Source organism: Bacillus rossius, chromosome 8 (genome assembly GCF_032445375.1).
Source record: "Bacillus rossius redtenbacheri isolate Brsri chromosome 8, Brsri_v3, whole genome shotgun sequence".
In the NCBI taxonomy this organism is placed as follows: Eukaryota; Metazoa; Arthropoda; class Insecta; order Phasmatodea; family Bacillidae; genus Bacillus; species Bacillus rossius.
In genome coordinates, this window is record NC_086336.1 from 15,163,025 (window position 1) to 15,222,917 (window position 59,893).

The following is a 59,893-nucleotide window of genomic DNA, read 5'->3' on the forward strand; positions in this document are numbered from 1 at the left end:
GCACTTCTTTTCCGTGAGTGATGAACGTCTTCAGTGGCTTACACAAACATTCCTGCCTTATGTAGCTGATATTCAACAACTTGGTCGAAACCGAAACGAAACCTTCAGCTCAGAGACCTATGAAGCACTTGTAATCACTACAAAATCAACAGTTGCCTGCATAACATATTTTCTGGACAATGGTTTTCACTATGTCTTAACTAGAAACTTTTCGAGTGATGACATTGAATTGTTCTTCAGTCATCTATGGCAACTTGGAGGTTTTAATGATGCTATGGGTGCTCGGTAATGTTTGTATGCAATACAAACAACCCTACGCACTGGTAATATACCAGCATCAATGTATGCAAATGTGGAGAGTGATTCAAGCTTTTCATCTTCAAAACAATGCCATGCAAAGCCCAACTCTTCCCAGTCGACTGATGTTCTACCAAATTCTGTGCTGGAAATCCTGAATCGTCCATTGAACAGTAAGTATTGATACCCAATCTTAATTATTAGCGAGTAAAGTTGTTTTTCATTTTTACATTTGGCGAAATTTTCTTTGCAGCCTGTCCAGCAACAATGAAAACTGCATCAGTTGCCTTTGTTTGTGGTTATCTCGTAAGAGTTGCCGAGGAGAACACCAACTGCATTCACTGCATGGATTTGCTAGCCACAGTATCCAGTAATTCACCGTTAAATATGCTAATCCATAATCAAGGCAGAGGTGGCTTGACATATGCTAAGGCTTCGTTTGTTTCTCTTGTGATGATCATTGTGGAATTTTGTGTAAGTGCATTAAAATTTTTGCCGAGCAAAGGTGTACGAGAATCGCTCACACAATATTGTAAAACAAAATTTATTGACACTCTTAAGTGTTCGAAATGTGACAATAAGAAACTGTGCTTGTTGTTGTTGACGAAGCTGCTAAATCCATTGTTGAGCAACATTGCGATGAGATGTACAGACAAATACTATCGCGCGAAACAGTTCAACAGTAAACCTTTATGCAGAAAGTTACTGAAACTGTGAATAGTACCTATAGGTAACTATATTTCTCTGGTCTGTGAATATTTTTTGTCGGGTAATTGTTGTAATGTTTTAAACTGCAAGAAGGAATTTGCATGGTATTCGTCACATCAACAAGAAAAAATTGGTGAGTAGAATTTGTAATTTATTATTTTGATGCTTATTTTATTATATATTTTATATGTAAATGTACATACACATTTTGTTAATGTAAACATCCAACTAATTTCCGCGCTAGTTTGTTTTTTATGTTAAAATTTACAAATTTTGAAGATAACTCCCATATACGACAGTATAAATCTACAGCGTAAAACCCTGCTATCTTGCGGCGTTTTTGAAACTACAGTTGTATCGACACTTTTACATGCGAAAACCGCAGCGATGCGAAGGCCTTCCCAATATGGTCGTTGTTCCCAATCTCGTAGGCAACGCCTGTGTAAAGGCTTCCCATTCCTGATGCATGATATATTTTCGCCATAGAGAAAATATTTTCACTATGTTCCTGTAAAAGATGGCTGCTTCCAGTAGGTACATCAATAATACTAGGCTGTGTGTTTAGTCTAATGATCGAATCCTTTTTTTCTTTTTAGATATATAAGCTACGACTATGGTAAGTAGAAAATTTAACATTATAAAAATATTTGTTCTGGTTCTCTCCAGATCCGAGTAACAAATGACAGTTTATTAATGGATGTAATTAGTATTTGTCTATGAGAATGTGTTTAGTATAATACGGTTAGGTTATGTTAGATTAAAGACCCAGACTTAATAAACCTAACCATTTACACGTATAAAGTTATAGCGATTCGTTTTTAATTAACACGAATTATGTACAGAGACGTGGTTTCAGTGGACATAAACTTTAACACGCACTCTTTTGTTTATTATGGTATTTTAGCCTTTAGATGGTAATGCTGTTGCCGTCACCCGGCCTCTGTGGAAGGCCCGGGAAGTAACTGACAGGCACTACGGGCGCCACGGTGCTGCTGTTGTCCGGGGATGGAGGCGGGGGGGCAGGCTAGTGAGACACTAGGCCGTTGATGGTGGGTCGTGGATACTCTGCCCCCGCGTGCCCCGCCAGGTACGCAGCTTGAACTCTACCCTGAAATCCTCTAAAACTGCTCGGCCGTGTGGAGGACGGGGTGGCACGAAATAATTGTACGCAACACCGGTTACGTTGATTTAGGCCTACGTTTATGCTAATGCGCTATGCGGCGTCTGAGCCGTTGTACAGTACATGAACATACGTTACTTACAGAACAACACACGACACTAATCTCACACATTGAACTCGCCACGGCAGTCTCGCGGGACGCGGTTACGAGTGTTCTGGAGACGGCCAGTACCAAAAGTCTTAGTGTGGCTCAGTGAGCGTGACCTTAAATTACACTTACTTGTGGTTGCGGCCGGCAGGAGTATGCCCGGCGGTTTATGAAAAGCGTGTTGGCTGGAGTCGGCCAGTGCCGTACGTAGCATGGTCCGCGACGCGGTGCGGAACCACTAACGTAGGCGGTCGGGATAAGCCCGGGCCCGCAAAATACACGCCGAGTCGACGTGAGCAGCGGTGAAATAAAAGAAAAGGTTTAGGTATTAAAATGAATCAGAATGACCGGTCGGTGAAACAAAGTGAAAGGCTGCTCACGAACACACGTCTTGACCCGGCGCGGAGTGGTTGGAGACTGCCGAACATGGCCGCCTCGCATAGGAGGGAAACTTTCCCTTCTTTGTGAGTCGGCGCCAAAAAAACTTTTATTAACTTAATTTACTCTATTATAAATTAAAACACGTTCCAGGTGTCCAATTAAAAAGTAGCACCTGGTTATTGGGGGCTTAAGGCTTAACAATGGTTTTAATGTAATATATATATATAAAAACTAAAACCCATATTAGCACAGAATTTTTCTCTTTTGGAAAGGAAGTTTTTTAGTTTATAGTGTAACTCCTTGGTGCAAACATAAATAGAAAATAAAATTTGCCTCAATCTAGTGAACACACAGTTTCTTATTTGTTAAATAAAGTCCTCAAGTGATGACATAGTAGGACGTTCAGAGCTTCTGATCAACTGAAAACATATGGTTTACCATTGAGACAATGATAAGCAAGAGTTAAACTTAAAGTCAGCTGTATCTAATTCTAATACTGGGCTTGCAGGGTGTCTAGTTCAGCAGTTGATGGCAAAAAATAATAATAAAATTCCGATAGTTGTGTTTTTGAACGCCGCAGTCCTTACTTTATTCACCCTTAAAACAATGTTTAAGAAAGTAGAGGATTGTGAGAAAAGAAACTAATGTTTATGGGTGAAGTGGTGTATTAAAGTCAGAATATCAATAGTGCCATGTTAAATGTGTGTGTTAATTGGGGAAACCTACGATACACAAAGCCTTATTAACAAGCCTGAATACTTGCCTTTATGCCATGTATATATATAATTGGCGCATAGTACATGTTCACTCTGCATGTGCTGTTTTCTAATGTATGTAGCAGCTGCTGTTTGTGAACATTCAACTTCCGTGCATGTGTGCTGTTTGCTTGTTGTTACGAGAGGGCTCTGCTACAATTGCACCAGACACAACTGTCTGTGTGCTCAACTGTGTTGGCCAAGCGTGCTGTGAATTCATGTGAATTCTTTTATTTATCTGCTTCACTTGATATTACATAAAATGCAGCTTGATAGCTTGCTATAGATATTTATTTGGGCTGTTCTCATTGGCTTTAGACAAGATTAATATCAATGAAACTGTGTCTTTCAATTTCAAATGTATTTAAATTTTTAAATCAAAATATTTGTCTCTATTTTGGGCCAAACCAGTTAATTTCATACATAAGTGTTTATATTTTATGGTTATCTGCCAATTTCGTTACTTCATTTTCCATTTAAAAGTAGCTTAACAGGTAAAACCAATTACAAATACAGTAAAATTGTACCAGAGACAAAATGGTAAATACCTAATTATTAAAAGTTTATCAGGAAACATTTTCACACAATTTTACAGTATATCTGTAATTTTCATGCATCACATTGGCCAATATTGTGCATGATGACTGAAGTAAATGGTGCAGTCTGACTTTTAGCCAATGTGACTGTGAACGTGTTCGTGAAAGTCATGCTTTTGGTAATCTTAATCCTTGAAGGTACCTATCTCAATTGTTTTTTGAATACAAATTTTATTTTAGTAGCTCTTCGTGCTGTTTGGCAGCAAGCAGATGCTTATTACTGTACTAGCATGGTTTCAGAATATAACTTTTGTTTGAAAAATAGTTTCCTCAGCACTGACCATCACAAGACAGTTAAATGCATTATTTAAACATTTGAGCAAATTGTACAAAACCGTTGGTTTTTTCTTGTTATATTATATGAATAACAATAATGTCATGATAATATATATATATACATCTCTACTTACTATGAAGTAGTAAAAACCTAATAAATTGTATTTTTTAAGATCATCCTTGTGATCATAGTAATAATTTAGCCTTTAAAAAAATTAAATCCTTTGGAAGATATAGATACTGTAATGAAGTAATGTATATGTTCCATGTGATTTAGGTTATACCTAATATGATTTCAGTCCTATATTTTAGAATAGAATACAAGTTTTTCTTGTTTAAATTATTTTGATTTAAATGTTTTTGTTTTCCCTTTTGGTTTAGTATTCTTTGCTGTATCGGAAGGAGAATGCTCACGATGATAGCATTTGGAGCTGTGCTTGGGGACGTTTTAAGAAAAAAGAAGATGAAAATGACGATGATGCTTCCAGGTTTGTTTTTCTTATGTAATTAGTTATTTTTTAATATTTCAATGTGTAAAAAAGTTGTGGCACGACCTTACTCATGTATAGACAGGTTTTTTCGGTGAAAAAATTCGCACAATTTCGTTACTTTTTGCGAGATGATTTCGGTATATTTTTCGCTATTTTATCAGTAGTTTCGTCAAAAATTTCGTTGATTTTAAAACTGCAATATTAGGTTTATAAATATAAGTTATACGTGAATGTGTTTAATATGTCATTTAAGAGTAGAACTACACAGTTTGTCTGCGTTGTTCAGGTTTTAAAAAATGCATATTGTATTTACTAGGCCTAAACATGTTACAAAGCACAGTACTGGAAACTGTTTTAAAAAATTTACTGACAAAAAAAGTTCAAGTCCTAAACTAAAAACAAATAAGTTACGTATATTTTTACCTGTGGCTAGGTTATATCAAATTTTTCCAATAAGTGCTATAAAAAAACACGACTGGCAGCTATATGAATATTTCAAGAGTAGGTAGGCCTAACAAATTTTTTTATCGTAACGTTCTGTTTATATGCTTAAGAATGCACAAAACTGTTAAAATATCGTACGCTTTGGCACCTACCGGCAATGTACTTGTGCATCCATTGACGAAATTTTGGGTCATCCAATTTTTCAATCGGTATGTTCGCTTCGATAAAAGCTCGAGTTGTTGACATAATGAACTCATTCTTGTCAAATTTTGCTTTTTTTTTTTTTTTGCCGTCAACAAGGCTGATTCCAGCGAAACTGGCCTTTTTGCACCGGCTTGTTGACTTTCCTTGTTTTTGTTATGCGAGGCACTGTTTTTTATGTGTTTCAAGCACGTGTCTTTCCGTTGTCACTCTATTCTAACGTTTCAGTACTTGCACACGAGAATTTTTTGCACTTTGTCAAAGACATAGAATCCTTCGCTCGCAAACTCCGCCGCCCTGTCAAATACTGTCATAACCATTTTAAAATCAACGTTTTACGAAAGAAACAGAGAAAAAACGTTTGATTACATCCACGCCATTTTAACAAACTGTGGCGAGTGGCGACTCTGGCGAGGCAATAGTGCGACATGAATACGACTTCCTAGACTATCGAAATTCGTTAACAATCGATTATTATCGACTGCTGTTATCGAGTCATCAAAATACGGACGTTTAGCTATTTTCAGTGTGTTTTTTCGTTTTTTTTTTTTTGTGATTTCTCTAAATAATTGATAATTTCGCATTTTTAAGTTTATGTATATTAATTTCGTTAATATTTCACGATTTCGCGCATCGCGAAAAACACCTGTCTCTACTCATGTATAGTTATCCCAGTACATATACTTCATGTTGGTCAAAGCTGCTGATGGGTTAGCCTTTAATTTAAGAGAATGCGGTTAAGATTTGTAAGTATATGACGTTTATGATCACATTTCATTGCAATTTGTTTTAGTGTGTAATTACTTTTAATTAGGCCTACCATTTTTTATTTTTAAGTGTTTAATTTTTGTTTGAGAATTAAAAAAAAATGCTGTGTCCTAAAGTACAGGGCCATTAAAATAAACCAACATTCCAGAGGCAAAACATTTTTGTCAGACCCCTTTTACATATCGTAATACAAATTTTTCAAACCACTCAACCATCTAAAATAAAAACACTGTAAAGACTGGAATATATAATATTTTGAGGTTGATGCGTAATTCTAGGCCTCATGTAGGCCTATAAGAAAATATTAGGAAATTGTTTAAAAGAATTTCTTTCGATACAACTTAAATTTCATTTGTTTAAAATTTCAATAAATATGACAAACATTGAAATAATAACCGTTTTAAAATGTAAATATTTGGTTAAGGTTGTGTAACTGATTATTAAGTATACAGCCATTTAAAAACCAATATTTTTTTCCTTATTTGTACCACCAAACATTTCAATAATGTTGTTCGTATTCCATAATTTTTCATGACTTGTTGGATTTTTAAATCTATAAATAATTAAATTTGGGTGGTAAAGTGACATTTAGCAATGAATTAGACTCATCTGTTTAATTCGTAAAGTAACAAATAATTTAAGCAACCTCATTCTATTATCATATTCAGTGATAAAACACACCACTGTGTGCTTATGTGAGTTTTACTTAGAGTTCATGTTACATTATTTTCATATTCCAAGCATTATTGACACAATTGGTTTAAGAAACAAAGCTACAAGCTAACGGTGTATAGATAAGTAGCAGATGTGGACTGCAACATGTACAGCCCAGTCACTTACTTTGAAGTAACACACCCCCTACACACACCCTCTTCCTCCCTCTCACAGTCGGCATATGTTTTCTTGTCCTATTCCTGTAAGCCGAGGCCACTAATAAGGCTATGCTATTTGTGCTGTTTGTTGCATCAGGTGGCCAGATAGATAAGTCTAGCTCATGATGTTGGGAAGACGCATGCCGTGGGATTCAAGTGATAATTCCGATGATGCATTCTGCTGACTCATAGTATGTAAATATATAAACAGGGTGTCCGGCGACCTGGAAAACCTGGGAAACCTGAAAAAGTCAGGGAATTTTGGTGGTCAGGGAAAAGTCAGGGCAAATTGTGAAAGTTCTGGAAATGACCAAAACCACTAACCACTCGCTTATCATGAAGGTTTTTCTTAAAGTTTTACAGAATACATTCTTTAGTTTTACTATTTTACAAATCAAATCATATTTAAACTAATGTTTTCCTTTACGTATCTGGACTTGCGACATATAAGCGTGCTGCTTTCATGAAGTATATAAATACCTACCGTATGTATGACATGCATACCGTATTTTGATGATAATACCGCACCCAACGTTAGGAAGGGGGCAGATAATACCATAGATTGTAAACTTGTAAGCTACTGTTCATAGTTAGTCTGGCTAATATATTGCTGCTGTACCATATTTTGGGTTCAACATACCATACTTTTGGCGGTTCTCGAGTGTAGTTACCGAAGCTGGCCGAACCGACCACCGGCGCTATTACTACAGTTTCTTTACACGTTTTGTCAGTTCTCTCAGATTGCCAAACATAATTTTCTTTGAAAGATATGAATATTATTTTGGAAATTTTTGTACTCTAGTCATAGCCAAAATACTTACGAATTTTATTGCTGTGATCTTAGGAAGTTACAGGGATGGAAACTGGTCAGTAAAATTAGTAAAAGTCAATTTTTTTTGGCAAAGTCAGTATTTAGTCAGTAAAAATGAGAAATGGTCAGTAAAAGTCAGTTTTTCTGTAGTTTTACCTTTGTTTTTTTTTTTTTTTCTAAGAAGACATGTTTGGACCAATGCAGTAAGTACACATACCTATCAATGCCCAATGAAGCATATCTGAAGGCTTTTTAAGTGCTCTTATGCTTAATAATGGAAGTACTGAAGTCTTGAGCACAATGATTCAATCAAAAACAGAGCATTGGGTATAATAGGACAAAGTATTGATTGGATCATTGTACTAGGACTTTAATAGATTTATATAAATGTTAAGATGGTGATTTTGTTCCTTTTGTTGTTGCAGATGGATTCAGTTTAGTGGATGGAAATTGTTACAGTGATATTTTGAATTTTGAATCTGAACCATGGGGAAGTGTAGCTTTCGCTCAGATTGGCTGAAAAAGACTGATAAAAATGGTTATTGTGTTTCGGAGTGGGAACGCAAAGTGAATGAAGCAGAAATGTTTTGTTTGGTTTGTTCAAAGACTTTCAATATTACATGGGGTTTGAAGCAGTTGAACAACATGCAGTAAATAAGAAACACAAAGAACAGTGTAGACTGATACTTTCAGCATCACAGCTTCACTTGACTACAGCACGCCCAAGTACTAGTGGTTTTAGTTTGTCAGGTGTAACAGAAACTATTCAGTTATATGATGTTAGGGAAGTTGCTTCAAGAGCAGAACTGATTTGGGTTTTGAAAGCTATTTCTGCTGGTTTTTCATTTGCAGCATCATGTGAAAACATCCGTGAAACTTTTGAAGCCATGTTTCCTTCTTCTGTTCCAAAAGATTTTTCTCTTTCTTGGACCAATGCTCGATACTTAACAACAGATGCTCTTGCTCCGTATTTCAAAAAAAAAAATGCTAGAAGATATGGATGGGGAGTATTTTACTTTATGTTATGATGAGACAACCAATAATGCTTCCATGAAAGAACTACAAATTGCAGTCAAGTATTGGTCAAAACAAAAAGAGAGAACAGTTGGCATCTGCAGACATTTTATTTGGGAAAAGCAACAGCCAGTGATATTTATGTGAAATTAAGTGAAGCATTGGATGGTGCTCAGCTCCCTCGTGCCAATTTGTTAATGCTCAGTAATGATGGCCCTAATGTAAATAAATCTGTTACTCGGCTAATGAACGATTCTCTTGTTCTTACGAAAAGAAAAGTGATGGTAGACATAGGCACTTGTAACATACATATTGTACACAATGCTTTCCGCAGTGGTATTTTGGAGTTTGGAGATGATGCTTCTAACCTCATCTTTCTTGTTCATGATTTTTTTGATGGCTGGCCTGCTCGTAGAGAGAATTTTGCAGAAGTTCAGACGGATGTGAATGTACCTCATCACCATTTCATCTAACATGTTTCATCAAGATTGTCTTTGGAGAGTGCAGGTGAAAGACTTCTTGAGAAATGGCCTGCTGTCATCAAGTATTTAATGGATTACATTCCTAAATATAAGAGTCATTTAATGAAGTCATTCAAATACAAGAGTATTGTGCGACTTTTGAAAGACAAGACTATGAGAGCTGAAGTAATATTTTTTTGTAGGTAGAAGTGCTGGTTTATTTACTAATTTTACTAGGAAATTTCAAAAAGAAGAGCCTTTGGTTCACATCATGTACGATGAACTGAAAACTCTTGCTAGAACAGTAATGAACCATATTTGCAAACCATCAGCTCCATTTTCTGTAGAAGCTTTCAGTTTTGAGCATTATTTACCATTGAAAGAAATATGCTGTGGCAATGGTGTGCATGAAGAACTGAAGAAAGTGAGTGAGAAGGAGAGGGAGATATTTATGATGCAAACTAAAAAGCATTTTACTGCTTCATATAAAGACATTTTCATGAAATAGTCCTTGTTGTCCAAGCCTCTTCTTAGGCATCTACAGTGTTTGTCTCCACCAAACCGTGTCAAAGAGGGAAGTCTCAAAGAAATAGTGAAAGTGGCAAGATCACTTCCATTTGTTGCCGAAGATATATGTACTTGCAGATGAGTGGAAATTGTTGGCGCTGGAGGAAGATGAACCTGGTAGCCAGAAAAGCCGCATAAATGTGTACTGGAATCAGTTCTTTAAGAGGAAAAATAATTCTGAAGATGTGAAATTCCCCACAGTGATGAAAGTAGTGAAAGCCGCTTTGTCACTTTCACATGGAAGTGCAGATGTTGAAAGAGGTTTTTCACGGTCTGGGCAAATTTTGACGTGTGATAAAGCTAATATGTCAGAAAGAGTTCTGGATGCTCATCAGCAGGTTAAAGGTGCACTCCATCAGGTATACGATGATAACGTCCATCTAGTACACATAACTAAGGAGTTCCTGAATTTGACACGTACTGCACATGTTCGGTACAAACAGTACTGTGAAGATCAGCAGAAAATTATGGAACAGAAACAGAAAGTTAAAGAGGAAGAAGAACACCGAATAGCAGTCGAGAGAGACCTCCAGCAACAGTTGAAAACAGAAAAAGTAAACATTGAAGAAGAAGAAGAGGCAACACTGAAGAAGTTAAGATCTGAAAGCAAGAGAAGAGAAGCGTTGCTGATAGGTTGTTGAAAGATGTACTCAATGAGAAGGATATGGTGGCTGCTAGTGTGGCCCAAGCTATGCTGGAAAGTGTAACAAAAGTAAGGGAGGAGACAGGGGAAAAAAAAAAACATGCTGATAAAGTACAGTGGTCTCTAGAGAAAAGAAAGTCAACTCTTATTACAAGTTTTTTCAACAAAAAACCAAAAATCTTTCCTCGTGAAATAATTTTGGATGTAACTGCAATATTTTTTATATGGTATTTGTGCAATTTTAATAAGTTAAAGTAAAATGTGTGTATGGTTACATTTATTGCTAACAGTGTTTGTATCAATTTAAGTGCAATATTACAAAAATTAAGATTATTTGTTTAGTAATAAAGTGTACTATATTGAAAACAATGTAACTAGACAGATTTAATTAAATTAGTGTGTGCTGTAATATTATGATTATTGTGAATGGTCAGCGGTGTTGTAACTAATGCAATTTAATATTATTCAGTATGCTTTAATTTAATGGACATTGTTATAAAGACATAGCATGTAACAAGTTTTGTTTTGATAATGTTGTAACATCTGCAAACTGATAAGTTTATGAAAATGTTTGTAACAATCCAGTTTGTGAACTTTATGACTATGTAAATAGTATTATAAATTTTATTTGTATGATTAAAATTTTTGAAACGTTTAAAAGTACGAGTTGGCTGGCTATGGGGATAATGGAGGCCAGAAATTTGTACATTTTTTCTGCATCTTTGATGCACGGTAAAGTTTAAATAAGTTTGTACTTAGTCAGTTTTCCTCTCCTTGTTCGTCAGTAATGTCAGTTTTTTTTCCTTGTTCCAGTCAGTAAAGTCAGTAATTTGAGCTAGTCAGTTTGTTTCCATCCCTGAAGTTATAAAATGTAGCATTGTTTATTGCGAATCTTCAGCGGTCTTTCTGCTAGATTTTATTGGAGCTGCGACTAGGCCTCTACAATTTCGGTGAATAATGTCTAATTTCAAGAAAACATCGTTCAATCCGACATGGCTACTTGACCCAGCATTTAGTTGGTGCGCGGAAGTGCCGGACGATGAATTAAATTTTCTTTTTGTAAATTATGCAAGACTGTCGTTTCCCTCAGTAATATGGGCGAACAAGCTCTTTCAAGCCACATGAAAGACCAAAAACACCAACATGCAAATAATGCAGTGAATTCTTCCAAGTCAGTTGGTATTTTTTTCAAATTGGTTACTGTTGTGTCTAAAGTTACCACAAGTAAATTCAATGGACAAGTTGCCGATGGACAAGCCTCTAATGAACAACTTCATTCGTCAGGTAACGTCAAATCATCTCAAAGCTATTTGTCACATAATAGTGATATGCCTAGTAGATCCTAGTCTGTGAGTTCTTGAGGTGTTGAACAATATTTCAGGAAAGACAGTGTTACAAAATCAGAAATTTTGTGGTGTTTGAATGCCATTATGCAGCATTCTTCTCTTAGGTCTGCTGCCAATAGTGTATCTTTATTCAAAATAATGTTTCCAGATAGTGAAATAGCTGCAGGAATGCAATTACAGAAAACCAAATTAGCATACACAATTGTGTCAGGCCTTACTCCTTACTTTCAAAAGGAAATGTTAAATAATGTTGTTGACTGTCATCATATTGTTCTTGCTTTTGATGAAAGTTTAAACAAAGTTGCTCAAATGCAACAAATGGATATTTACGTCAGATTCTGGGACAAAGAAAAGGAAGCTGTTGCTACACGATATTACAGCTCTGCATTTCTGGGTCACACAACTGCAAATAATTTGTTACTTTAATTTAAGAAATCTCTGAAAGATATCAATCTGAATTTTACTGGAAAAATTTTCATTTTTGTCTGGAAAACCTGAAAAAGTCAGGGAATTTTTCTATCCTGGTTTGCTGGACACCCTGTAAAATGAATAGAATTCATGAAGTGAGTCTAAATAGAAAAAGAAAATTTGAAGAATTTCATCATTTGATGAAACAATTACTTGTGAGGACAAAAACAAATTTATGGATCATTTCTAAATAAATATAACTCACTTTGATAGCATTCTCTTGAAATCTTATCTCAGGTATTTTCCTGTATATTTTGCCTTCTATATTCTTCCATTGAATTATTCCATAAACATATATGTTGTTGTAATCTTTCAATGAACTTTTCTGTCAACATGACTTTATAAAGAGCAATACTGAGAGAAATAAAACGCCATTAAAGCAAAGGCAGAAGTACAGCCTAATTCCGCACAAAATCAGATGTTTTTGGTTATCTGTGCATGCTTGAAGTCAGCGGCGTTTAGAAAATAGCCAAGAACTAAACACTCGGCGATGTCACCAGGATCACCAACATTGCAAACGTAGTGAACACAGCTTTGTGTGGCCAGTGACACCTGAGATGCAAATGGCTATATTTTACTCACGTAGTGAACATAGCGAGCATAGCGCTCTGTGTGGCTGAAACGTTAGCATTCAGGTGCCAGTATATAACCAAGTAATTTCTCATTCTTGTTTAAAATGGCATAATATACTGTAGGGTTTCTCCTGTGGTCTCACTTTGCGGCGTCACTTTAGTTATGTAGTGTTACACCTATACACTCCTTAAGTGCTCTATGTCGATGGAGACAGTTTTCTGTAGTGATTTTACTACTCCTGTACTTCTACTCAACTCAGGAAATATCCCAGAATATAATAGGGAATATATGTATATAGCTCTATGTAGGTGTATTGCTCTATAGCTAAGCAGTTGAGGTGACAATACAACTATGTGTTTGAACTTATTAAATTGGCTTTTTAAGCTGGGCGCCACTCCTACATATATATTTACCTTGTTGTCAAAGAAAAACAAGTGAAACAAAATACATATGAGAAAATAATACTTCAGATCCAATGTTCAGGTAGAGTGAAAAACAAGGAGAATTAGGATTTATGAACATACACAATATTAAATAATAATAAAATAAAATACGATTAACAAATAGTCTTTAATAATATTAATGTATATTTGAATTTATGGTTTGGCAAGTGGTAAGTATATAATTATGTCTTTACAACAAACAGGAAATACGTTGCACACGTGAGTTTCCAACAAAAGTTCATTAGTTCAGTTTATTATGTCAGTTGTTCTCACTCTTAGATCGAAGAAAAATAGATAACATATAGTTTTTTATTATTAACAACTTTTAATTTAGGAAAAAGGTACCTCAGCTTAGTTCAGTATGTAGGGTAGGTAGAACAATATGAGATTCAACTGTCATTTTACCTCTGGGTAGGAACTGTGACGTGTATATAGAATATCATTTTAATTATAATGTTGGTCTTTGAATGACTTTACTTAGTTCTTAAAATAATCTGTGTTTTTATTCGTAGACCACAGGATATTATGACATTTGGTTCAAAAAACGGTCTTTTACGACGGAGAATATGAGTCAGTTCTTACTCACGTCATGATTCACTCCTAATTACACATCTGTGCTGATGTGCCCTGTATTAATTACATATATTTAATTATACGACGATTTAAACATCTTTATACATGGATGATCTAATTTAGCTTCGAGGATTGCCAGATATATACGGGACTGAAACCCGGGCAATTTCAACAACGCCGCCACAATTACATAACTTTTTCTTAACAATTAAGTTCTAAAACTGTTAACTTTTGTAACTCAGCCTCCCATTGGCCGGAGCAAAAACACTGTTAACAGAAATTTACACTTCAAAACAAATACCGACTTCCAACAAAACGTCTGAAAATATCAAAATGTCACAAGTTTAAAATGTCAATTTTCAACAATGAATATACCTACTGTTATATAAAATACGTGGAAAAAGTTTCTTTTGCTGTTAAAGTCAATTGTGCCCTAGAGGGGTCTTGCCAATTGTTGCTCAAATGTCAGCTCGGGCTACGTCATAGAGTGTAGCACACGTAGATACGTCCAAATACAAATACAGAGCATTTAACACAGGAAAAATAAACAAATAACAATAAATATAATAAAATGTTATTAAAATAATAACAATTCACTTTCTTTGCGTGGAATAGTCATGTAACAGCACAATACCATAGCTATATAAATATAATACATCTTCTCTGTTATCGTAATGTGTATGCATAAAGTTACTGTGGTCTCAGTTATGAATGGGACCTGCCCTTGCTGCATAATTAGTAAGGTTTCCATAAGTGGTTTCCTGGCCCAGTGTCCTATATTTTTGCGTAGTTATAATATTTTGGATAGGGGCTTTACCATAGGCTTGGTGGTGGAGCTAAAGGTGAGGGGGAGGGGTTTGTGAAATTGTGACCAGAGACAAATGTGGTTTCGCGGTTGCTCCCGCCTGAAAATTTTAAAAATAAACACTTCAAAACATTTTTATGCCAACCTGAAACTTAAATTCTGACTATAGTTTTACTATTTTATCTTAATAAATTTGGATTTTCTTTCATAATAAATTATAATCTAGTTAGTTTTATAAATCCTAGTGATCAATCAAATTCTGGTGAAAATGCCTCTTTATAAAGGTAAAAAAAACTATGAAAATTTTTTAGTACAAAATTAAGGAAACTCAATGAAACTTGGTATTCATCATCATCAATCCATCATCCATCACCAATCCATCATCCATCACCAATCCATCATCCATCACCAATCCATCATCCATCACCAATCCATCATCCATCACCAATCCATCATCCATCATCTATCACCAATCCATCATCAAATCACCTAGGTATCACTTTCCATCCTCATCCTCATCCTCATCGTCAACTGCACCCAGCTTGTGGCATTAAATTTCATGCTAATAACAATTCAGTTCTTCCTTTTCCGGCAAAGTCCCATATTTTACCTCAGTAAACAAAACAAAACAAGGTAAACAAAAATGAAAGGGTTTGTACGGGGCCTCTCGCTAGTCGCAAGGCCCGGGGCAGTTGCCCAGATTAACAATTAATTGTTTTTAGAATTGTTACGAACGCGAGAGACCCGATCGCGATACAAGGTTCAGAGCTGGTTGGCGGTCCCGCATGGCCACTGACGTCATGCGCTATCCGGATTACAATGGTCGTCCCTACTTCCCCCCCCCCCCCCCCCCCCCCCCCCCTCCTCTCCCAGCCCATCGTCCTGCCTCGGCGCTGTTATCTATTGCTGAGCAGTCTTGTGGAATTCTGCTGGCCACCGCTTGAAGAACAAACGACGCTATTCTCGATGTTTCGGGCGTTGGGTCGGCCCGGGATGACGCGACTCATCTTAACCGTTCTCGTTGGTTGGAGAAGGGCGCCAGAGTACTTAAGCAGCGACGCTGGCCTCCACACGAGTTCCGAGAGAGTCCCGCAACGAGTGTCGCGAGAGTTCCGAGCAGATTTCGAGCGAAGGGAAGCGCAACATCGGTGAAGAGGGCGAGAGACCCCCTCCTTGAGAGTGGCGCGATGCGAAGTTCAACTCTATCATGAGAGTGCAGTGACTGAGTGGCCCGAGACTGTGTGTGTGTGTGTGTGTGTGTGTGTGGACAGGCGCCAGGTAAGGGGCGAAAAAGGAAAATCAAAGAATCAGCCTTCATTATTAGCAATAAAAATATTTTCAGCCAGCAGAGCATTGAATTAAAAAATATGTGGATCCCTTTGATTAAAAGATAAACATCCCTGCAGCACAAAACAATAGCCAATACTCAACCTACCATAACCAATCCGCTTTAACTCCATGATGCACAGCCAATGGGGAGTCAGCTTGTCTGCCATTGGTTGAGCAAGATGTAATCCATTCTCTGATAAATACCCTCATTTTTCCAGCCCCTACTCAATCGCACCTGTGTTTTCGTACCATGTGCGTCTCTGCCTGAGGACGGGAGCAGATTGCAGTTCCCGAAACGTTGCTTGTTTCTGTTTTAGAAAACTGTTGTGTTTGTTTCGCCTGTTCGTTTTGTCGTGTTTTTGTCTCGTTTTGACTGTTGTGCTGAATTTTTTGGGTTCAATATTTTTTGCTGTCATCATTTGTGGGGGTTTTTTTCGTTCTGTTTTTGGAAAACTATTGTGTTTGTTTCGTCTATTCGTTTTGCTGTGTTTTTGTCTCGTTTCAACTGTTGTGCTGAATTTTTTGGGTTCGGTATTATTTGTTGTCATCATTTATGGGTTTTTTTTTTGTTTTGCGAGTCCTTTTTTCTTTGTTTTTCTTTGTTTGTTGACCATATTCCTGTTTTGGAGTATTGTGTGGTGTTTATATCCTGACAACAGCAATTTTTTGCTTAATTTTTGTTTTTGTCATTTATGTTTTTTGTAGTTTTCTTCTACAGACAAACATGAGCATAGCAATGGCGTATGTCCAAAAGCCTACATCAAGTTTACTTAACATATTTGAACAACACAACAACACAGAGATGCATAGGCGATCCCAGTGACTTGACTATACATATATTTTGGACACCACTACTATGACAGCACAGGCGAACACAGTAAGCTTTCTTAGACAAAACAGTTGTGAAGTTTTTGCCTGTCCTGTCTTATCTGTGCTGTGTTTCCGACTAGTTCCTTCCACTGAATTCGCTATGCTGCCTATGTATTTTACTTTTGATGTCTGCTGATTTTGGCTTTTTCGCTGTGTACTAGAATATTCATCTTTTTTATCCATTATTGAGGTTTCTTGAGACGTAATTTATAACTAGCAATGGCATACATAAAAAAAAACCATTTAAAATCTATCTTTCCCATTGCAAGAAGTATTAAAAAAATCTAATGAAGAAAATATTGTTGTTTAGCTATGTTAAAATAGCAAGAGAATTTATAAGTCTAGAGTAATTGTTTGTTTCGATGTTTACATTTTGGTATTAAATTTTGAAGCATATTTATGAAAATACTTGATAGTTATAAAATGGAGGGTTTTTCAGTAAGTTTTTGAAAGATCCAATTATAATTAATGTAGATATTTTTGCAGTATACTATAATATATTTATTAGTATATTTAGAAATAGAATTTTATTTTTATATCTGCATGGTTTTTATTAAAATAGAAGCTAAATGTGGCCACAGTGTAACGTATAACATGGACAAGAGATAAAACACTTCAGAAAGTATTCCATTAGACTCACATTTTTTTTGAAATCCTAGCAGTAATGAAAAATAAAATTACCCCCCCTGTCACAATAGCTGGATAGAGAAAATGACGCATCTGGTTGTTTAATGAAACTTAATTGTCGATGACAACCTGAGTGGATGTCAGTGGATAGTGTTACTGCTTCCAGGGACTCCACAAACTCTGAAGACACGATCGACTACATTGTGACAGGTGCAGTGGATGACTTGGTGAAGGTTTGGTCATTCAAGAACAATAAGATTGAGCTGAAGCATAAGTTGGAAGGCCATTCGCTGGGGGTGGTGTCTGTTGCCATTAACTCCGATGGAACAAGTAAGTTCAAGGTGCGGCTAGGCTCTTATTTTGCTAATAATACATGTCAAATTATAATTATAATTAAATGTAGAGTTAGTTTTGTTCATCACTTCAATATACATGCCTGTTATTATAAAATAGCTGCCCGACCCAGCTTCGCACGGCTATACTAATGGAAAAAAATTAAGCCACATCTCCCATTTACAGTAATGGTAAATAAAAAAAATTTATTGAAAATTTATTACAATGCTGTATAATGTACCGGAGAGAAAATGAATAGCACCGATGGTTTCCCGACTCGTGCACGCAACGTACAACTGATGTACCCGTACTTGGCTACGGCAGTCTACAGGCAGATCACTCTTGCGCCGCTCATTATACATGCCCCTCCTTGTGGGTACGCCACTGCCGCGCGATGCCCGTTGCCATGGAGACGCAGAAGGCATGAACAATGCAAAATCCTGTTCTCATGCAGACAAAGTACCCATTGTTGCCTGGTTTTAACCACCCATTGGATCTAATTTTCGGAAAATGTTATCCTGCGTAACATAAGGAACATTACTGTGTAGTTTCAAGTCTGTAAAATATATATACTTAAAAAAAAGGGCTTTAAAAAAACAAATTAAACACAGAGAGAGGAAAAAAAAACAATAGTTTAGCATACCTGCCAACCTTTCCGATTTTTCCGGAAGTCTTCCGAATTATAACTGCTCTTTATGATTTTCCGAAATTGTCTGAATTCTTCCTATTTTTGTAATTAAAATAGCTTCGCGGTAAAAAAAATTCGGTGTCTTCCAAATCGATTCAACATTCATGTCGATCGATGTATCGCGTGTTGTGCTCATAACTATTGGTTGTTTTTTCTCTCCATTACACAGTTCTACAGAGAGTACGTCGTCGCTTGTTTGACGGTTATTTAAGATATGTGATTTTGATTTATAATTTACGAGCTGCTATTACGTATTAAAATTTTAATTTCAAATACATTTAAACTGGCAAAATATGTTGTGGTCAACGAGTGCAACGTGAAACAACTGTTTACGAATTTGTTTACTTTGTTACGGGCTATTGCCGTTGCCTCGTTTAGGCGTTTGTGACAGGTTATGAAGCACAAACTTTCTGCATTATGTTTTCAAAGATGAGTACGAAAAAACAATATTATTACCAGACATTCCGTGATACATATAGTGCAGAGTTTCCATGCATTTTAAATTCTGACAAAGGGGAAAGGTTTGGATTTTGTAAGATATGCAGATGCGACATCAACATATCGCATGGTGGTAAAAGTGACATCAGCGTGCACATCAAACGTGCGAAGCATTTATCCAACGTAAAATGCCAAGAAGATAATCACAAACTTTCAAGGTTCTTTGTTAAATCTGGGGGTGCAGATCTAGACATTACGCGATCTGAGTGTTTATTTACTTCGTTTTTGATAGAGCATAACATTCCTCTAGCGGCCGCAGATCATGCAGGTGCGCTTGTCAAAAAAATGTTCCCAGACTCGGAAATTGCCAAGAAATATGGATGTGGGCGTACCAAAACTTCTGCTATTATGAAAGAGATGGCTTCGGATGCAAAATCCGGAGTAGAGCAGTACTTAAAAAGTTGGCTGTTTTCAGTCGCAACTGATGGTAGCAACGATACTAGTTTTCTGGCAAAATTATTATCGGAAGCCAAGATAGATTCTGTGAGTTGTATTCTTGTGTGAAATATTGTGCTGATCTTCAAGTATCACAGTCAAAATGTAACACACAAATATTTTTTAATGTAGCTATAGCTTATTTGATAGTGGGTGATTTGTGTAATTTAGTTGTATTTTAGCAGTACAAGTCTGCATTGTAGCCATATATGTAATTTTTTTTGTCGAAATTGGTAATTTTATTTGTGTTTAATAATCTTCCTAATTCAGATTTTTATAGGTTGGCAGGTATGGTTTAGGTTTGCGATTTAAAGTGATAAAAAGTATTTAAATACTAATTGAACTCTTATGAAGGTACTGATTGCTTCGTTGTTAATATCACACGGGTGTTTTTTACTTGTATGGGAAAATTAAGAATAAGGCATCTAGTGCGTGGCAACAATGATAATAGGCAATAGGAAATAAACTTCTAGCACCTGCGGCATTGTCAACACACACTTCGTACGTGTACTGCATGTTGTATCTAACCCCCTCCAACACATTTGATTCTAAATTGGACTTTTAGTAAGGATCCCTAATGTTATTGATAATATAATATAGCCTATAGCCTTCCTCGATAAATGTACTATCCAACACTGAAAGAAGTTTTCAAATCGGAGCAGTGGTTCCTGAGATTAGTGTGATCAAACAAACAAACAAGCAAACAAACTCTTCAGCTTTATAATATTAGTATAGATTAAACTGTTGTTCATTGAGGAGCAAAATAAGTTTGTGGATGTTATTTTATTATAATTGTTATAAAAAGTTCTAATGTTTCCACTGTAAACTATTCCTTCTTTAGTGAACAGGCACAAAACTTGCAAAGTATATATCCGTGAGTTGAGATTGTATTCCTAAATGTTTTTTTTTTTTTTAATTCCAAAGTTTATTCGTTATAATAAAGGAATGTATATTAGGAGTTTTAAAAATTTTTGATAATAATAATAATTATATCTTAAATGGCACCAGGTTAGTTACTCTTCAAATAAAAACCAGAACGTAATCTTCATTATACTTCTTATTAAAGGACTCTATCCCAAGATGCAAAGAATAGAATTAATTGTCAAAAATCAGCAATTAAAGTAATCACGGCTTTGTTAGATCCAAAATGATAAAAAATTTTTTTAACATTCTCAGACTTAACACCTGTGTAGTTGAATAGGCTTTGTATTTAAATATGCAGAAAATATAAATGTAATTTTTGTTTTTGCCATCAGCTAAAGTGTTTCAAAATATTTTTTAGCACTTCAGAGAATTTTTTTACAAAAAAAAAAAATCATGTATGCATATATATGTGTATGTGAGTGTGTATTAGTGTATGTGTACTCACACAAATACACAAAATTTGACTTACTCTGGTTTTGCTTTAGATCTACAATTTAGGATTCAGGGTGTGGTTTGGTATAACTCTTTGAGAATTGAATTTGTTATTTAGATTGGATAAAATTGGAATTTGACCAATCTCTGATTTTTTTTTCTTGTAATAAACAAAGTATCATTTTTATATAAATAATATTTAAGTTAGACTGTATGATAGTGTTAGGTCTTATCCTTATGTACTGTTACAGATTTATTTGAGTGCTTTGGTAGTAATAAAAAATTCTGTAGAAACTAGGTAAAAACAATTGTACTACTTTTTTAATCCTTCTCCCCCCATCCCCCCTCCTTCAGTTTTAGTTGGTATTTACATCTTTTTGACTGAGTTCATTAGAGACTCACACCAAGAATGTTGGGGAAAGAATTGACCAAGGCTTGGAAAGGTATAGACCATGGCATAGAAAGAAACTAAACCAAGATTTGCTGGGAGTAATTTAGTAAAACCATGGAAAACCAAATGAGGATGGCTGGGCTGAGATGGAATGAGAGTCCTCTGTCTGGCAGTGCTGCCACCTTGTTGAATGCTTTTTGTGGAACCATTTGTGAAATGAAAGTTCGAGGAGGTTTTTTTCTCTCTCCAGTGTGTGCGTCCAGCTCCCTGGACTCCAGCCTGAGGCTGTGGGACCTGGCGACCGGGGAGAAGGCGGGCAGCATCGAGGTGGGGCCGGTCGACCTCTGGACCGTGGCCTTCTCCCCCGACGACAAGTTCCTCATCTCGGGCAGCCACTCGGGCAAGATCAACCTGTACGGCGTGGAGTCGAGCAAGCAGGAGCAGACGCTGGACACCAGGGGGAAATTCACGCTGAGCATCGCATACGTGAGCTGTTTGCCGATTCTCCTTTTTTTGTCTGGGTGTGCAATCTACGCGAGGGGTGTTGTCTGGTAGCCAGAATTTATGTCCCTCAAGAAATGTTTTTTTATCGATACAGATCCAACTGGATGTTTCCTAGCAAATACAGTACTCCTTAGTTCAGAGAATATGCACTCAGGGTGTCTCGAAAGTCATGAAAAAGTAATGAAATGTTTTAGTCAAGATTCCTATTATTCTTCTTAGTGTATTTGAATTCAGTGCATTAAACTCCCGATTATCTTAGGTAAAGACTGGCAAGGGGTCCACAGATAAACATGTTTAAAGCAATTAAAAAAAAAAAATTGATTAAAATTATTTATCTTGACTATTTAGACCCCCTTTTCCTAATCTTTTCAGTCTTGTTACCCGTAACGACCTATCAGGGAAACTGATTTTACCCTCCTTTAAAATTTTTTTGAAGAAAATGATACATGCATATAAATAGCCTTTATTAATCATAGAGTTGCCAAAAATATACGTATTTACAATTTCATTAGTTAATTAATGGCAGTTAATGTGACGGTTAGAATTGTTTTGCATTCTCAATTTTTTTTTTTTATGATAGGTTTAGTTTCACTTAACAGGTATCTCAAGTCTGTTCCGCATTGAAAACGGCAGCAACAGCTGCTAGAAAAAAATAGAACATAGTGAGATGCTACCTACCTACACACACATCGCCATGCTTCTTATTAGTGTACATGCCGCGCGAGAGAGCGCAAGCCACATGACGCTTATCTGTCATTATTAGAGATGGGAAAAAATGTTGTAATGATTTTTCCGCGAATTTTTGCGAAAAAACGTGAAAAAAGATTTTTATAACTATAAAATGCGAAATTCTGAAAATCTCAGAAAAAAATTTTTTAAATATGAATTATTTGCGACTTTATAAAAGATTATGTGCGCGATGTTACAAAATACGATGTTCACATATTAGGTTGGAAATACCACTTATTTTAAAACACCTTAGCTGTCTTTTAGCATCTTCCATTTGCCAGAAACATTATGCCTATCAATTCAGAATATTACCCATTGCAGTACTTATTCAGCCGGCAGCCTCCATATTTACACACAGCAGTCCTTACTCCTTCCCCTTCGCTTCACAATAGAATACAACATAATTTTTCCGTTGATTAAATTTTTCATTGCTTTACTCCGCTGCTTAATTAGTTCTTTTCGAATACCTGGTACCGAAAAAATGTTATATAATGTTTTTGTAAAAATTTATTACGCCATCCCGAATTCTGAACTCGATATTCATTTGTTTTCGTTGACGCCAGATTGCAACGGAAGACAATTGAATGCGCTAGCAGCGAGCACAGCGATAGTACACGTACCAACGTACCAATTTTTCGTTAGCAAAACAACGCGTGACGTGTGTTATCTTTTGGGATACCTAGTTAATTTGCCGTGTTCATTAATATTCTATACTTTTGCAAAAGTTTACACGGGCAGGCAGTTTAAGTAAAACAAGAATCCTTGTAGGTTTCGACTTATTTACTGCTAAGCCCAATATAGCGATGCCAAAATTTAAAGCATCTTGCTTATCGCGGGCAATGGAATTTAAATCGGAAGGGCTGTACGTTTCCAACAACATTTTGTTCTGCAAATGGTGCAATTGCCGAGTTGATTACGAGAGAAGGGACACTGTTGTCAGACATGTTGCTAGTAAGCATCATATGAAAGTGAGGTTAGGTGCCGAGGGCACAAGCAGTGGCAGCAAACGTCTTGCAACACTAGAAGAAGTCGCAAAAGTCGGGGAAAAAGTACTAGAGGACAGAGAGACATTTATTTTGGATACAATCGAGGCTTTTATATCTGCCAATATACCACTCCAGAAATTAGACAACACCCAATTACGTGGTTGGATTAATAAAAATGTAAAGGGTGGGGGAGATCTTCCTACAGCCAGTTCCCTTAGGAGAACATATGTTCCAAAATTGGGGGAGAAAGTGGAAGCACAGTTAAAAGATGTGTTTTTAACATCCTTTTCAATAAATTAGAACCTGCTAGTAGCCAAAACACAAAGTTAGTGGCATCCATTGTTCTTGATGCAGCAAACCATGCAACATGTTCTAAAGCAGTTCTGGACACATTGAACAAGTACAACATTGATTACATTTCAGTGAAAGCCATAGTAATTGATTCTGCTCCTTACATGAACAATTGTTTCACCACACTGAGTGGATTGTTGGTAGAAGCTGTTTATGTGCAGTGTTGGGCACATAAGTTGCATTTAGTAGACAACACCTTCCAAAGTACACTGCCGCTTCTTAACAAGGCAGTATCTAAGGTTAAGAAGGCATTTCTTAACAGCAGAAGGAGAAGAAACCTCTACTTGGTATTCTTGTCAGAAAAATATGGAACATCCAGTGGCAAAGTCAGGGCTTTTCATGAACCAGTTTTGACAAGATGGAATTCTTGGTTCCATTCTGTCACTTACCTTTCTGAGTACTTTGATAACATAGTGGAATATTTTGAAAACATTGATGGCAGCTTGGAATCGGAGAACAGTGGCATTAGCTGGTTAAAGGACCACACTGCTTCAGAGGGGGTTCAAATAAAAATTGAAGCTGAATTTGTTTCAGTCCACTGCAGACAACTGTCTGAACTAATCACATTCCTGGAAGGTTCTGCTTACACATCATCACACATATTAACCTGTAAACTTGATGATTCGGTGAGCAAAATGCAGCTGTTAAGTGTAGGGCAAGTTGAGCAGTTTGGTGAATCTATTGTCCGTTTATTGAAGAGCCTTTCGCTTAAGCTTAAGGCTGAAAATAGCAGCTGTGAAGGCACATACAAAGTTACAGGATTTAAAGAAAAAAGATCCAGCAGGAAAATTTTTTTCAAGCATGAGTTCATTACTGAATCCTAGAAAAATAACTCAGCAAACTCCTTCCAATGAAATGTTGCAAAGTTATATTCACAACATTCCTTTCATCAAGCAAATGGAACTGCAGACATTTTTAGGATACCATGCCATGAAGAATGTAGTTGTGGAAGAGCTGGGAAGGCCATATTGTTCGGACATAGACATGGTAACTCTTATGTGCTCTTTGAAAACAGACCACCCACATTTTGCTTCAGTTTGTTTGAAGGCTTTGTGGCTTCCTACAAGCAATGTGGACAGTGAGAGGTCCTTCTCACATTATTCACTCGTAGTAAGTGACCGGCGCCGCAGGCTGTTACCAGAAAATGCTGAAATTCTGACAATGATTAATTTCAACAAGACCTGAAGTGTGTAGCATTAACATGACTAAAGTTTAACCACTTTTATTGTAACAAAACTTTTGTACATACAGCATTCATTTCTTAATTTTTAATTGTTCGTAATCATAATAATAGAAACGTAAGAGTGCACAAATAAATTTTGTTCTAAATTTGTTATCATCAGTATGGTGCTTTAAACTATTGAAGAAAATGTCTTAAGTACTTTTAGTAAAAAAAATTATTTTTTTAAAATATCATTTTAAAATATGTTTTCCTACAAAAACACAAAACACCGCAATTGCTGATTATTGAAACAAAATTAGCATAAAAAATAACACCGCTTTTTCCCATCACTAGTCATTATATTATCTATTATTTACATACCAAAAATTACCAGAATTATAAACCTTCAGAATAGTTGTTTTACCCCTGCAGGGGTAATTTACCCCTAGGTTCTGAACCCGTATCTAGTGGAACATACAGGTTGCAAGTCATGAAGAAAGAAGTAATTTATACATAATGTTCGATGTATTTATCTGTTTTTGATGTGACGTCTAATAAATCGATGAACGCCGGCTGCACGCACGAAAAAGTGTCCTGTTGCGCACATTGTCCCGTTTCGCTGTGTCCCATTACGCTCATTTTATATTGCTCTTTGCTAACCTGAACCTCCTAGCATTGCGACCGAGTCCGTGGCGTAATTCTGTTTTCATGCATTTCAATGTAACATTTTCATTGCTCTTTGCTAACCCGTTCCTCCTAGCATTGCTGCAGAGTCTGTGGCGCAAATATATTATTTTTGACTGCATTTTGGTGTTGGGTAAGCCATTTTCCTTCACATCATCCTTGAAACACTCCCATTCGTTTCCTACTTTTCCTATCATCGTCCTATCCTTAACAGAATAACACAGATTGGAAGAAGTTAAATAGCAAACATGTATAAAAGTAATAGTTAAAAAATCTCTTCATTAAAGTAATAAACATATTTGAATTAATGAGTGCAAATAAAAGTAAATTTATCAATTAAATTATAGATTTCATTTCACTCCTTCTTTGTATCTAGATTTCATTTCACTCCTTCTTTGTATCCATACAAAATAGTGATAATTCAATAAAAATGATTCAATTTTATTCATAAAGGTATGCAATCATTTCATCAATGTTTTGTCATGACGTTGTCACGTTAAACTATCGTCCGTAAACCGACTTTACAGACAACCAATTTTTTTTAGTCATGGAAAAATCACACCATATTCCGTACAAACAGAGCACGCAAAAAAAAAACTAAACTATATGTCCAGTAAAGAATAAAACACGAGCCATCGCCCGGCCACGGCCTGCTCGGCTCAGCGCTTGAACAACGACCGCCTGGCCCGGTGTTCGAACAACGACCGCCTAGCCCGGTGTTCGAACAATGACCGCCTGGCCCGGTGTTCGAACAATGACCGCCTGGCCCGGTGTTCGAACAACGACCGCCTGGCCCGGTGTTCGAACAACGACCGCCTGGCCAGGTGTTCAGACAGTGACTGTCCGGTCCGGTGCTTGAACAATGACTAACTTTTACAGCCTTCCTTCCCTTTGTGCAGGCAGTGTCCTGGGCTCGCTGACGTAATTCTCAGCCAATCATGGCGCATAGCAACAGAAGCTCCCATGAAATGCTTACTTCTGTTCCCACAACGCAGCGATTTTGTCTCTTTCTCACACTCCCGTGACCGTGACTCACATGCCTAGCGTGTGAAACAAAGCCTCGGTCGTGAAAAAAACGAAGGAGAATCACGTCAGCACGCCTTCCCTCACAAAGAACCCATTAAAAAAAATTACTTAAAAAATAAACTTATGAATTTTAAAAATAAAAACAATAAACCCGGAGAATTACGTTCACAATTACCTCGAAAAGGAAAAACTTTGCATCTAACCTGAAATTTGACAAAAAAATTTATAACAAAATATTATTTCTGTATTGCATGAGGAGGGCTGTAATCTGGGTTGTTACAATTGTAACACCCGTCTCTCGAAGTAATGCCGTAATTCGTTCCAGTAAAACAGAGCCCTAATTAAAACAGCACTAGTGAATATGTTTTTCCCATAAGAGAATATTTTATCTTGTTTTCCAATCAGGTAAAAGTGTTTGCTGACAACCATTTTAATCAAGACATTGCTCCCATAAAAATTAATTTACAGGACTAATATACATATGTCTAAATACATTTTAAGTACATTTAAATAAATGTTAAATAACATTAAACAACCTAAAATTAAATTTAAAAAATTTATGTACCAAATTTTATACCCTCATACCTAATAGGGCTTGGGCATAACTTGAGGATTCAATCCCGGGATCCCAGGCATATTACAGTCCTAAAAACTGAGGGATTAAATCTGACATCCCAAGATTTTCGGGATTAACAAAAATTTAAAAAATTGTTATAAAAACATTGCATACCATGAAACGCACTCATTTCACCTGTCATTTTGTCAGAAATCTTGTTTTGCCAGCTGATATGATTAGTTAGTTTGTGTTTCCACTGATGATCAGACTGGTTATGTTGTGATTCACAACTTGTGAAAAGGTGTGTATAAAGTCGCACTATAAAAAGCATGGAGATGTTTCCTCAGTGTGGAGTCACTTCTTAGTCGCCAAAGCGGGTAATTCAGCGCAATTGCCCCGCTGTACTGAAAACCTTAGGAGGATCCATCAAAGGATTACATACTCGTCTATTTTCAAAGCATTCCATGAAAGTAGATTCTACAAAGGTGTCTTGTCAGATGGCCAAAGTGGTGAAGAACCGCCCTTGAATTGAAAAGGTAGTTTGGTCGCTGACTATTTTGTAAAAACTGATACCCTTGACGATGTTTTAGCCCGAATGACTGCTCTAGACGGCTTCCCTTTTAGTATATTTGTAACTTCAAAAGTTTTAAGACCATTGTTATTATCAAAAGATTAATCAGATTTACCTAAATCTGCTTAAACAATTTGCAATCATGTTGTCAATTACAGACACAAAATAAGGAAACAAATAAAAGTTGAATCATCTATATTAAAAAACGAAGGAAAATTATTCTTTTTAAGTTTTGATTAATGGACATCCAATTCTAATAAAAGAAATGTGAATATAAATATTCATTCAGATAAAAAAATATTGGAATTTAGGACTCATTCGCATTGATAGCCGATACTTGTGTTCATATCTTAAAGAGTGCCTTTCAGAATTCAACATCTCACTAGGTACCAATATTGTGGCAATAGTAATTGTTGGTCCAACTGTTATGCTGAAGGTTGGAAAACTTATCAATGTTGGGCACCAAGTTAGTTTTGCACAATGCATTCATTTAGCCGTTTGCAATTTGCTGTATAAAAAAGTACCTGACACTGCTGAAAATGCTGATTCAGATGGTGATGACATATGATTGGAATATTAAAGACATAATTAAAATGTTAGTAAAGTGTTCTTATTTTTAAAAGGTCATCCTTGAATAATGATGTACTTTAAAAATATGTAAAACAAAGAAACATGGAAAAGAGCTTACTGAACTGAATGATTGCAAAACGAGGTGGAATAGCCTCTTTACAATGCTTGAGCGCTTTGCCCTTATAAAAAATATCATTCAAAAAGCACTTACAGACTTGAATAATCCTGTAAAATTCAAGGAATCCGATTTTGAACTCATCAATGAGAAAATCAATTTTTGGCATAGACTTGAATAATCCTGTATAATTCGAGGAATCAGATTTTGAACTCATCAATGAGATAATGTTTTGGCCCCAGTTAAATTTGTCGTTTTAATGCCAATTTGTGCACGGCTGATAAGACATTTGAGCGATAATGATTCAATTTTGGCTTTTAGATTGAAGACACATTTTTTATACCGCATAAAAAGTCATTGATAAAGTGAGTTAAGTGGAGTATTAAGTTATCTACAAAATTCTCATAATGAGAGTGATAATTTGGATGGTGATATAAAGGATTTGTTTTCAAGTCCAAAAAAGATGCAAATAAAAAACAGATTATTTTGCTAACTAATAGGACGAACATAAAAAATAATAATGCAAATTGAAACTACAATACCTACATTTGCAAATAATGTATTAACATTGGAAGAAAAGCTGCATCTCCAAGTTGAAAATAATATGAAAACATTATCTCCAGCAGATGCTGTCGTCCTGCCGATGTTGATGCGTGGCTGGGTGGTGTCTGAGGGCGACAACTAACCTTTAATGGTGGTGGCTACTGTGGGCTAGTTCACAGCACGAGACTCCTTTCTTTCGGTGGTCGTGACGTTGCCACGTGGCAGGCAGGAGTGGTTGGACCACACACACGACTAACTTGAAACGTCGGTACGCACACTACTGTCCGGTCTGCACACGAACGCCGATCGCCGAACTCCGCGAGTCGCACACGACTGCTCGCGCCGAGGGGTGAAGGCCAACTGGCGCGTCCTGGCAGGTCCCGTTAGGGCTCGAGTCGATCTCCGCTCTCCATGACAATCGACCTACACCCGTTCGAGACACTACCACCGACCACGAATGCCGACCAGTGAGGCACCAAGGTGGCATGACGACCTGTGCGTGCCACGGGAGGAGCACCTGGGACGACGTCAATGCATTCAAAGAAACTGATTTTAATGAAATTATTGAATAAATTAATCTCGTTGAGCCAAGTTCCATGCGAGGGCATAATTTGGAACAAATTTATAAATATTTACTTATGATTCCTCCAACTTCCATTAAGCCTAAACGGTCTTTTTCAACCTCTGCATGTATGTGCAACAAACTGAATGCGTTATTATTTCTTAGATTTTATTTTCGCAATACAAATAATATGTAAAAGTATCTGGTCATTTAAATTTAATAAGGTGAACATTGATTTCTGTAGAATAACATGTTTGTAACGTGAACTCTTACTTAAGTCTAATTAAGTTAAATTTTTAATATTAATTTTATCTCTGTAGTAGAATAATATTTGATTCGGAAATTTAATTGTTATTAAGTTGGATTTTGTTTTGTTAGTTAAAAGTGTTCTGTTATAGATAGAAGTTGTTTGTTTATTTTAATCAAATTAAGTTGAATTTTTTTAGGTTACTTTACAAGAAATTTGAAGTGGAATTTTGTTTGACGTACTTTTTCTTACAAGACATATATTATCTGGTTGTTTTAGTTAAATTTTTAATATTAATTTTATCTCTGTAGTAGAATAATGTTTGATTCGGAAATTTAATTGTTATTAAGTTGGTTTTTGTTTTGTAAGTTTAAAGTGTTCTGTTATAGTGTAATACCCCAAGTGTCTTAAAGAATAATTAAATAAGTAGGTTAAAAGATTTGGAAACTCTGAATACTGGGGCCCTCAATTAATAGCTATAAAAGTCAACATCAGAGGCAACACTAGGAGTAAACAAAGAAAATTTAGAGACTCCCTACGAACACTTGGGAGAAAAAGGATCGTTATTATATATTAAATAAATAAAAACAACTGTTACGTCTATAGACTTCCTTATTTTATTAAACCTTGTTCTTTCTTTTTTTTTTAGATTAAATCTTCCTTAGTAACATCTGTTTTTCATTGATAAGTGATCTTACTTAAATTCCTCACAATTACTCTTATTATATTATATTCTTTGAACTTATTTACTATCGGGCCGGCCCTGAATGCTTAACAAAAATTACAATATTTAAAAACAGGAATGAAATCAACATTGGTAACTTTAAGGGTTGTACATATAGTCCTTGCAAAACATAATATAAATTTCTTCTCCTCGACTTGCTTTTACTGTCCGCTGTCTTAACTGGGTTACACTATTTTTTTTTTTTGAGTTCGTGAATAGAATAATAGAATTATGCGGGTATCACCCGGGGCTGTAGGTAGACGGTGATTGAGGTAGTTGGCCGAAAGGTGGTGGGTTCTGCTCAGGAACCGACTCCAGAGGTTCTGGCAGAGGATTTTGGCTGCCCCAAACTTGGAACCCTGTCAAAACAGGGTGTTGGTCCTGGCGCTCAGGAGAGGGCGTCTCGTCTCCGAAAACCCAAACCACAAGTGGCGTTAGTGAACTCAGCCGTCGCTAGATGTCGTTAAAGTCCAAAATCATAACTGCGGCTGTCAAGCCTGAGATGGCCTTGACTTCGGTTAACGTACCCGTGCGGTCGTCGCTCCTGGCTTCTCTTCTGAGAAGAAAGGGTGGGTGAGCAGGAGGGGGATGGCTTCAAAAAACGCATGGTCTGTGGGACGCAAGGCCCACGGGATCCTCCTGTCGTGTCTTGCTGCTAGTGAACCTTATACCGATTCGTGACAGAGTTAGCAGGGCTCAGCACTGCTTCACAAGCTGCTCTAGGCAAAAGTGGTCACGCGAAGAAATAAAGTTACCGGCCCTCGACGTGCCTGGAGGCAGGAGAAATATTAGCCAGAATGCTAGCCTAGCATGAGGCTGGGAAAGAAAATCAGCTCGCCTCTGGGAACAGAGGCTGAGGGCCTGGACGTAAAGAAAATGAGATGAGAGAAAAAAAAATATTTCCAAAAATATTTAAGCTTACAAAATTTTAAATAACGTGCCTAAATCCCTAATACACGGCACATACTCCCCCGCGTTAAAGCGGAGCTTAGGGGAAAGCAAAAACAAAAACCAAAAACTTCAGTAGGACGAGTTACCAGGTTCGCCTGTATCCTACTACTTACATGCTAACACTTAAAAAAAAGATTAAACACTCTTATGAACTAATGTGCACATTCTTAATGACTAACATGATTAAATTCATTATCTTAAATAAAATTATTAACTTAAGTGGCCACTTAAACTAACACCTTATATTAAGTTTTCTTACAAACTAGTACCATGGATTTTTATTGTTACTTAATATTACTACCTAGGTTTTGTATTCTTCAGTTAAACTCCTTAGTGAGTCTTAAATATATATATTTATATTTGGCATGCCAAGGCTTAGAGAAAGTAATCGCTCCTATTTTAAATTCGGATGCGCTTTCTTAAGGTGGGAGATGTGCGCTCGTGTCACATACTCTCCGGAACTGGGGTCGGCTAGACTCACAGTCACTGGGGTTAGAAATCGTTGGATCTGTAATGGTCCAGTCCAGCGATACGATAACTTGGCCGATCGCTTATCGATGGCCTTACTCTGCGGGTGTGCTTTGCACATTACCGTGTCACCTACCCTGTAGGGGTTAGGGGAGCGGTACTTATTGTACCTTCTCTGACTTGTTTGGTGAGCCAAATTTAAATTCCTACGTGCCTTTCTCCAAATCTCCGTGATGTCCTTGGGATCATCCGGCAGTAGGTCTTCGAGAGACCAAAGATTGGAAAGGGGTGTGTTGGGTTTATAAGTAAACATAATCTCAAATGGGGTGGATTTGTGTCCTTCATGTCGGGCATAATTAAATGCCATCTGTAACCACACCAAATTACTGTCCCATTTTTCCTGCGCATTCGCGTGGAACGCTATAAGCGCCGAACGAAGATTTCTATTAAATCTCTCCGCGTGCGAGGGTTTAGGGTAGTATGGCGATGTCGTCACTTGCTGTATACCATGCGAGAAACACATGTTCTTGAAAGTTCTTGATGTAAACTGTGTTCCGTTGTCGGATACAATTATGTTCGGTAATCCTGAAGTTTTAAAAATGTGATTTTGTAATGCACGCACAGTGGTGTCAGCTGTAGCCTTACGGAGTGGAATAAGCCAAACAAATTTCGAAAAAGCATCTATGCCCACAAGAAGCATAGAGTGTCCGGATTTGGATCGAGGAAATGGCCCTACAAAATCAATAAAAAGTTTTTGCATAGGTCTTTCAGCTACTTCTGAGGCAAGAAAACCGTACTGTGTATTTTGTGCAGGTTTACTTAGTGCACATAGCTTACATAACTTAACTCGCTGTGTAATGTCCCGGTGCATTCCTTCCCAAATAAAATGGCGTCGGATACCTTGAATGGTTTTATAAATACCTAAATGGGCACCGAGAGGTGAACTATGGTAATATGTGAAAATCATATCACGCAGATTTTGTGGAAGAACAATTTTAAGGTGCCTTGACTGTTGTGTACGTTTTTGTAGGAGACCTTTAGCTAACTTATAAAATTTCGGAGCTGTACCGTTTTTTAACTTGTTCAATTATTTTTGCCAAATATGGGTCGGCTTTTTGATGTGTTTGTATGTCCTGAAAAGCTAAGGGAAAATCGGTTAGGAGTGCCTGACACAAAATCTTAGGTTCCTCCTGAGATATTGTTTCGGAGGGGTTCTCGAACATTCGAGAAAGTGTGTCAGCCACAATGTTTTGAGTACCGCGAATATGTTGAATATTAAATTTGAGAGAAGAAATTTTGGTGATCCACCTTCCAAGTTTTCCTAATTGTTTAGGGTGAGCTAACAGCCAAGCGAGTGCCTGATTATCAGTTTCCAATAGAAATTCCCTATGTTCCAGAAACTGTCGGAATTTATCAATACCAAAAACTACTGCTAAACATTCCAATTCATACACTGAAGATGCTTTCCTTTCCTGAAACGTTAATGTACGTGAGGCAAAGGCAATGGGTTGCCTGGCACCATCTATTTCCTGAGACAAGACTGCCCCTATAGCAACACTTGAGGCGTCTGTTTGTAAAATAAAGGGTTTACTAAAATCTGCCATGCGCAGAACAGGTGGATTCGCTATGGCTTCTTTCAAGAAATTAAATGCCTTGTCTTGTTCAGGACCCCAAATATATTGTGTATTTTTCTTACGTAATGCATTCAAAGGTGCCGCATGCTCGGCGAAATTTGGTATGTATTTGGCATAAAAATTAGCCATGCCAATAAAACGAGCTATGCCCTTTGTGTCTTTAGGTGGTTTGAATTCCCTGATCGCCTGTGTTCGTTCTGGATCAATTGTAACACCTTTGTGTGATACCAAATGTCCAAGAAAAGATATTTCGGAAGCAGCAAATTTTACCTTTTTTGTATTTACAGTGAGGCCTGCCTTGCGCAGTCTTTCAAGGACAAGAGTCAGATGCTGGATGTGTTCCTCAAAACTTTCTGAATAAATTACAAGATCATCTAAATAATTGTAAACAAATTTAAATTTAAAATCTCCTACTACTTGTTCAAGAAGTCGTACTTGAGCACCTGTGGCCAAGCCAAAAGGTACCACATTATACTGGTAAAGATTCCAAGGTACGCAAAATGCGGTAATAGGTTTTGAGTCTTGCGTGAGTGGGATCTGATGGTACGCCGAATTGAGATCGAACACACTGAAATACCTGGCCTTACTAAACCAATGAAAGGCCGAGTTCAAATCTGGGAGGGGTGTTTGCGGTATTTTAATCTGTTTGTTCAGTTTTCGATAATCAGTGACGAAACGTTGTTCCGTGCGCTTGGGCACTAGAAATGCAGGTGAACTGAAAGGAGAATTAGAAGGTTCTATTACCTTATTATCTAACATTTTCTGTACGTGTTTTCTCATAATTTCCATTTTAGGACCTAAAAGTTGATAAGGGTGACTTTTGACTGGCGTGGTATCAGTCAATTCAATTTGATATTCAGTTAGGTTAGTTCGACCTAATTTCTTAGTTAGCACATCTGAAAATTCATTACACAAATCTCGAATAGCAACTTGTTTACTGGGCTCGAGATGATCCAGGGACAAAGAATTTCTCTCGTCAGTGTTGGTAGAAACATTAGTAACTTGTCCTGACCTTTTATTTTCAGGTTCCACGAATGATATGACAAGATTTTTATTAAATTTAAATACAAAACTTCCTGCTTGTAGATCAATCAAAATACCTGTTTTAGCGATGAAGTCGGAGCCTAGAATAAGCTGCGTGGCTAAGTTTTCTGCCACAAGAAAAGGGAAATTCCAAGTGAATAATTCTATCTTGATTTTCACTATAGCCACTTTGGATATACTAATTGGTTCGTCCGCTGCAGTAAAACAGCGCACATCCGTGACTTCTGTTTTCAGAACCTGCTTGTTCTTCTGTAATTCCCTAAACACATCGCCTGAAATAAAACTACGAGTAGCTCCTGTATCTATCAGACCAATAATTTGATTTTTGCCAAACATTGCTTTAGTGTATGGTAATACAGTTCGGACATGACTGAAAATGTTGACACACTTACGTTTTCCCTTGTTAGTCAGGCTAACACATGTTTTGCAAATTCTTGTGAATTTCTCAGAATTTTCTTTATGATGAATTTGCTGTGTTATAATCTTCTGTTTGTGTTTTCTGTCTTTTTCTGTGTATTTCTTTCGTTTATTTTTCTTGTGTTTTTGTTTTCCTGTGTTATGCCTTTTTTTATTTTTGTTTTGTTTTTGTGATTCTTTAGTATGCACATTATGCACTGAAAAATTCCTCTCGGATGAAGTTTTAGGTGGACCAGGTATAAATTTGCCTGGCCACCGACTTACGCGTTTTTTGCCTTGTTGAAATTTGGTTTGAAATTTTTGTGTTTACATTGCTCAATGTAATGTCCTGTTTGCTTGCAATAATTACAGAAAGGTGTTTGTTGTTGTATGTTCTTGTTTGAACCGTACCTATTATTTCTGTAGTAGTTTGTTTTCTGTTGTGGGTGGCTATTCTGTTGTTTCGTGTATGGAAAACTATTTGCAGTTTCTGCCTGAGGATCATGCTTATCTACGGACTTTGCTGACCTGTTTCTCTGAGTGTCTGCATATTCGTAACTCATGGCCTGTATACAGAGTTGATCTAGTTCTACAAAACTCCGTGGCCTAGCCTGGAAAACAGCGTGTGAGCGCTCTGCCTGATTTAGTCAGTCTACTTTGCAACTAACTACAGACCTGCCAACTCTCACGATTTTGGTGTGAGGCTCACGATTTTAAGGTCCATCTCACGCCCTCACGCCAAAATAGTGTTTCCTCACGATTTTTCGGGGCCCCAAGATTTTGTTTGTAAAAGTTACAAAACAAGTTTTACGAAAGCTTACAGTAACGAGTTTCCATCAATACTCGAGTCATGTAAAGGAAGCAATTTTGCGTTTTGTAGTGTGCCGTGCTGATTTTTCTATCTCGCATAGTGGAAGAGGAGACATTGTGAAACATGTCGCTACAAAAAAAACACAACAAACACGTGAAGTGTATTGCTACCAATAAAAAAAATAATTTTGCTGTGAACAGTGATAATAGTGTTACACGAGCAGAATGTTATTTTACATCTTTTTTAGTTGCAGCCCTGCATGATCACTACACGACAGCGCTAAATTATGTTCAACTAAATTAAATCTGCAACCTATAATTTGTTGAAATAAATTTTGAAGCAGAGACCATGTAACATATGTACAGGTATGTCACTTAAATTTAAAGATTCTCATTTGTTGTTTTTTATATCTAACCTGTATTTATGGGCCTGAAAATTTTTATCGAGGACCTCATGATTTTTTAAATTTGAATGTTGGCAGGTCTGTAACTATATCGCTCTCTGGTACGCCCAATCTGAGAACCGCCGCGGCTTCTCTGATTGATGCTACATAGTGCGGCAATGCTTCATTACTTCGCTGTAGCCTGTTGTACCATTCCAAACGGTAATTTGTCAAAAGTCTGGCAGGTATAAAAAAGTTCAAAATTTCTTCGTGGTATTTGTCGAAAGAGTAACTATTTTCTATTGCTTGACTCGTTCTTTCACTCAGTGGTGGTTGGGTGTAAGGAAAAACTATCTCCAACAACTGTTTGTCAGGAATGCCCCCTTTCTGTCTGATTTTAAGTAAGTGCCTTATGAATTCGATTAATTTATCTGGGTCAAGACCACTTGTTTCTGGAAAACCAACAAGTAATCTCTCGACTGGATGGGCAATTTTCCCATAACAGCTATACTCAGCCGCCCTTGGCGTAACTGGTAATGTTGTTTCTGGTTGATTCTGCATTGATGGCGGAGGTGGGGGTGAAGGATGTGCAATTTGCGCGGTGGGGATGGTAGGGATCGGAGTTCCTTGCCCGGATGTCAATAAAGAATGAAACTGGGAATATGGATTAAAATATGACTGGTTTGTGGCGAATGGGAAACACAAATTTTGTTGTGTTAAAGGATGAGGATTTGCAGGCAAGTTACTGGAAAATGTGATACTGGTGATGGGAGCTGTAGAAACATGCATGCCTGAGGGAATTTGAGTGGTGGCTGCTGGGATGGGAGGGATTGAAACTGCGAAGAATGATTGAGATGTTGATGAAATGGGCGGAACCTGCCTTGTTTGGCACAAAGATACTTGTGTGTCGGGTTGCCTTATTTCCTGAGGAAATTCCGGATTTTCACTCTCTACATTTCCTAGTGTTTCCATTCCTAGGTTTTCTGCCTGGGCAATGTTGGCCCGGAGGTCCTGTTGAGTTTCTAATTGGGCTGCCCTAGCTTTCAATTTAATTTGGAAGGCGTTTGTCTGTTGCAGACAACGATTTAGCTCTGTTCGATAAACACCATTGAGCACATCTGCGGAAAGTACCACAAGATTTTCCAGTCGTCTGGTGACATGCTCTAATCGCATAATGTGTCGCTTTACATTGGGCAAATTCTCTTCCACATCTGAATAACTTACGAAAGCAGCTATGTCGTAAAATTTGGAGCAAGCTATGTTGAATTCCTCGAGTATTTCTAAATTTAGATTATGTACTGAGGTAGGTAACTTATCACGTACTGCGGCTCGAAGCCTCTTTCGCAGCTCTTGCGCATTTCCAGTAGTTGGTAAATTACGCAACTGCAACTCGTAACTTAATTCATCTACTAGTAATAGCTCCGGAGTAATCATCCTTTCCGGATTCATAGTATTACACAAAACAAAACACTACCCTCTTAAAATTATCTCTTAAACTTTAAAATTAGGTATACACTTAAATATAGCTTATGATTAAAACAACTGCTTTATTGCGTGGGAAGTATGTGCCTTCATAATTTATTATTATTATTACTACGCGCGTCGGGAAACGAACAGTGTACTTGGGTGTAACAAGCTGTCAGGTTAGCTTGCACAACACGGTACCGACAATGAACGTCACGTCAGCCGGCAGGACTGACCTTGGCGTGCAGCGCCTTTAACTAGGGGTGTTGGGGGAAGGGAGTATCTTGTCCAGCGGACACGTCTCTGTTGATAAGCCACGCGCGCGGGCTGAGTTGCGTGGGCGGGCAGCAAGCTGCCTCTCGGCGCGCGCTCAAATGTAAACACAGAGACCGACGTACAACAAAATTTATGATAATTTTAAAATTCAAGGGTCAATTTAGCTACTACATGTATCAGAGGACAGTTCACAAATTACTTACTACAAAAGATTCTAAGTGACCAAGAAAAACATTAAAAAAATTTTTTTTTTAATTCAATTTTTTTATTTTTTTATTTTAGGTATGACCTTTCAACTTAGGTATGCCTATAGACGTAACCATGCTCTGCTACCATTTTGTAATATCCCAAGTGTCTTAAAGAATAATTAAATAAGTAGGTTAAAAGATTTGGAAACTCTGAATACTGGGGCCCTCAATTAATAGCTATGAAAGTCAACATCAGAGGCGACACTAGGAGTAAACAAAGAAAATTTAGAAACTCCCTACGAACACTTGGGAGAAAAAGGATCGCTATTATATATTAAACTAGCTGCCCGACCCGGCTTCGCACGGCTATACTACAGGGAAAAGAAGACCAAATCTCCCATTTACAGTAATAATAAATGAAATTCCATGGCAATTAATTTATTACAATGTTTTTTTAATGTATCGGAGAGAAAACGAATAGCACCGATGGTTTCCCGACTCTCGTGCACGCAACGTACAACTGATGTACCCGTACTTCGCTTCGGCAGTCTGCAGGCAGTACACTCTTACGCCGCTCATTTTACATGCCCCTCCTTGTGGGTACGCCACTGCAGCGCCTCGAATGGAAAAAGAAAACAAAGCGATGCCCGTTGCCATGGAGACGAAGTAACCACTGTTGCACGGGCTTAACCACCCTTGGGAGCTGATCTACAGGCAGATCACTCTTGCGCCGCTCATTATACATGCCCCTCCTTGTGGGTACGCCACTGCCGCGCGATGCCCGTTGCCATGGAGACGCAGAAGGCATGAACAATTGAAAATCCTGTTCTCATGCAGATAAAGTACCCACTTTTGCCTGGTTTTAACCACCCATGGGATCTAATTTTCGGAAAATGTCATCCTGCATAACATAAGGAACATTACTGTGAAATTTCAAGACTGTAAAATATATATACTTGAAAAAAAGGGCAAATTTTGATATTTAAAGTACCCGCAAAATTTCAACGGTGATGAGGACTGCACTAACAATGAAATAGTCGTTGCCATAGAGACGAATGAAGCATCAACAAAGCAACAGCCGTTGCCATGGTGATTTCCTACCAAAAACTGGAAATAAAAAAAAAATTTAGGGGTGGACTACCCCTAACATTTAGGGGGATGAAAAATAGATGTTGGCCGATTCTCATAGATACCGGATAAGCACAAAAAATTTCATCAAAATCGGTCAAGCCGTTTCGGAGGAGTATGGCAACGAAAACTGTGACACGAGAATTTTATATATAAGATAAATAAAAACAACTGTTACGTCTATAGACTTCCTTATTTTATTAAACCTTGTTCTTTCTTTTTTTTTTTTAGATTAAATTTTCCTTAGTAACATCTGTTTTTCATTGATAAGTGATCTTACTTAAATTCCTCACAATTACTCTTATTATATTATATTCTTTGAACTTATTTACTATCGGGCCGGCCCTGAATGCTTAACAAAAATTACAATATTTAAAAACAGGAATGAAATCAACATTGGTAACTTTAAGGGTTGTACATATAGTCCTTGCAAAACATAATATAAATTTCTTCTCCTCGACTTGCTTTTACTGTCCGCTGTCTTAACTGGGTTACACTATTTTTTTTTTTTGAGTTCGTGAATAGAATAATAGAATTATGCGGGTATCACCCGGGGCTGTAGGTAGACGGTGATTGAGGTAGTTGGCCTAAAGGTGGTGGGTTCTGCTCAGGAACCGACTCCATTAACGTAATTCCCGACTCCATTGTTTAATAAATGCATATCTGCCATGATTTTCCACTAGCGCATCGTATAACGCGTGAGTTAAACCAGCCCTGAAAGCATTTGGCTTTTCTCTCCAAAGCTGCTGCTGACGTACAAGATGGCAGAATATAAACGTTGGCTGAACACTGGGGAGTCATCGGAATTAAAATGCAATTAAGGAAGCGAATAGCTATTAAAGAAAGAGCAAAATACTTATTGTTGATTCCTCACATTATTAGTTTGTTGCATTACTAATCCATTTCATTGTAGTTAATGCTACACAAGTGCCTATGCCATTGGGTGTGCATGGAAATAAAAAGTAAAAAAAAATAGTTTTGTTTGTATGGTTTATGGAAGTGAAACATGGCATGGTTAACTCACAAACCGGTTAACCCACACCTGGATAATCAGGAGTCTACTGTTGTAGTTGTATTCAAGAATATTTTTCTATTGGTATGATTCTTATTCAATTTAAACTAACAAACTGATATTCGCACAGTTGTTCATAATCATGTGAATCATGCTCAAAATGCATTGCTGCGCGCTGGAAGTTGTTTGCGGTAAAATAAAATAAAATTTCAGTTTCTGAGGATATCTGAGGATATCTTTATTTGCTCTTAGGTGATGTGATTTTATTACTATAATTTTTTTAATAACAATTAAAAATTAAAAAGTCACACTCAAAGTTTATTTTTAGTTGTTCTTACAATAAAGTAGAAGAATATTTAAGGAAAATGTAAAAATTTGTTTTGGTAAATGGACATCTAAGAAATAAAAATATATACTATAATATATGCTATATATGTACGATAAAAAACATGTGTGCTGCCATATGTAATTCTAAATTTCATACATATGTTGAACATTAAACATATAACATTTTGTTACCACTCATTTACATTTTCCATCCATATAACATATCTAATATTTTTGTATTTTTGATGTGTCTTTTTTAGAGCCCAGATGGGAAATACATTGCAAGTGGAGCTATTGATGGTATCATCAATATTTTTGATGTAGCATCTGGCAAACTTGTCCATACGTTAGAAGGTAAGATTTTTTAATATAATAGAAGAAAAAAATGATTTGTATAGTACATTCATACATATTTAAAATTCCATTACCATTTTTGAATTTATGAAATTTGTGTGTGTTTTTTTTAGGCAGAATTAGTTTTTTAGAATTGTGAGTCTGTAGTTTTAAATATTTGTTTGTTTTATGTTAAGGTGTCTTCTTAAGGCACACAGTAATCCTTTTAATAGTTAATACATTTGTGGCCAGGATGACTCCATTTGAATTTTTTAAATATGATAGTTATGGGAATCCACCCATTTTAGGGAGGATTATGTCTTTGGGCACTTGTCACGTGGGTAAAACCAAAAATGTTTCTGGGGAGCTATGCAGTATCGCCGATAGACTATCCAATGCGATGGGGTATGTTTATGTTTCCACAGGCCACGCCATGCCCATTCGTTCGCTGTGTTTCTCTCCCGATTCGCAGTTGCTGCTGACTGCGTCAGACGACGGCCATATGAAACTCTATGATGTGTAAGTACAAACAGAATTGTGAAATACACAGTATATATTAAATACTGTCATATTGCCAATTACTTAAAAAAAAATTTCGGGAGAGACTTTGTCCATTTTACTATTGTGTATGATTTTATATTAGGTACTTGGTCTCATGCATTTTCATTATAATCTGTACTTTTTAGTTTATCTAGGTGGCCACTGTTTATATTCGTCATTAAAAAATTTATTGACAAAAAACATGAGAAGTAATATTTTGAACTAAAACAAAATGGCACATGTAGCATACTAATTATTTTTTTCTGGTTTAAATTAAACAGTTGATTGTGGTCAGCTTTGAAATAGAAGTGTTTTGGTGTACGTATTAATAATTGATGTCTTTATTAATGGGGAAAAAACCCAAAGAAATAAGGCTTCTGTTAAAATTGTTAGTTGATGCGCTATACATACTTACAAGGCACGTGTGTCCACGAGACACGTGGCATGCCGTGTCTGTGATGGTTGTCGAGATGGTACGCTGTGCAGGCAGCACGCGAACGTCGCGGGCACGCTCTCGGGCCACGCGTCCTGGGTCCTGAGCGTGGCGTTCTCGCCCGACGGCAAGCACTTCGTGTCCAGCAGCTCGGACCACACGGTGCGGGTCTGGGAGCTGGCCAAGCGCCAGTGCATCCACACGTTCGGCGAGCACGTGGATCAGGTGCGTCGCGCGTTGTGCGTGGGCTATGCTCGTACCAATCCCTACTTCGAAATCTACCTGATTCTAAAGGAAGTTTTATGGTTAAAATAATTTAAAATGAGAAAAACATTGTGTAAGTGTTATCAATGTGTTCTCATATTTAGTCCACTAAACCACACAATTTTCCTTGACTTCAAAGGCCGTCACATCTACTGAGTTTCCCAGAATCCAGTTAAAATAAAATACTCATTGATAATTCACTTGACACAAATGACTCACGAGTTGACAGCATACATGAACTTCAGTATAATGCTACTGGTAAATTAACATCAACATCAGGAACATAAAATTATTCTTTAAAATCGTTGCCATCACACTAACTCGGCTCAAATGTATTATTAATTATTACTGAACTTGAAAGGGATTTATTTTAAATGTCCGTACCTACAGTAGTGTACTGCACATCTGTAATAATACAAATGCCAAACCAATAGCAACGTTTTTAAAAAAAAAGATTCAACAACAAGCACGTTCATATTTTCTGGCCCTCTAGCAATTAATAAATGGCATTGTGGTATCCAGATATTTTTTCATGCCAGGATCGGCCGGTCGCCTTACTAGTCCTGTTATGACAGGTTTTACTGTATTTTTGTCAAAAACAAAAGTATTTCATATTTTACGTGTAGTTTAAGGCCATTTTGAAAAGAAATTTATGACATGACGTTTGAAAATTTACAATGTTTTGACGTTTTTGAAGCAGGGACATTTGTTTCCAACCAGAAAAAAGGCAGAATAAAAGGAAAATTATATCAAGTTAATGTTTTCTTTCTTTAAAATTTTTTATTTTCGTATGCGCGTTATTTTTTCACATCCATTTAATGACATTAATAAAAAATACTTCAAAAGGTGTGTGTGTGTGGTTTTTTTTTTTTAGAAAAATATAAGAATTTTCAAAAAAATTTATTTGAGTAAAACTGTTGCTAGATTACCTATGCTGAAAATGATTTTTTTTTTTAATTGGCTGGTTTCTTTAAAAAAAAACTTTATAGCTAGAAGGGATATAAAGTTTTGGGAGATAATTCTAAGGAAAAGCCATTATAAATTTAAAATTAAAAATTTTTTTAACTTCATAACATCTTTTCAAGTCCTTCTCTAAGAAGATGCTTTAGCTACTTTATTTATTTTATCAGTAGTTCACAGTTTTAATTAGTGGTTAGTTTAGGTGCATGGAAAAAAAGTGTGAAATTGTGAGAACAATCAGGTTGAAATAGCTACATTAATTTATTTATGAATTATACATGAATTTATAAGGAAAATATTTTAACCTCACATATTACTATTTTATGTAATTTTAAGATAACTAACCATTCAAACGATTTTAAAGTATTTTGAATATAACTAACCCAGCCAACCATTCTCAACATTTGTAATGTAGCTAACTAACTTAACCACTCTTTAAGTGGGTGAACTAATGGTAAACTACTGCATTTATCACAACACTCTTAAAAACATGTAGTTTAAAAATAGTATTTTGGATAATTTTCTAGAAAAGATGCTCCCCTTCAGAATTCTAAAGGAAGTTTTATGGTTAAAATCATTTAAAATGAGAAAAACATTGTGTAAGTGTTATCAATGTGTTCTCATATTTAATCCACTAAACCACACAATTTTCCTTGACTTCAAAGACCGTCACATCTACTGAGTTTACCAGAATCCAGTTAAAATAAAATACTCATTGATTATTCACTTGACACAAATGACTCACGTGTTGACAGCATACATGAACTTCAGTATAATGTTACTGGTATATTAACATCAACATCAGGAACATAAAATTATTCTTTAAAATCTCTGCCATCTCTCTAACTTAGCTCTATTTTTAAGAACTCAACTTGACTGAACCAAAAAATTTTGGAGTGTGGCCTTGACTTGTCTCGAATGTATTATTACTGAACTTGACTCAGCTCGACCCAACCCAGACTCTCACAGCTCTAATAATAATAATAATAATAATATTGATATGGTTATGATTTTAATTTCTGATATCCCAAGATTTCAGTTACCAGTTATCATTTTTAAAGTTGTGAAATAATAAATTAAACCCACTTTATTATGTTGTCATGGCCACTTTGCAACTATATAAGCTGAATAAAGTTTTACATTTTTGATTCAGTCTTATGTACTAACATGTGTAGTTATCATACTTTAAAGTTTAAAGCATGCCGTGGCTATTAGTGAAAGTTTAACATGTATTTCAATTGGTGTTGTGAATAATTTTTAATAATTTTGTATTGCATTTCTAGGAGCAATATCTGTGTGATGTTTCAGGTGTGGGGTGTGAAGTACAATCCTGACAGCAACAAGATTTTATCAGTGAGTGAAGATAGATCAATTAATATATATGACTGCCCTGTTGACTGAAACTGTTGTGTTTATGTATTCTTTGCTTGTTTTGTATGAAATTAAATCCTCTTTTTTATTGTACTAACAGATTGTGTAATGCTATATTTTAAATTATAAAGCTGTGTCTGAAATATATGACTGAATATTGATTGAAATTTAAACATTATAGTTTTGTGATTTTACTATTTAATGTGTGTTGTCTAACTAAAGGAAGATGTAGGAAGAGATAAAGTTATATTTAAAATCCATAAATAAAATACAATTTTTTTCACAAATATTTGTTTGTGTGCTTTTTTTTCTAATAAGTACAAAATAATTTGTAAGTCTCTGAAAAGATATCTTTATATGTGTATGTGACTGAACTCCTAAACGGCTGGACCGATTGTGATGAAATTTTGTTTGTGTGATTAAGTTGGTTCGAGAATTGTAGATTCACAATTTGATAAAATAGATAATTTTTTTAGTTAATTTATTTATTTATGTTTTGTTGTTTATCTTTGGGTGGTTTAGGTTCACAATTGGATCCGGTAGGCAGCGCTGCGATCGCGTTTTAGATATATTTTATTTAATTTTTGGCATATCAGTCAGACGTGACAGTTGGTGCTGCAATCAGATTCTAGGAATTCTTTTTTAATTTGTTGCATTTTCGCATATTAGTTACTTGTGTCGTAGCTTAGTGTTGTTATTACATTAAAATTAAAATAGAATTGTGCGCTTATTGAGAATATAATATAATTATTTATTGAAATAACATTTTAAAGTGTAATTAAAAATATGCATTTGGCAAATTTGTGAGGTACAGTATTGAAGTGAGTATTTTACATGATTTTTCGTGAATTTTAATGATATATACACGTGTATTCAATACCAATCAACTTAACCTACAAAATTAAATTGTCAGTTCTCATTTTATTCTATGTTTTAAAGTGTAATTAAAATATTTTTTTTGCAAAATTTGTAAGGTGCAGTTTTGAAGTGAGTGAGTGTTTTTTTTTAGACATCTGCGAATTGTGAATTTTCAGTTCGATTCGAATCGAATTTCAAAAAAATTCACGAGTTTCGAATTTTTTTTCGAATCGAATTTGAGAATATTTATTAAAATAACATTGATCATTAAAAATTTTTAACATACCACCTTTGGAAAACTTGTCACATAAATCACAGTTTAAATCAAGTAACTAAAATTAAAGTGAGACTATATTAAAGAAGCACAACCAGATTCTCAAAAATTTAAAAAAATATATATATATTAATTATATGTCTGTAACACTAACATAAAATCATACTAATTACTGTATTTTGTAAATTTCCAGACTGGCAATTATTAGTGTGTTTGAACGTTTGACAGTTTTAGTTGGTTATTTTATAAAGTGGAACATGGCTACGCACATTTTTTACAGTAAAACTTATTTCCACTTTTCATGGGGTCAAAGTAAAAAAGTTTAAAAAGCGGGAAAGTGTGTAAATAAAGGAAAGACCATAAAAAGTATCACAGCTTACCTTATTTAGCATGTTTGACTTTTCAAGGATAAAAATATCATAGCATTAGGAAGTTGTACAAAGGCAAAATAACAAATTAAAAAAAAAAGGAAAGTAATCCATAAAAAGAAAACCTATTTATGGAAAGTATGTTTATTTAAAAAGTAGACTTTGCGAAAGCACCCCAAATAATTTAAACTAATGAGTGATGCCATAAAACCATTTTATTCAACGTAAAAAAAAAAAAGAAACCCTTAGCAAGAACAAGATTTGTAAATATATGCATAACGATCGTGCGGGTTAACTCGGTTCCTGAGAGAGAGCGCGCGTGCATGCAGTCTGCGAGCTATCGATATAAATCTTCGACTACGTGCACGCGCTCTATACAGAAATACAGGAATCAACACAACCAAACTGGCGCTGCTTACGTTTTTATGAGCTGTATAAAGCTACTCCCGAGACGTTAAAGATGAAGTTTATATAACTTTTAAAAACGTCTTTAAAACACGATTTACACATCAGATTACTTTGTAATAGGATTAATTAAGTTAGTAAGCAGTTTTATCAGAACAAACGGCGTAAACTACGTAAAGCAATAGGCGCGTTGTAAACAACGGGAATTTATTGCATTACATCAAATGAGGTTAAAACGGGACAGAAATAAAATGATTCAAATAACGGGAAAAATTAAATAACGGTAACGTAAATAAGGGGCTTCACTGTATAATTTTTGTAAGTGGAAGATGTAATCGTCCATTTACATTTCTTTTAAGCATGCCGGGGGGGAAGTCATAAATTAGTGTATCCGGGCCAGATTTTGCAAGTCAAATTATTGTAAAATGAATTCGATTTGAATTGACGAATCGAATATCAAAAAATTCGAACTCAAATTCGGAGATTTCAAATATTCGCAGAACCCTAGTATTTTACACGATTTTTCCTGACTTTAAATTATGTATACACGTGCATTCAATAACATTCAACTTAACCTACAATTTTAAATTGTCAGTTTTCATTTTATTCTATGCAACTTATGATGTTTTAAACGCCTCTTTGAAAATAAAAATATAAATTACTACTTTTTAACAACTATAGTTTAAAATGTATATAAAAAAAGAATTTATATATTTTTAATTTATAGTTTATTTTAAAAAAATTATAGATATTGATTTACAATATTTGAACAGGACAACGTCTGTCAGGTCCGCTTTAAAGTGTGTGTTCAGGTGGATTCAAGAATGGTTCAGATTCACAATTTGCTCTGATAAATATGTTTTTTTATATTAATTGATTTAATTAATGTTGTTGTTGATCTTTGGATGTTTTACATTGGATCCGGTAGAAAGCGCTGTTTTCACATTATGAAATATTAAAAAATATTTAATTTTTATTTTAGTTTATTTTTTAATTTTCGAATAGCCTGTGCGAATAGTGTTTTTTTGGATGCGAAGCGAATATTGAATCAAATACTAAAAATATTCGCGAAGCCGAATCGAATTGCGAATATATTTCTTGAATAGGCAATATTACACTTAAATTATTAAATACTGGATTAATAGGTAATAGTAAGGCTTTGATTCAAAGTTTTATCTGTATTATATTTTTAATAGTAACAAAGCAAAGTAATAAACAAAAAATTGACTTCTAAAAATTACAATGAATAAAATGTTTGAGACATATCTGAATTTTTGCATTCCTGTAACTTCGCATACAGCATCTTGTGTTTGTTTTGCAAATGGTTTTGCAGTGTTGTAGTAGTACCTAAAAAGAATATTAAATAACGATTTTCAGAAGTTTTGAACAAAGCTATTTAGTACAACAATTTTAAGGTAATTTCTTAGAGTAGGTGCTTTCTGGAATAATTATAATTCTGCAAATATTTTTGAGTTCTACTAGTCCCAAAAAATTATATTAAGTTTTTTTAAATGTTGCTTACCTAATCTAACCAACTGTTCACAATCCACACCAATTCACAGTATGTTTGATGTAGCTCACTTAACCTAGGCAATTATTTATGGGAGGGGTGAAAACAGAAAATTAAAAAAAAAAAAAATAATAAAATATTTAAAAAAAAAATAATTTTTGCTAGTGTTCCTTCATTGTCCCACAAAGCATCTTAAATGCTACAAACCAAACTCAACCATTCATATGACCTCACCTAACAAACAATTCAAACAAATTTACAGAGTTTTAAATGTAGCTAAGTAACCTAGCCATCCCTAAAATTTTACATTATTTTTACCTTAGCCACACTAACCTAACCAACCAACCATTCACATGATGTTACAATGGTATTTTAGATATAGTTAACCTAACCAACCATTAAAATGATAAATTACCATGAAACTTCTTAAACTATTGCAATTCCATTTTACAGAATTAGAAAAAATGTAAGTAAGAAACAAATGCATTTGAAATTTTTGATTACTTTTGTTTTGATGTGTCCCTCTCATCAGTAACTATCCTAACATAATCTAATCATTCCAATAATTGTAACCATTTTATCGTATTATAAATAAAGCTGACCTAACTGTTCAAATGGTTAACTAAGTATTGCATTGTTGTTTCACAGAATCATCAAATATGTTGAGAGGTATTTAACAATACATTTTTTTTATTTATATTTAAGTGTTTTCAGAAGAACATAGAAAGCACCAGTACAACGAACTTCAGTTAAACGAACACTTCACTTAACCGAACTCATTGTTTGGTCCCGCCAAAAACGTATATAATAACCTTGACCCATGCGTGCCCGCCCTTCCTATATTAAATATCACGTTACTTTACGTGATAATTAAACCCAAAACGAGTTTTAAGAAGTTCAGAAGCAATTCAGGGAAAAATGTTTCGGCAATAGGCCTACTCACGTAATATGCGGCGACTAATCTGTGCGACGTCGTAGGTTATAAACAAAGCAACGAACAATAGAATAATTCATTAAAGCAACCAACCATCTTTGTCCTTTATTTTTTACGTCGCTATAACCACACATATTAATGTACTGCAGAATATAATTGTAAATATGGACGAGTTATGTACACAAATGTATATTTATCTCCTGCCACAGCTAAACATGTACATTGTGACGCCATCTTGTGAACGGCGATCTACCAACTGTATTTATATTTTATAATAGTATAAATTTAACTAATTAAGTTGTGAAAGAAAGTTTAAATACTTTTTAATACATAGGATTGAATATTAATGTAGGAACATATAATTATTTATGCCACGTTTATCTTTTCTTTTTAATTATTAATATCTAGTTTATACTTCCACCACCAGGGCAGGGAAATTTCGGCGAGAGTTATGCGCGCGCATCTCATCCCTTCCAAAGAGGAGTCAGTTCGCCCCTCCCTTCTTTTTCTTCGTTCCCGCGCATTTCTCCCTATATAAAGGCGAGGTCATCCACCTGAGAGTCAGTTGATCGGCCCGACGGCCAGTGTGGCTGGATTCCGCCCACTGACCATAGGACGATCATAGGGGGAGCAGCAGAACTACTGGCTATCCGTTTTCTGCTGCTCGCACCCCTCCTTCGCGGTTAGGCCAGCCGAGGACCTATCTCGGCCTAGGGAATTTGTCTCCCTTCCCCCTCCCCTTTCTGGACGATAGGGTGTACCGTGTGTTTCAATTCAGTGTATGTTGTAAAAGCCGATGCAGGCAACAAATTGAACTGTTTCTACAATTCAGGTCAATAAAAGTTCCGTGAAAATACCGACAGTATTCTTCAATGTATAGCCTAGCTCCATCCCTCACCCCACTAGCTATTCGCCTGCATACCAGCCGAGTGTGAATCCTGCCGCCAGACCAGCAGCTTGGACCTTCTCCACCCGATACCTGGCTCTCACCCAAGAGAGACATCGGTGCGAGAGGAGAGCCACTACAATTTCATCTTAACGAATTTTACGACGGTCCGTTTCTTCGTGAAACAAAAATATTCACTTGAACGAACAACCTTGAGGCACATTATGAAAAAAATTACCATCCAAAAACTTGTTCTTTATTTTTAATTTTCTTATTCAAACGTAACAGCGTGTACGTAAACAAAAACAATAACGGAACTAGTATGTGTGCGCACGTACTATCGAAATTAGTAGATTAATTCTCGTGTTTTGAAATAATATTGGAATGGTATTACGTCCGTTGTACGATACAACTAGTACATATTCTCGGATTTTTCGTTTTTTGGCTACTTACATTACGATAATTTTTGTACGGTACTTTGGCTAACCTGTGTTTTAATTTATTTTTTGAAAGTCATTTTTTTCATCACAGTCCATAGTGTTTTTGTCGTGTCTACAGGCGTGAAATTTTTTACGTTTTTCAATAGCGTTGTGTTCTTCAGTGCCGGTTGTAGAAATGAAGCGTGTGACAGAACAAAAGTGTATATGGGGGAGAAAAAAAAATAACGCAATTCATCAAAACTTTCGACCTAAGACCTAACTATTCAAAAGAATGACGATGCTTGTCGTCTTCAAATGTTTTGGAACACCATGCGTTTTGTAATGTATGCACGTGTGACTTTTCGATTGCACACGTTGGAAGGGATGACTGTAGAGGGCACATTGAATTAAAGAAACATGCGGAATATTTTATAGTCATGACGAGCAATAAATCCATATCGTAGTTTTTTCGCTACATCTGAAGAAACGAAAGTAACTAACGCAGAGTTATTGTTTACAAGTTCTGTTGTTTGTTTATAAGACAGTTCTTATCCAACCAGGATAAAAGAAGCAAATAAAAAGACAATTGTTCAAAAGTATAACTTTGCATACTTTGAATTGAAGGTTGAAAATTTCCTGTAAAATTATTGACATTTCTTACATATTCAGATGATTGTATTGTTCAAATAGTTTTTTTTTCCTTTGATTCATTAATTTTCATTGTATTCATATGCATAGGCCTACATTTTTCATTTTTTTTTTTTTGCATATTATTATCCTTATTTTATCTTGTGTGTGTTATAATTCCTCAGGAAAAATTTATCGTGCATGATTTACATGTACTTTTTCCATATAATTGTCATTAATGATGGGTGTGATTTGAGGTTGGCAGCTCTGCTTACAATGTGTCTCCTGACCATAGACAAAGCATCAGCAGAGAGTATGTGAACAGGTTCTTCAAGCGGCCATAGACTAATGACTGTGATACTGAACCTTAGTACACTTAAGGTGTTTCATGTGTTTATCGGTATACATATTTATAACAATGCTTATGTTTCAGTATAAAGAACTTCAGTTTAACAAACTCAACTATTTTTTGGTCCCTTCATGTTCTTTATAGTGAAGCTTTCCTGTATTATATTCTATAAAATTATCCATTTTAAATTAAACGAAACATCTGTATGTTATGATAATATACTATAAAATGTTTCATTATTTGCATTTCTTAGTTGCTAATGGTAACAAACACAAAAAAAAGTTTTTTTTTTCACAATCTTGATTATTGAAACCTCTAAATAAAGTGTGGTCATGTCCTCACAATATAATTTGCATCTTTATTCCTAAAACTAAACAAGTTTATTTTATAGTTAGGTTCAAACAGATATTTACATATAAAAAGTAAGATTATATAATTTAAAAAGTTTTGAATACTTAGTGTACTGTAGGGTAATACTTCAGTGAAAAACCAAAAGCAGATGTATGCTAATAGGCATAATTTTCTTTATACAATTTGTTTGGCCTTGGGTAGTGTAAATAAACTTGCCTCGTGGCGTCAAGAAGATTTTATTGCATTCGTTACACATTGCTGCCGAACTTCCTGATTCGGTAAAATAATCCCAAATAAGATTTGTTCTTTTACGCTTTAAACAAAAACCCGGTGATTCATCAGAACTTCGGCTTGAACTAGCCATTTTACGTGGTAAAGAGAATGTTTAATCTTTGTCGTAATAACCTCACACCTTACGACTAAAAACAAAGTAGCAACTATGTCCGTGGCTGCAATTGGAGATTGTCGATGTTCATTTGTTCAATAAAATTGATTTATGTGGCCATTAATATTCGTATTCGTAGCGTGTTTGATGATTTTCAGGGAAAACTAAGGCTGTATTGGGACTCACTGAGGTAGCACTTTCTCGCACAACGGTATTTACCAAGTTTTTTTTTTTTTTTTAAAAAGCTTTGCAATGCACGCAAAGCTTCGCATCACGTTCGAAGCTTCAAATGAAACGAATAGCAAATTACTGGCGAAGCCGAATAGAATATCGAAACAAGCTTCGATTCGATTCGATTCGATTCGCAAAGTCGAAGCTTCACACAGGCCTAATATATACTAATATATACAGTTAACTCTCGATAATCTGCTATCCTGGACTATCCAAGACAGGCTTCTCTCGATTAGCATAGTTAATCAGGCGTGTACTATACCTGAAAGTAAGAAATCCTTTAGAATAAAGATTTTTGTTATAAAGTTGCACTGTACTTTAGTATATTTCTTTAAAGGAATGGTTAGCTACTTTTGTGGTTTCTCTGTCTTGTACTTACCTACTCAGAAAATCTAAGCAAAGTTAATCTTTTTTGTATTAATTATGTTAAAATGTTATTACTCGCAGAGAAATACTTTTAACACAGCGTCTGTAACAACTAATTTCAGTACATGGAATGTACTCGATACATTGCTGAAACATAAACTCATCCCCTGGCCGGTCTAGGCCAGAAGGAATACACGCAGCAAAGGAACCAAGAGCTTACCTCACTTCCTCCAACCATCCCATCAACAGAGAGGGAGTTCGGTTAGAGGGCATGCCTGTAGGCAAAGTCACACAATAATAAACACACACACGCACACTCTCACTTTCATTCTCACTCTCACACTCACTCTCACTCTCACTCTCACTCCCATGCACACACACGCTAGGCCAGGCAGTGCAGGGAAGATCTACTTGAGATATGCCGCGCATGTTTCCCAACTATAACGAACGCTGGGCTGCAGGTAAACACTCAAAAGTGAATAATTAAATTAAGGCCTTGAAAGCGTCAGCCCAGAAAACAAAACAATAACAATAATCACAGAGGTGCCCAGACGTCGTATAAAAGAATTTTATTTATAACCTCCTAGCAACTCTAGTAGGCTATGTGGATCGGAGATGAATAATAATGAAATAACAAGACTGGTGGTTTGATTTATATAAGTGCCCTTTTTACTAAACTAATTTACTTTTGTTTTTATCTTTTAATTACATTGGTATTAAAACATATTGATTACAAAATGGAGGGGCCCCCGGGGCAACAAAATACATATAAAAGTAACACCATAATACATCTTGAACTTAATACTGGTTTTAAGTTAGCTCCCAGGCTCAAAAGAAAGAAACAATTACATTGAAATTTAATTATATCCTGTGTCCTGGCACCGGAGGTTTCGGCAGATTAAAATCCAGAAGAAATCATTTTGAGTAGAAACTTGGAGATAAACTCGGAGTTAAACTTGGAGTTAAACTTGCAGCTAATTTTGGAGCTTGCAGCTTAATTTTGGAGATAAACTTCGAAGCTGAACTTGGAGCTAATTTTGGAGCTAATTTTGGGCCTCAACTTGGACCTCAACTTGGAGCTAAACCTCGAGGCTGATTTTGGACCCCGCCTGCAACCAAAGTCCCAAATTACTTAGACTGGTTAACAGGCGGCTAAGCCTGGGCAAGACTATGCCCAGTGAAAGGCAAAAAAAAAAGGGGGGGGGGGGTAGGGATGACGACCACTTACCCAAAACAGCGGGGTGAAGTTCATGTAGACTGCCTCCAGGAGCAGGGAATGCAGCTCGCGGCACGGAAGTGCTCGGTAATCATGATTAGAGAAAATGAAATAATTTAGATTAACAAAAAAAACTATTGCGGGCAGCAAAATTTAAAAATTAGAAAATTGAGGCCTCTATGCCTTGACGTTGGCGACTACATGACGTAGTGTCGAGTCTGGGACGAACAACGGAGATTAACTCTCGCGGATCGCGACGCGTGGTCCGCACAGACCAGATGCTGCCCACCGAATCTTAAAAAAATGGCGTCGGGGCGCCTAATTAAAGGAAGCAACTGCCCCCAGCCAAAGAAAGGGGGGGGTGGTGATTGCCCGAAGGTGTCCGGAGATGCCCGAAGGGGCGAAGCAGACAGGAGAACATGTTCGCCGCGCTCTCACGCGAGTCGTAGGCGAACTAAAATCGCAATCGCACTGCGACTGCTGGCAAGGTCGATTGTGACAAGCTGTCTCTTATGGGAGGGATGAGTAGTGCACTCTGGCGGGCAAGACGAGAACCTGCCTGGAGGGTCACAGAAACGTCTGCTAGAGTGCAGTGGGCGCGCTCGCGACCAGCGCTCAGAGCAAGGTTAGGGATTTTTCCCGCCGCTAGACTTCGCTGAGGGCTCTGTTTGACAAGGGAGAAAGTCCTTGAAGAGACAATGTCCCCGCCTGGGTTCACTGGGGGTCGATGCTCCGGGTTGGAGTTCCCGTGAAGCCACCGGTGGCTGATGAGGGGAGGGGGGTTTAAATTTGCTAAATCGCCTGGGAAAGGCGTCATGTGGACCGTCCCGAGGCTTCGCCGCTGGCTGTAACCTAGTCCAGTACGTGACGGCAAAACCCTTACGTATGCTTGCCTCCGAGAAATGAAAGTTGCTAGCAGTGGGGTTGGGGTAGCGTTCTCTAGCACGAAAGTCATTTTGTTACATGGAGAAAACGTGACGCGAACCGCGGCCGAGATGCTGCGATCGCAAATCGTCAGCAAACAGTATCTAATTGAAGCCTGCGAACAAGCACAGGTGCACTGGGTAGCACAAGATTACGTCGGAGTGTACAGTAATGGAAACAAAATTAAATTAAATAAAAAAAATGCAAATTTATTATTTGGTTTCTTTCTTTAAAAATTAAAAATTAAATTTAAAATTGTACGTTTGTGCCTGAAAGTGGCACTGAAACGGCACACAACGCAAATCAAAAGGTGGGATTTGGGGTTTCCAAAAGACAGTACGTTTGTACAGCTCTTACGAATGGCTTCAGGCTGTGAACAAAAATTCAAAACTATTTTGTCGGCCACATCTAATGTTCACTTATGAGATGGGGTATATGGATTTAAGTATGGGTTTAGTGTGTTATCACAAGTTTCTTTAAAAATTGTGCTTTTGTACATTTTTGTTTATTGTAATTAAAGATTATTTTAAAAAAATGATTTTGGTTTAACAAAAATTTAGAGTATTACATATTTGTAAATTTTGTTTATATTTAAAAAGCATTTACCTATACACAATTTTTGGTACTTAAATCTTTGGTTCTCATAATCTGACAACCATCCTTCGCCTCTGAAATAAGGTAAAAGTTTACACATTAGTAACATCAAATAGAATAGCTGTTTGCTAAGCAACTTGTATTTTAAAGATGCTATATAGAAGTTATTTACAGCCACATTTCAGAGGAGGTGCAATAAGTTATGCGCAGTGTACCTATGCCTGTTTTTTTCTCTCTAAAGAAAGTTATTCTTTTACTTATAACAGGTTGGTATATTCAGTAACCTTTTAAGCAGCTAATCTGGCACATCCAACCAAAATCACTTGAGAAATTTGATAATTTTTTTTACTATACTACACATTAATTATGGTTAAGACATAGTAGTCATTACGTGGGTGCAACTGTTGTATGAATATTACGCGCCACTAGGAAAGGACGCATCACAGTCAAATTCAGGATCACACATGGTTGTAAGGATGGAGAGAAAACAAGCCTTTGATTTACTACCACGTCTCCAGCACAACAGAACACTTTACGGCGGTGAAAAAAAAAATTCTTGGGGCACCCAAACTTGCAAATGTGTGGCATGCAGTATACATTAGACTAGTGTGTAGTGTACTTCTTCCCTCATATGATATCTGAGAATAAAAGATTTACAGAATGATTTTTTTTCTTTTAAAAAATACTTTGTATTCTATGTAGGTACAACTTCAGAAGCCAATAACTGCTTCACGTTCCTGTTCTAGTACATCCAAATTACAGCTTGATTTTGCCACAATCAGCCAAGGACAGATCATGATGTGCAAAAAGGTCAGTAAAAATGGCTATCAAACCTTTTTAATGTTCCTAATATTCTGGTGTATGAAAGCTGCACATAACATTTTAAGACAATTTTTAGGTATCAACAACCAAGATGTTAAAGGAGGGAGATAGGAACTGAAGAACTACATCAGCTTTTATGTAGTTTAATTTAGGATCTTTAGCTTCATTCAATCTTAGTTCATAATTATGAAAAGTTCAAAGATGGTAGTGCAGGTTAAGTCATTGCATTGGTATTTGGTTTTGAATTTATTATTGAAAATTACTACAATGGTAATGATACTGTCAAAAAACACTATTTTATAGTTTCAGAAAATTTCATGTGTGCTCTCCATCCATTTTCTCATTCTGTATACATTTCAGAATTAATGCTTATTTTTCATTGTTTATAATAATTTTAATTTGGACATTTTTGTTATGAATTGGTGTTTGTAGCTATAAGTATAATCAATATTATCATTATATAAATAATAGGAACTCTCCTTAAATCAGATATTTTTTCCTCATTAAAAAAATAATGTTTTTCAGTCCTTAGTCAAATTCTTGGACCTTTCAAACATGTATTTTATTTACATCACACATGTATCCCTAATTAAAAAATCTAATAAGTGTTCCTAACTTTTTTGTAATATTAGCGTATCCTGCAGAAATTGATTCAATAAGTAAGGAACTTTGAGTTTCAGAAAGTGTATACTATTATTGTTAATGTTTATTAATCTTTATACGTAATTATATTAAGTAGAATGCATTATTTATCATTATTCATTACATAATTTTTTGGAAGTCTTCAAAAATGTGGATGACTGAGTTGCTCCTAGCAAACTGCAAATATTTAAGTCAGAAAAGATATAAAGTGCAAAATGTTTCAAAACCAGGATTTAATAGTAAAACTATAAAATACAGTAACAATATGAAAACTTAAGCTCCTGTGAATAAATTGGTATATAATTAAACTGTGTTATAAAAATTCAAAACTTCAGTTCTGAAGGAAATTTTGCTGTAAAAAAACTACCTGAAAAACATCATTAGCTTGACGTCAACCAGGGCTACGCCCTCCCAGAGCCCGATGTGCCTCACACCGCTGCCGACCCCCTTCACCCCCCACCAATGCTCTCTTAATCAAACCTCCCACCAAGTGCATGTGTGCGAGCGTGTTCGGTCGCCCAGTGCAAACTCTCTCAGCGCACACCCTAACTTGGGCAGTGGAGACTTCATCTTTTTAATAATGTCGTTAATAATTAAATAGCTGTAATACATAATACTTAAGTCTAAATTAAATACTTAATACTTAAGTCTAAATTTTTAAAGGGTTTTAATATGTTATGTTTGATTAATCTGTTAAATCAATCTACTAACTGTAAATTCAGCACTTCCTGCGGCCATGACACCCAGGGTCCGGCCCAGTCTCTTCCGTTCGCCGTGCGGGGTAGGACGCATCTCAGCACGTCATCGACTTCAACTATTGCTCTCCATTGATCCGTTATCATCTGCTGTCGTAATTATTTTAAACCATTTTTTATTAACCTTCGAGGCCTACCCCGGCGGCAGACTGTGTAACTTGACTAATTAAAGCTCCCCGGAGCGTTTTATATTATTCTGCAAAATTGCACTTTCGGGGCCAGTCCACACAGTGCCCTGGTCAGCATAAAAGCTCTACTACTTGCTGTTTTTGTAAGCATTATCAGTGTACGTGTCGGCGGCAATAAAACTTAATATTCACGCGACTGGTTGCACTCAATTCTCGACCACGAGTTTCCCAGCACAGAGACGGAGGTGTGTGGGGTGCCTCAAGACCCCACGAGCAGTAACATAGCGTGCCTGGGCCGGTGAGTGCTAGCGGGGGGAAGTCGAGCCTAGCTCCACACGGGTCACGTCACGGCCCTGGGACAGAGTCGGTAGCCGGGTCCATGTGCCCATCCACGTGTTGGCGCCCGAGGTATAAACGTACACCGATCCAAACCTCCCCCCCTTTTTCCCAACGACAAGCTTAAATCATGACAATACTGTAAGCAAGGAGTTAGAAATTATCAAGAGTCTGTATGCTGTGACAACATACGTGTACCCAGAAGGGGAAGGGGTGTTTAGGGTGTTAACCCCCCCATAAGTCACAGAAAATTGTGAAAGCTCATGTCGTTTGAAGCTCATTGTCTAAAGTTTCGCACCGAGAAACGAGTAAGATAACATCACCGAGCAGCCCACTTGGCAAGCAAACATAAACAAATTCAAATTGTAGTGATTTGTTTGTGCCTGGTCAGTTTCAATTCTCGAATCGTATCCAATCAGTGCAACTCAACATCGATTATGTTTTAGTTTTGCTCAACAGAATCTGGCATTGGGACGCGGTAGTGATTGCAACACTGTGACTTAATTTCGTACGAAACGCCATAAAACTGTTAAAAAATAAATTTAAAAAAACATTTTTTGATCATTAAATGTTGTCATGTGCATTCATTTAAATGACATTACAAACATTGGAAAACTGAAACTTGAGTTTCCCGCCTTGCATGAAACAGACCACATTTAATGTGACATGGCATGAAAATGTGGTTGAGCTCAATACGTAGGTGTTTACATTCTGTAGATCAGTCATCACTAGGTCATTAAGTGGCACACATAATTTAACTTCTACGAGCGACAGGTTAAAAATGTTGGATAATAAAAATCCTGGCAATGTATTTTCTTAAACCAATATAATTTTAATGTAAAATATTGTAATTTAAACATACTTACATGAATTGAAAGAAAAACTGCGTACAACTTGCAAACCTATATTAGCCCAGTTTTTGAAAAATGAAATCCGCTAATATTCTATTTATTTACTAAAGAAATAAATTCATTGGAATAAATTCAAAGGTTAAAGAGATTTTTCTCTTAAGTTGTATTTTATTCCAGTTTAATATTCTTTTTATTCAGCTTGTTCAGCCAAGGACCGCTTTCAAACTAACTTAAATATCACATTCTCTAAGTTTCTGGTTAATGGAATTTTTAAATTTAAGTTTTATATTTATTATTTTTAGTTGTTTTTATAGGTCACATTGTAGAATAAAATATGGGAAAAAAGAAAAGTTACTGATATTAAGTCTATATTATAGTAAGAATTAATTTTTACAGTCTATAGAGTTTTTCTTAAAAAATCTGGGCAGATAAACCCCCCTCAAAAAAAATCACAGGTATGCCCATATGTGAAGTACTCGAGCCTCGCCATTGCCATATTGTTCATCCCAAAACACCGCAGGAATAGTGCTTGATAACGTCTGATGATGTCGTTAAAAATAGTACTTTCCTAAAAAAAAATATTTAAAAAATGGGGTTTGGCTGTGTCATGGACACAGATGTGTGTTGTACGTTAATACGTGTACGTAACAGGTAATATTTTCTATACAAAATATAAAATATGCTTTTTTATGTATGTTAAAATCATGATTGAACACTAAGAAGTTGCATGGTATAGACCAACATTATATATTTTTGATTGTATTTTTTTTTTTTGTATATATTCACTGTATCTATTTTACACTAATGTTTTGTATATGCAATCGATAGATTTTGACGAAAGCTGACGACTGAAACCTAAACGAATGTCGTAGCTTTTCCGAGTCAAAAGTTATTCTAAATGGAAATCTCGAAACGCAGCAAAATGACCTGAAAATGGCGGCACTTCCCCCTCCACCGCCTGCGATGTGTCGCAGTCCTCACTTAGCGTAGCAAATTCTTTGATCTGTTAGCTGTCCAGTGGTGAAATTAATTTTGGATGGAGATGATAATTATGTAGCTGCA

The 59,893-nt window shown here is 36.2% G+C and overlaps 1 protein-coding gene across 2 annotated transcripts; it reads left to right on the forward strand.

Annotated features, from left to right (window-relative positions):
* Positions 1 to 1,427: 1,427 nt before the first annotated feature.
* LOC134535533 (superkiller complex protein 8) lies at positions 1,428 to 44,887 on the forward strand. Of its 2 annotated transcripts, XM_063374678.1 has the most exons (8): positions 1,430 to 1,621; positions 4,663 to 4,769; positions 17,754 to 17,917; positions 21,539 to 21,774; positions 40,960 to 41,053; positions 41,458 to 41,551; positions 42,059 to 42,230; positions 44,538 to 44,887. In XM_063374678.1, the coding sequence occupies exons 1-8, from the start codon at positions 1,619 to 1,621 to the stop codon at positions 44,628 to 44,630; spliced, it is 963 nt and encodes a 320-aa protein (XP_063230748.1). In that variant the 5' UTR covers positions 1,430 to 1,618; the 3' UTR covers positions 44,631 to 44,887. The 2 variants fall into 2 exon arrangements, with proteins under 2 accessions (XP_063230749.1, XP_063230748.1); XM_063374679.1 differs by lacking the exon at positions 17,754 to 17,917 and having other exon boundaries at positions 1,428 to 1,535.
* The last annotated feature ends 15,006 nt before the right edge of the window (positions 44,888 to 59,893 follow it).

Excerpts from the sequence above, each read along its gene's own strand:
- LOC134535533 (XM_063374678.1), top strand. Across the intron at positions 41,054-41,457 it reads ACTTGTCCATACGTTAGAAG|GCCACGCCATGCCCATTCGT; the intron begins GTAAGATTTTTT and ends ATGTTTCCACAG. Across the intron at positions 42,231-44,537 it reads TCGGCGAGCACGTGGATCAG|GTGTGGGGTGTGAAGTACAA; the intron begins GTGCGTCGCGCG and ends GTGATGTTTCAG.